We start from the raw sequence: 72089 nt of genomic DNA, 5'->3' as shown, positions 1-72089 counted from the left end.
TTGGATCATTACTAATAATTGTTGGTTTTAATTATCTTATTACTTGACATTTTGAACTTTTTTAAGAAAATTATTGTCTCGCATTTAGATTGTTGAATCTGAGTATCTAGAAACTGGCCCTAGAGATTCACTCTCACTGATCTGACATTCTATTAGTCCCACCAAAGGTTCAAATTGACTCTGGCATCTTCTGAATGCCTGGAAAGACTTGAACACAAAAATGAATACTTTATCTTGGATAATTCATTTTGGATGCTGGGCTTTGCTTGCTGCAAAGAAGTTTTTGAAGTGTCTTATGTGTCTATCCTGTACAATTTAGTCTGCAGATGACTGTAATATGGGAAAATATCAAAAGTGAATGTTTTAGAGAAATACCTTTTTTGAACAAGTCAAATTGCCTGTCCTTGAGGCTTTTTATCCTGATGGCATGTCAAAACACTTCAATATTCACTGACCTTTCAGTTTGTAGTTCTAGCTCTTTTAGGAAGCTTTTGAAATTATGTAATGCCCTGTACTACATTTTACCTTTAGTACTTGTAATTCATGTGAATCGTGTTCATTGCACCTTATTTTTCCTTTTATCCATTTTCAAGTTATATAGGGAGATATTTCAAAATCTTAACCATTTGAGGAAACAAATTCAAGATATGTCAGTTATTTGGAAGGAAAAACAATGAGATGTTTATTTCTTATTTTCTCTAACTTCTCATTTATCTGGTCAGTGGAAGATCGGAGTTTTTATTGAGAAGGATGTTATCTGGGCATTCCAGCAATATTATCTGCAAAAATGTTTTATTGCTGTAGATGAACTCAGGTGAAGGATACTCTGCTACCTTTAGGATATGCCAAATTAATTGCACACCAATTAATCTGTGATTTAGAGAAATCATTATTAGTTACAACACATTGCTTCTTCGATGAGAAGAATATGTGTGTGACATTTGCTGTCTGTATATCTCAGTAAGGACATGCATCATAGTACATTTGGCAGCATCTGAGAGAAATGATACATTTTAAAGCAATTCTATAACGTGGCGCTATAAATGTCTGCAGGTGTCTGTCTTTGGAAACGTTACCCAGTTACGGAAGCTAATTTCTTTGCATATAGCACCCCCTGCCTTCAGTCAATGAAAAGCATATGTACAAAATAGCTTCAAGGCAGCTTTGTTTATGCAATAGTTGTGATGCTTAAAAGACGTTTTATGTCTTCTCTGCAAAACATAAGCTAACTAAATAAAGAATTAGAGTCTTGAAAATAATGGAGAGAAAGAGAAAACACCAAGAAACAAAGACAAATAGAGAAAAAAGAAGAGACAGAGGATAAGAGCGCATGTGTGTGCTTTGCTCGCATGTAACTGAATAGGAGGGTCTAATATCTGATGTCTGGAAAAACTGGCTGGATGCAGAGTTCAATCGTGGCATCTCTTTGCATACCATCAAAGTCACTCACTGAAACAGTAGCCTTTCTTCTCCTGTCCACACCAGAGTGACAGACAGCTGCAATTAGTAACTGTAGGTGGAAGAATATAGGATTAAAAAAAATCAATGATTCAAGAAGGAGAGATTGATGCTGACACTTGCTTTAATGTCAGGGGACCTGCAAAAATGTGAGAAGGCGATCATCTTACTTTGATTTTCTTTAAAGTCATATTTTACAATGATTCTAAAGGGGAGAAAAAGAAAAGTGTGCAATGAGGGAGAAGAGTTGAATGTACGGGTGGGAGGGACGTGGGGAGATTGTAGCTTTACCTAAATGGTAAAAGTAAAGTTCTACCTCTCTTCTCCCTGCCTTCAACAATGTGGGCGGTTTTAATTGATCTCTTAGTGTCTTTAGCCCAAACTAGGGAACACTGGAGTGCTGGGGCAGTGGAGTTGGAGATCTAGTTGGGTGTAGCAGAAGGACACAGCGTGGCTTTCAGTTCATTGTCCATGAGGTCTCTCCTCGAGGCAAGAAACAGGAGGTAAGCAGACATCAATAGACGGAAGAGAGAGAGAAAGACACAGAGGAGAAAAAAAAAAGGGGGCTAGACTTAAAAAAAAAAAAAAGAAAAGAAAAAAAAAGAAGGACTAAATAAATGTTTGATACATGACAGAAATGCAGGCTTGGAGAAAACGTGATGCTTGAAGAATAAAGCATTTGGGACAAACGCTTTCAGTGGGGCTTCCCCAGTGCCATCTAGTCACTGACTCGGCTTTGCAGCACCAAGAAGCCATAGATAGAACAATGAATCCAAATAGAAACTAAATTTTTGTTTGACATTACCTCTAGCAAGAAACAGTCAAATGGAAATCAATAAAAGTGTGTGCTGTTATAATCCCTAAAACCTTTCCAGCAGTGTTGTTTGCTTAACGGTTTCAAAGCAATTCAAAATGATAATTCTTAAAACATATACTTCACTGCCACTTACATTTTTGACATCGCTTTCTACCCCATTAGTTTATTTGATTGCTTTCTTCATGTTACTCTTCCAGAATCATTATAAAACCCTCCCTGAATGCTCTTGCCTGGAGTACTTCCTCTTTCATTCCCGCGAAGTACCTGGATCTCTTCTCTGTTGTTGCACATAGCATCCTGCATTGCAATCCTCTCTTCCTCCTCAAGTCAGCTCTTGTGACGTCACCAAGATGGTGACATAGGTTATTCCTGACTTCGCTCCCCCTCACAAGACGAACAACTAACAATGATTCAAAAACAAGACGCCACTGAGAGAATCCTAGAACACAGAGGCGAGGCAGAAGCACTCCCTGCACCACAGAGACCAAGACAGACTGTAATAGAATGTTAAGAGAAGTTAACCTCGTTGACTTGTCCCCCAGGTCAGCTCAGCACCTCGAGGAGAGGTCTCGCCTGAGCCTCAGTTTCCTCCAGTGGGGAAAAAGAACCCAGTAGGGGTCAACTAGCCCCAGTGCAATGTGCTGGGCTCAACCATGGGGAATCTGACTGTGAAGAAGGGGGGACGGGCTCACAACAACCATCACACAGACTTTAGTGGACCAAATTTGTATCTGCGTTTTTCAATTATTAATTACAATTAGAAGTTTTGCTCATCTGTAGAACCAAGTCGGGGGTGCACTCTGTTCCGGGAACTCTGCGGAGGGCAGAACTGGCTGATTCAGACCCTCAAACAGGAAGTTTGGCTGACCCTAGAGCCCAGTTTTCCCATGCCCAGGCAAGGCAGTAAGTCAGACCCTCACCCACTGTGGAAAGTGCCTTTTGGCACCATCTGACCAAAGGGTTAATAACAACTCCCGGAAGCTGTGCGGCCCAGTGGAGCTTGAGCTGAGAGGCAGATGAGCAGAGCTGATGGATGGTCCCAGGCATGGAGTGTTCCCATGCTATACACAGGCATGGGGATTCATTCGTAGCTAAGGCTGGAAGTAGCTCCCACCCCTCACAACCAGAAAGCATATTTGGGAAATTGAGAATTGCATAGAGAGGACTCTCCCCTTTCAGCCTAGGCAAGGAATCTGAGACATAGCCCCACACACTGTGGAGAGCATTTTCCAGCCCCATCTGAGCAGTAGGGCTGGAGACAGCTCCTAGAGTTGTGCAGCCCAGCAGCCGTCAAGCTGAGTGGCGGACAGGCAGAGCTGATAGTTCGCAGAGCAAAACCAGTGGCTCTGTTGAATCAGGAAACTTTGAGTGTAGGTCAGCTTGAATCAAGACAACAAAAAGCTTTACCTGCTATAGAGCTGCTTCTTCCACTGCACCTGGAAATGAAACCAAATTCATAGTCCTGCTCACTGCCTAATACAGCCTTCAGCCTGTCCAACCAGGGACCCTAAGGGCAGTAGTAGAAAAAAGAGAAGTTACATGTAACTTCAGTGTTAAATGTATGGCCTAAAACCATGAAAATCCGAGAAGGAAACAAGAATAAATCTTCACATAGGTCTTGGTAATGAATCTTTATATATGACACCTGAAACACAAGCAACAAAATAAAAAATAAACTAAAAATCTTCCACATGGCAAAAGAAACCATCAACAAAGTTAAAAGGCAATCTACAGAATGTGAAAAAAAATTTGCAAATCATATTTAACTTTCTATATCATATATTTGATAAGGGATTAATATTCAAAATATATAAGGAATTCATACAACTCGATGGCAAAAAAAAAAAAAGGTAACCCAATTAAAAAGTGGGTAAAAGGCCTAAAGAAATATGTCTCCAAAGAAGCTTTATGAAAAAAAAAAGAAATTTTGAAAAGCCAATAGGTACATGAAAAGCTGCTCAACATTATTAGTCATTAGGAAAATGCAAATTAAAATCAGGGTGAGATATTCATGCCTACTAAAATGCCATCATCAAAAAGACAGGAGATAACAAATACTGGCATAGATGTAGAGAGAAAGGAACCCTTGTGTACTGTTGGTACAATGGAAAAGTGTATGAAAAATTCTCAAAAAATTAAAAATAGAACTACCATATAATCCAGCAATTCACTTCTGGTAATATATCCAAACAAAACAAAAACGTTAACTCAAAAAGATATCTGCCCCCCATGTTCATAAGCAGCATTATTTTCTAGAGCCAAGACATGGAAACAACCTAAATGTCCACTGATAGATGAAGGGATAAAGCAGTCATGGTATGTATATATGTGTGTGTGTGTGTGTGTGTGTGTGTGTATAATATTGTTCAGCCATAAAGAATAAGGAAATCCTACCATTCATGACAACACGGATGCTCCTGAAGGCATTATGCCAAGTGAAATAGGTCATACAGAAAAAGACATATACTGTAAGATCTCACTTAAATGTGAAATCTTTAATCAATCAGTCAACCAACCAACCAACCACTGACAGTTGACCATCTGACCAACTGACCAACCAAGCAAACTCATAGAAAAGGAGAGCAGACTTGTGGTATCAGAGGTGGAGGGTGGGGGCGGGGGGATTGAAGAAAGGTGGTCCAAAAGTAACAAACTTCCATTTATAAGACAAATAAGTACTAGGGATGGAACGTACAACATGATGACTACAACCAACACAGCTATATGACATCTGGGAAAATTGTTAAGAGAGCAAATCCTAAGAATTCTCATCATAAGGAGAATTTCTTTTCTTTCTTTTCTTTTTCTTGTATCTAAATGAAAAGATGACTATTAGCTGAATCAATTGTGGTAATCATTTCAGAACACATGTCAGTCAAGCAATCACGTTGTAGATCTTGAACTCACACGGTGATGTGTGTCCGTTATTTCTCAATAAACCCGGAAAATAGTGGGTTCTGATGGATAAGGTCTGAGTCTTACTATGCTTTTTATCCTCATGAGGGAGATACAGTTAAGTATTTAATCTATGCAGGTTTTTTTTTCTCCAGTTTTGTTAACATTTTCAATTACTTAATACCTAAAAAAAATAAAGAAATATTCAATATCATTCTCTAAGGCACCTACATGTCCGTCCAACTTTTTTCTCCCCACTCCTCCACTGTGGCTGTCTACTTTATAGCTCTTTATGTTACATTTTCACCATGGGCAAGTAAGAAATGAAGGGAATTTTAACTGTGATGAACTACTAGTGACAGAATAAAAGGTCATTTTAAAGTTAAATGCTAATATTATCTTTTCTCATTATTGGGCACATTAGGTTGTCTAAATTTTTGTCTGAGATGTTTATCATTATTAGTTATTCAAAAACAATGCACAGCTATTCACTCTACAACTGATGAGACAGTAAATCTTCTAATGAAAAGGCTTCAAGCCTGACCATTAAAAAGGTACTTAGTTTGAACTCCATTAGCAGTAATGAATGTGTTCTTTGACACATGTAACTTTCAAACCATACTCATATTTCACAAGCCAAACAATTCGACATATTGGTCATAGAGACTGAAATGTAATGTCTGCCAGTTTAACATATGAAGATGAAATAAAAATATTACCTACTATTTGGTTTATTGAGGACATATGGAGGCTATTTGCTTTTAAAATATTTTATTATAATTAATTCTCAATTTATATTAGCATCTATAAATGCCGACATTAGATATTATTAATTGACCATCCATGTTTACTAAGCAAAGAGCTACATGTTTTACTAATATTATTACTAAATCTCAGAACTTCTGCAAAGAGAAGTATCATTCCCTGTGCATAGACTGAGAAATTGAAATTCAGGAGTAGGAAGAGACTTGTTCAAGGGCATTTACTAGTATGCTTCCTCCTGTAGGACAGAGTTAAAACCTTGACTTCAAAGCCAATAATTCTCCTGCTGCATCCATGGGCCTGATTTCTTTGTAGGCTAAGAAATGTCCTTATGATATTCTAGGACAAGGGCTTTGGAATGCTGGTGGATCCTTATCTGTGGAACATGAAGGGGTTTGAGACAAAAGGGATTGTGCAGTGGGAGAGGTTGAGAGGCATGAATTTGCCTTGGTGGTGACAGAAACTGGGACTGGGGGAGGTTGTTCAGTCTGTGTGGAGAGTGGTAAGAGAGTCCATTAGGAAAAATGGACAAGATAAGGAGGAATATTAAGAGGCCCTGGAGGGTTGACCAGGATGTATCGCTGATGTTGTGATTCAGCAGGAGGGAGGCACGTGCACAGCTCAGGGTTGGATGCAAGTATCACTGGACCTTTGTGCTCCACACCAGTGAGAAGGTATGGGCTACAGGAGTACTGTAGTAGGGGAAATGCTATTTAGAATTTACTTTTAATGTTTGGGTATTGTTTTCCTCTTTTAAGGCTCAAGAAACTAAGGTTCTGCACCTTTTCTAGTCTTCAGAATTAAAGAAGGGCTTTTGTGTCATCTGAAGTATAATTTGGATACAAGAGGACCCATATATCTTTATAATTGTTCAAATATGTACTCAATTCCGGACAGTGAGATAAAGCCCCAAAGAAAACCATTAGTCAGCATTTACCAGCAAAATTGTTGTTGGCTAGGGGCGGGGGGGGGGGAGTTCTAACACTTTCAGCCTCAATTTTACTCTTCCATTTCCTTTTATCTCCCCCCTAATCACCACTGTCTCGTCTTCTGAAGCAAGCCTTTGTCCAGAAAAGGCAGCATATGTTGCACAAAGATGCTATGACTTCCTTTTTATTTTCTATCTCTGAAGTTTGAGTAAGTAACAAGGGGAACCGTAACCATGGATACAATGACAAGCAAATGCAGAGAACTGACTCTGTGAAGTGGAAATGACAGGAACTCTGGGATGTGATGAACACGCACTTGCAGACTTTATGATCATCAGGTGGAGACCTGGGTCTCACCAGGAATGCACTCTGTGCTTTAGAAAGGCAGATTTCAAAAAGTTCAAAGAAAGGGCTTCTGAGTGCAGGTGGTAGATTTAACCGTATATCTGATCTGTTCCCTCCATAAACCCCACTTAAGCGACAGTAAACAGATTTTTTTTTAACTAGACATAAACCCGCAAGGATGGAGGGAATGGAGAAGAATAAACAGCAACAAACTTTTAGAAACTGGAAAGAAATATACAAGTTCTAACTAACCTGACAGGAAAAATAAAACAAAGCAAAACAAAACTATAAAGCCAAGCCCTAAATCAACAATGACTGGGGAGAGGTAGCCAAGCAACAACTCAATCTGTACACACATTTTTCAGGTGGCTTAGGAACTGGGAACATCAGGTACCATAGGACACTTGGGAGGAAGAGTTCAATTACTGAGGATTGATTGACAGCTATGTAACAAATTAGACTCAGAATACGTTTCAATGCCTATCTGACCATCTGCCCATGTCTTGTCAGACACAGAAGCTTCATTCCTTGGAGAGGTTAAAACTGAGATTCTACAGGCTACAGTGGCCGCCCATGACTGAGGATGGGGATATCATTCCAAACCAAAAAAATAAACATACACTGGATGCTGAATATTCAATCTCTTCCACTCTCAGCACCACTTGTCTTTCCCCCTGTTGGGTTCCAAAAATGTTGACTGGCCATCATCCCAGCAAGTAAAGATCAGAAAATTATTTTCTGTGAGAATCCAACAAGCTCACGAAGAAATATTAAATCATACCCACCTTAGTGTTTCTCCAGCAAATGGCCCACCCATGTCAACAAATGACCCCTGTGACATCTTTAGTTATAAGCACCACCTATAGGCTCAAAGTTGCCAATTGACTTTTACTCCCTCAGTCTTTGACAGGAGCACATAATCAAGGATTACTGGACTTTTGAGAAAAGTCTGCTAACATGAGTCACAGAAACCAAAAGAAATGAAAAGATAAAGAATCTTGGAGGAAAACAGATACCATGGAGGAGGAAAACAAGTGTTCAAAAATGTGTTATTAATAACCTCAGAGAAATAAAGATATTTCATCCAAGAAAGAAGTGGGCATATTAAAGAATCATTCAGAGGAAAAAAAAAGAGCTTTAGGAAATAACAGCATAAGAAAAGAAATTGAAAATTGAATACAACAGTTAGAGAAAAAATTGAGAAAAATCTCCCAGAAAATAGAGTGGAAAAATGGAGATAGAAACAGGCGAAAAAAATAAAATGAGAAAATCAGTTAGAAAGACTCATTATCCAAAAAGTAGAAGTGCTACCAAGAGAAAAAAGGAAAACAAAATTGTAAATGATGTAATTCAGGAAAATTTCCCTGATCTTAAGGACATAGGTTACAAGATTGAAAGATCCCATTGAGATCCCAGCATAATTTAAAAAAGTCAACTCACATTAAGGAATGTCATTTCAATATTTCAGAGCAATGGTGTAGCACTGAGTGTGTTACAAACATCCAGAAGGGGAAGATGGTTATATAAAAGGGAAAGGGATCCAAATGGCTTCAAAGTTTTTAATAGCAAAGGTTGATGAGAGAAGGCAATTGAAAATTGCCTCCAAAATATTGATGAAAAATGATTTTCAGTCTAGAATTGTATGCCCAAAGGGTCAATTAAATGGTATAGAAGAATAAAGACATTTTCGGGTATACAGGATCTCAAGATATTTACCTTCTTTCTCATGAAACTGTTGTAAGATATACTCCACAAAAAGAAAGAGTAAACCAACACAGAGTAAGACACTAGATAAAAAGAAACAGGAGCACAAACCCTGGAGAGAAATTTAAAAATACGCCTCTAGGGGGATGGAATCTCAGAATGCCAGATGTGCACTAGGCAAAGACATGCTGGTCTGAAGCCCTGTGACTCAAGGTAAATATATTGAAGCCATCAGAACCATGTTCTCGGCTATTTTGCTGCCTTTTTATTTTGATAAAACTACAAGAGAATGTACTCCAATGAGCAAGGACGGGGGTGGCGGGGGACCTAGAAAGACAAATAAGATCTATCAAATGGGTAAATAGATAAGCCAACCACAAGAAAAGCAACAAGAGTTCTTAGGAGAGCAGCAGGAAAAGTGCCAGAATGAAAATTATTGGGTAAGACTAGAGGGTAGACAATCTAGGTAGAAGAAGTCTCCAGAAGAAAAGATTCCAAAAAAAATTGAATAGATTACATGATGTAATTAATCTTTCATAAAGTACTGTGAAGCTATTTGAAGATGTCAAGAAAGTTAGCAATAGGTACAAAGAAAACTACAAAAAATTTTTAAAGGCATCTATTAGCTTTAGGAGAAAGCAGGAAATGAAAAGTAATAATAGTACACAACAATATGTGAATTATATATTCATAAACATAGTAAAGTAAAACAACATTAATTTAAGCAAAAACTATCACTCAACAATACTGAAAGGCAGAAGGAAGGAAAGCAAGGGCAATGGCAGTGTTAGAGAATTAAATCATCCTCTATTATAATAAATCAATGTATAATATCTATGATAGATCAAAAGGAGCTGTATAACCTTATAAGTAGATAAATAAATATAGATAGATAGATGATGATGATAGATAGATAGATAGATGCCTAAATGTCAGATGAAAGTTGCCACCCCAAGAGAGAGGACTCAGAAGACAGGGGTGGGAGGAGATATTGGGCAAAAAAAAACCCATTGTTAGTATAATCAGCCAGCTCATCCCTGGAGCTAATTGTTCTCATTTCTTCCCTACTCCCTGTCCAGTAATGTGATGCTGGTTGCTTCAAATTAGCCACGGTGGGAGTGTTTACACTGGGGAATTCAGGGAACGGTTCGCAACTTTATTCCCACCCCCTCACATGTACACCCCTCCGCAAGAGTGTTGTTAAACATTTGCTGTAGTCCATTGACTATACGCCTCCTTGACTTTTATGTACAAATTCATAAAATATGTGTAGTTCAGCTAATAATAACTAATAAATCATTTTATAATAATAAAACATTAAACAGGAAAATATTTTTATGACCTTATGTTCTAAGAGTCTTAAGACCATTGATAACTCAAGAAGACTCGAAGACTATAAAAGTTATGCTAATATAATCACACATTATTCCAGTGAGGATGAAAAATAAGGCACTTAATGCAAATGACAGGGAGCTTTTATGATGAACTCAGAATTTTTAATGATCTATACAAATGTTGGAAAGAAGGCTATAAGATCACGTATGATTATAGGAAAGAGCCACAATGCCAAGAGAACAAAACAAGTTTAAAATGAGCTCAGGCTTCCTGAAAAATTTACGTTTAACACAAATCTTTTTCAACCTATTTATGAAGTAGGAAAATAAACAGAAGAGTAGGATGTCTTTTGTTTTTAGAAGATAGTGATAACATATGATGGAAAAGAGTACAAAACTGTCCAGCTCCACTGTTACTGAGGTAGCCTCCATGGAGGAAAAGGATAGAATATGACTTTGGGAATGTTCAGTGTGTCCTGCAGAAGCTAAGATGTGAGTGATACTCAGATGTTGAACCCTGCGACCTGGAACGAGGCACAGGCTCCTCCATCCAAACTCGAAAAGGAACATAGTGACTAACACATAGATTGTCAGAGAACATCCTACCTTTCCATTGACCTGTCGTCTTTACTCAGTTCCCTCCTTATAAATCCCAATTATCTGGATTTCATTCTGTCACATCAGTCATCCCCATGAGCAGGCATCAATGTTTGGGCAAGTAGCCCAAATTATGGTGATTCCGGCAGCAAACAAAAAAAAGTGAAACAATCAAAGAGTAAATAGAGGCAATTCTGTTTCTGTCTAATGGATAAGCAGAAGATATAGTAGTCTGGGACAATAAAGAGGAATTAATGAAAAGAAGTCTTTTGATTCCATAATTTAAGTGCTCAATGAATGGACCTCAAATACATCCCTGGTTCTGACTATGAAACTTCAACAACACTTAACATGTTAACAATGTTTAACTTGCATTTATTTCCTTTCTGTATAAGAATCTTTATTTAAAGAGAGAATTTCAGCCTGGTCATTATTGTTAAAAAAAATAATTTCATAATGATAGTACCCTGTCTTTCTCTGAAAGGAATATTTGAAACAATTACCTTCCCATATCATGAACTCAACAAGGAAACATGCCCCGGAAACCCATGGAATAGAAAAATTATCCTTTGTCTTTATAGTTCAAATCAATCGTATACTGATTCCAAAATGTATTCTGCTCGGACTATGGACAAGTCATAGGTGCAGTCTTGTGTGTTTCTATGAAGCCACTTTACAATTAGGAAATACCACTGCTTACAAAGATAAGACACATTCCCATTCTTTCAAAATCTATTTTTGTGTATATTGCTTTTGCTCAGTGAACCATTTATGATTTTTGTTGATTATACAATAATTTGAAGCTTTCCACAAATACATTTTTTGTTACCATAACTCCAAGCTATAAAGGAGTAATTTATATTTCTAGCCAATTTGTTCGCCTTGGGTCCTTTGAAAGCGAGCTGGTGAAGCATGGAAAATAGGCTCAAAGACAGTGAGCTGAAGAAGTTCTGGATACTGCAGTTGTGATCATGCTCTTTAGAACTATATGAAGGTATTTGTTTGTCTTAGTCCTTTTGGGCTGCTATAACAAAATTACCATAAACTGGGTGCTTATAAACAACAGATATCTGTCCTCACAGTTCTGGAGTCTAGGACATCCAAGATCAAGGCACTGGGATTTTCGAGTCTGCTGAGAGCCCACATTCTGGGTTCATAGATGGTGCCTTTTTGTTGTGTCCTCACCTGGAGGAAGGGGCCAAACTGTCTTGTGCCTTTTTCATAAGGGCACTAATCCCATTCTGAGGGCTACACCTCATGACCTAATCATCTCTCAAATGCCAACCTGAAAACACCACCACTTTGGGGATCAGGTTTTTAACATATTAACTTGGAGGCTGGGGAGACACAAGCATTTAATCTATCATATTTTTATAAAAACAAAAAAAGCCTTATGAGGGGCGCCTGGGTAGCACAGTTGTTAAGCGTCTGCCTTCAGCTCAGGTCATGATCCCAGGGTCCTGGGACCGAGCCCTACATTGGGTTCCCTGCTCAGCAGAGAGCCTGCTTTCCCTCTCCCTCTGCTGCTCCTCCTACTTGTTCTCTCTCTCTCTTTATGTCAAATAAGTGAATAAAATCTTTAAAAAAAAAAAGTGGATGGATTTTAGTGCCAATCATTAAAGGAGTCCTTGATTTGAAAAGAGTTGGCATAAATTAAGTTTTAAATATATTGAGTTTGGGGTTGCCTGGGTAGCACAGTCATTAAGCATCTGCATTTGGCTCAGGGCGTGGTCCCGGCGATCCGGGATTGAGTCCCACATCGGGCTCCTCTGCTGTGAGCCTGCTTCTCCCTTTCCCACTCCCCCTGCTTGTGTTCCCTCTCTCACTGGCTGTCTCTCTGTCAAATAAATAAATAAAATCTTAAAAAAAAAAAATAAGCCTTATGAGAAGGAGGTAAATAGCTCTGCTAAAGTCCTTTCTGTTAACTGTTTACCTGAAGAAGTGTAATAGTACTATATTTCCATGTTGTATAACATGAAATAAAACAGAAATATAAGCTTTGCCTTCAAGAAGCTCACAATCTACTTCAAGACTCCTTGAAACCTTAGCAAATGATTATCACACACACAGTATGAATAAATGTAAGGTCTAGGATATTTAAGGGGAAAGAATCTTAAGTAAAATTTTTATGCTTGAGGAGATCCAATTGCCAAGCTTGACCTAACTGTACTTAATTATTCTTATGGGTCACTCTCAACTAATTCCAATCTTTTAGGCTAGTAAGAATACTTTCTGCAGAGAAAATAACTTTATCTTTCTTAGCAACACAATTACATTATTACATTTTTTAGAAATACTCAGTTCATTAAGAAGGAGACAAAGACAAATATCACTGATTTGAAATTGTTAGTTCAGAATCACATGGTATGAAATTGAAAACATGCATTGACTGAAAATTACAAATATGCTAACTACTAAGTGGAAAATATTATTTGCCCTTAAAAATAGTAGTTTCTGCTCACTTAATAGGGCATTAGGAAATAATGTCACAGCTGTCCATAACGCTGTGTTATAGGTTGTGTGTTATATGTGCCTGTATTATGTGGACACTACGTGATATTTTATGAAAAATTTAACGGTACAGATGGGAAAGCAACATGAACTGCAGCTTAGAGAGGATGCAGAGGCAGAGAGAAAAGCAAGACTCTGGGTTAGAAAAATCTGGTCAATAGGCTAGCTTCACATCTTACTAGCTGTGTAACTTTCATCAAGGTTCTGAACTGTTCCAAATCTTAGGTGTCTTCTTTCTTTCTTTCCCTCCCTCCCTCCCTCCCTTCCTCCCTTCCTTCCTTCCTTCCTTCCTTCCTTCCTTCCTTCCTTCCTTCCTTCCTTCCTTCCTCTTTCTCTCTTTTCTTTTCTTTTCTCTTTTCTCTTTCTTTCTTTCTCTCTCTCTCTCTCTTTCTCTCAATTTCTTATCTGTAAAATGGGACAACTCTTCTGAACCACATATGACTTTTGATGAGAATGAGGCAACAAATAGAACACCTGGACTAATGCCCAGAACATGCAGGCACTTGGGTTTAGTTCCCCTTCCTGACTTAATATTGATGACTTTTTCTTGTGGAATTTAACAAAGCAATGTGCATATACTTGTCTATAGAGCTCAAGAATTTTTATTAATTTCTCATTATTTCTATATAGAATGGAATGTTTAGAATCGGACAGAAAACAAAAGCATTTAACATTTTTTCAATTAAGAGAGTATGTCTCTAAGAGAAATAAAAATCCGGATCCAGTTAAGGATTATATATTATTATACACAAAGATTTATTCTGGTCATTCACTCTTCAGTATTCATATCAATGCATATACATTATTTTCTAACATATGTACTTCATTTCTACAAATAGTGAACTCTTTATCCATTTTCGGATTGTTTTGAATTTATTAAAGCTGTGAATCTTGGTAAAAAAATCCAAATATATTTATTCTCAATAGTTAGAGTGATATTTAACATTCTAAAGTTCTTACAATGTATCAGGCTGTGTTAGGCACAATAATGACTCTGCCAAAGATACCCATGTCCTAATCCTTGGCATTGGTAAATATGTTAAGTACACAGCAACTGGGAATTAAAGTTGCAGATGGCATTAAGGTTGCAAATCAGCTGACCTCAAAATTTGGAGATTATTCTGGACTCCATTGTGGGCCCAATGTAATGACAAAGGTCTTTGAAATATGGAGGAGAGTGGCAGAAGAGTCAGCATTGCAGGAATTTGATGTGAGAGAGACAAGACCAGCCATTGTGGCTTTGAAGATGGAAAGGGGCCAGGAGCCAAGGAATGCCAGCAGCTTCTAGAAGCCAGAATAAGGCAAGGAAACAGAATCTTCAGAAAGCCTCCAGCAGGGTACACAGGCCTGCTCTCACCTTGGTTTTAGCCTAATGAGACACATTTTTGACCTCTGAACTATAGAACTGCAGAATAATAAATTTGTGTTGTTTAAAGCCACTAAGTTTGTGGCAATTCGTTACAGTAGTAATAGGATTATAATATGCAAGCACTCTTCTTAAATGTTTTATATGTATTAAATCATTTCATTTTGAAAATAATCTTATATCCAGGGTGCCTGGGTGGCTCAATCAGTTAAGTGTCTGACTCTTTTTTTTTTTTAAGATTTTATTTATTTATTTGACAGAGAGAGAGAGACAGCCAGTGAGAGAGGGAACACAGGCAGGGGGAGTGGGAGAGGAAGAAGCAGGTTCCCAGCAGAGGAGCCTGATGTGGGGCTAGATCCCAGGACTCTGGGATCACGCCCTGAGCTGAAGGCATACGCTTAACAACTGAGCCACCAGGTGCCCCAGGTGTCTGACTCTTGATTTCAGCTCAGGTCATGATGCAGGGTAGTAAGATAGAGTTCCAGGTTGGGCTCCGCACTGGGTGTGGAGCCTGCTTAAGATTCTCTCTCTTCCTCTTGCTCTGCCCCTCTGCTCCCCCCCCCTCTCTCTAAATAAAAAAAAAAAGAAAGAAAAAGAATAAAAACCAACCTAGGTATTAATATTATTCTTTTCCTTTTATGGTTAGGAAAAAATTTTAAAAAGAGCTGAATGCATGAAGAAGTCAAGTAACTTGCCAAAGTTGGTAAGTATTTGATCGTAAGGGATCTTCTAGTTCCAAAACCTCCATTCTTAAACATTACAAAACACTTCCTCTCTTGACTTAAATACATTTTTGGGTGGTTCATGGAGCCCCTGATGCTTGTCCATCGATGCCAGCGACCTAGAAAGCGTTATCTGCCAATCATTAAAAGAAATAATTTTTGCCTCACCTTGAACCTTTTTTTATGGTTCAAGCACATCATAGGCATATTAAGATGGACTAATGTAAAATCATTTTAGAATAAATGAATCTCTCAATAAAACGGCAATATAGTAGCAATATTTGGAGAAAAGCAGATTTATGGGGAAAGAGAGGGTCTCATGTACTCTTCTCCTTTACCTTGCTTCTGTCTCTCTTTCTGGTTCTCTTTCTCTCTCTCTCTCTTTCTCTCATGCACATAATATACATTTTTCCAAGAGTAATTAACATGTATAAATACAACAAGGCAGTGCCCTCACCAGGGAAATAGGCCAAGGGCAGTCTGTTGTAGGAAGAAAGGGATGAGGGTGAGTTCAGCTTGACAAGATGGTTGACCATGAAGCTTTCCCACTGAACTTCCTACCACTCTGTAGTCCTCACCTGCCGCTTGGGTAGGGTCTGCCCCTGTCATCTGACACCTAAGTGTTTCTATTTCACCACATTATGAACAATCTAAATAAACACAGGTAAAAAAAATCCGAAACACTTCTAAGAGCCCTTCAGACAAACATTTTCATGAGAGACATAGTACTAAAAAATGTTTTAAAAGAGAGAAAAAAGGAGACACCATTTATTTTGTGCTGCTCTCCCCCCTTTAGTAGCCTTTGACCTCTCTACTCTTGAGCTTTCAATGCCATTGCCCATCTTCATGGAAAAACGAAGCTTCTTTCTTTTGTATAAAATTTCAGAACTGTTTTAAATAAATAATATAAAGGGTACATAAGAAATAAAAATAAATAATATCTAAAGATATTTAACTTTTTAAATATTATTTTTCTTTATATATGTATATATACTTCATTGGAATAATGAAAGAAAACATGTATTTGGCAACTGTGCTGAAATGAAATAAAGAAATAGGAAACAGTCAACTGTACCAAAAATTAGTTTTAAGATCTATATCAGACATTCAGATTCTCAAGTGATGGCAGAAATAGCCTGTGACTAGGGAGCACAACCAGTTACTGATTTGGTGACCCTGTGCCCTGAATGGAAACCAGTGCACTTTGTTGGTGAACTGAAATACCACTATCCCCCGCTGGACAAAGCACGCTTTTCTGCATGTAAGAGTGTTTTATTAAAATCATTTCTCTGCACTACAAGTCAGTGACAGGTGTTAACCAAGTCAGTTGGCAAACATTATTATGTTTTTTAGATAGGATGCTTCTAAATGACAGTTTCATAATAACCTAAAAGAGCACATAATACACAGGCAAGCCCTACTCTAAATTATTAAGTAATAAAATGTAGCGTGATTGTAATAGTCTCCAGACTACCCATTCTTTTTCACAAATCCTTCTCCAAACTACGTTTCTTCCCCATTCATGCACGCATGCGCGCACACAGGTACACATACACACTCATGAAAGATGTCACTTTTGAATGCTTTTTCAACTTCCTGCCAATGGAAAATTGCTCTTAGGGAAAAAGAAAACTCTAAAACCCAACTCAGATTGTGTGATTCATAACATTTATAATGTCATAGAGTTGTTACTTCTAGTGGTGTTTGTATTTTGCCCTTAAAAAAGAGGGGGGGGGAATGCAAGGGGATGTCCCAAAGGAATGAATATGTATTAGTGAGATTTCATAAAGCAAATGGCAGGTGGGATCCCTTTTTTGTGTAAGGGCTTGCTTCCTTGTGACTCTGAAATCACACAATTTGAAGTGACCATCTGTTTTTAAAGCATACTTACCTAAAGTACACACACAATGTGGGCTCCCTTGTTAGGCACAAGGCTCCAAAATCATAGATCCTGAGTAGGACTGAGTATATGTAGACAGTTTAAAGTGCACCGCATATTTACTTGTTCAGCAACGCATTATAAAGATACTTCAAAGTAAACAGAAGTCATCCATAAGGCAGGTACAAGGGATCATTTAGTTGGCAGTAAATTTAACAAGGGTCAGTTCCAGGCAGCAAAGATCTCTTGATTGGACCACATAGCAAGGCATAAAAATAAATAACAGTAACAATGCAATGCACAATCATATATAGATCACATAGGATCATTTTATGCGCATTTATATAAAAAACATAATTTCTTAACAGAGAATATGGCTCCTCACTTATTGTAAAAGGTTGGAAGACATATCAACCTTATATACTTCAGCAATGTGTGTCATTTACTTATATTTTGAGGCCAAGATAAAAGGTAGCTTGCATATGTATTTCAAATTATATTTTGTTTTCATTTTAATCAGCAATCCTTGTTTTTAACCACATCACAAGGTGGGAGGGTCTGTATTAATTGGATAGAGCATGACAGGAGAAAATACAGAAGTAGTGTGTTTTGGGGTTTTTTTTTAGATTTTATTTATTTATTTGACAGAAAGATAGACAGCCAGCGAGAGAGGGAACACAAGCAGGGGGAGTGGGAGAGGAAGAAGCAGGCTGCCAACGGAGGAGCTTGATGTGGGGCTCGATCCCAGAACACCAGGATCACACCCTGAGCTGAAGGCAGACATTTAGCAACTGAGCCACCCAGGCGCCCCAGAAGTAGTGTGTTTTTTAAACATGTTTAAAAAAAATTAACTAAATCCTTCTTCGACTATAACTTGGTTTCTTTAAGGCTTCATTTATTTCAGGCTAAGGTTTTATGAGCATCTACCAATTTATACTTATCTTTGTGAGAATAGAAATTGATTTTCTACTATAGGTGTTGCTTACTCTAGGGAATAGACACATTCTAGAAAGAGAGTTGCTGGAAATGGTTTTTTGTAATACTTGCATTTTATTTTCCCCTTGACATTCATTATAAACTTAAGGACTGCATGGCAAAATATTACCACAAGAGAAGGTCAGCTCAAACAGTCTCCAGAAAGAATTTTTTTTCTAAGAAAAAAAATACTAACTTTAATGTATAATTGCAAATTAGAATTTGGGGATTATTAATTTTATCATGCTGCCTTTAAGGTGACAAAATGGGGGGTTAGAATAAAGAAAGGAACTAGTAGTTGTTGAGTTCCTCTATGTGCCAAGTGTGATTGTATACCTCAAAATTCATATAAGTTTCCTACAGATTGAGATCCTTGGACTAATTGCATCATAATCAGATGAAATGTTACATTCCAAGGCTGACTGTAAGTCTAGAAAATAGAATCAAAGCCTTTAGGGGATGAGGCTGGGAAATCTGCATTTTTAACAAGCAGATTGGGTATTTGTTAAGCAGTCTTAAGTTGGAGAAGCACTGATCTATGTTGGGGAGGTCCCCCCTTCCTAGGTAAAAATTTTCATAAACTAAGTTTTTGAAAACGACAATGTTTACATAATTTAAGATCTTAATTTTTAATTTCTTGATTGACTATTTGCATATGAAGAATTTCTGTTCTTGAATTGTAGCCGCAGAGCTTGGAACTGGTAAGGAGGGTATATGACTACAACTGACTGAGACGTTGTCTCCTTAACTCTTGACTCAAGGAAAAGAATTGCTCTTCGGGGGACAGAACAAAAGCTGTCTCCATTTCCCCATTTCTTTCAGATGAATGGATCTTTCTAGCCTGAAACCCCAAAGCAGACCACAAAAATGAATTCTTAAAGGTAGCTAAATCAAAACACTTTGATAAGCAATCAAAGCCTGATATTGTCTTTTACTAACATTCAGCAGAACACATATTGCTACATACTAGGAACTGATCACTCAAAAGCCAATTGATGTCACAGACAGTGCTAAAGTGGTTCATGAATTTGAAATGACAACAGATGCTTTGAAAAAGGCAAGCCGGCTGGATTTTGATTGAACATGCTAATTTTCAAAAGAATCATTCCCTAGCTCGATTTTATACAGTGCAACCTGTTAAGACTATTTGGGAATCGCAGGGGCTGGTGATAAAATAATATTGAGCTCAATTATCCATTATCAGAGGAAAAGAGAGCAGCATCCCCTTTGTCCCTTTGCAGGTTGATTTGAATACACAATACCAGAGGGGACAGTGAGATGACTCAGAGGACAAGTGGCTGCAGCTCGGGGAACGATCAGAGTGAGTAAGTGACAGAATTTGGGGATATGTCCCTGCTAATTTGGGTTTGCATTGAGATTAAAGCTTTAATTTCTACCACTTGAGAAAAGAGAGTTAAACAAACAGCCTCTCTCCTTAAGGCAAGATTAAATTGAATCCTTTATCATGGGGATCCATAGAGGATGAGATTAAGAATTCTCATCAGCCAGTTAACTTTAGAAAATATTTAAGTGTAGGATCTCATGGTAGAGAAATGTTTCCTTATAGCCAAGTTCCCCTCAGCTGCAGAAAACTCAAAGTGGAAATTCAGGACTTTTTGGATTGATTAACAAATTGATGGCAGTCCTTGACCTCCCTCTGCTCGAGCATTTTAGAATTTCTCCTGATTAAATCACCAGTGAGAGGATGGCCTTGTTGTACCAACAACAGTGATACGAGTGTTGGCACCCAAATATTTTCTCTGGTTGCCTGGTATCCCCTCTGTTTGATCTAATTCTTTTGGCTCTTCTGGTGGTACAAATTGTGCTCTCACTTTAACATTCTTCAGAGCAGGGATTGCAGCAACATGAATGAGGCATGCTCAAGAATAGCATTAAGGATATTTTTGCCAGAAAACTTGGTAATCGAGATACATAATACTTATAATATTTTTAAAAATCAAAATAATGCAAAAAAAAATTCCTGAGGAACAAAATATCAAAATTTTAAAGATTGTCTATTGTAGTTTGCTTTCTGAGCCTGCATAACTGGGCAGTAGAAATCATCCTTTCCTTTCATTCTGGTCCCAGATCCATTGCATCTTCTTTGCACCCCCAAACCCACCCCAGGTAGATTTGTAAGAGTTGACAATGACCTGAAAACAGATGGGACAACCATAAGGTTTATATATAGTATATGTTTTTTCATCGTAAGGCTTCATTGTTTACCATTTGGTTCAAAACCTGAGAGGTTATTTGGGTAAGTGAACATAGGGGTGCACATTTGTTTCTCTATTTGTTTCAGGCATGACACTGTTAGTATCTAAAGTTATTTAATATATAGCTAATGTAAGCTATCTCATTAGCCACATCTGATGTTAGAATGAAGATACTTGAAATTTCAAAGAACTTTCCTGTTTATGTTTTTAAGAAGTCATAGTCTTGCAGTTGAGTTGATTCCCCACTATTTAATTTGTATTATGTTTTTTGAAATAGGATTAACCACCCTTTTCACAAATCCAAAACGTGGATTTTGTGTTTTAAACTTAGGAATATTATATCCTGATTGACAAGCCGTCCGAAAGGTTGAAAGAACTAAAGAATTTCATCCCTACTCTGGGCCAAAAGATCCAGCTTAGAAAGCTGCCTGTAGAGGAGCTTAAGAGAGATTTACTGGAAACATTTTTTGGCTTTTAAAGCTCTTTTTAATGGGTAACCTAAATGCCATTTTAGTATAGAGTCTGTAGACTTCTAACGGCCATACCAGAAGGGCCCCTTCTAATTGGCTGCTTAGATGGCAAGGTCACATATATCAATCAAGATAGCAGACATTTTGGAAATGTATCAGAGGGAAAAGTTAAGACTGAAAGAATCATTAAATACTTTTCATAGTTTTCTTTCTAAAAAATATCATAGTAGAAATCTAATCTCAGAGTTGTCATATACTTGTTATTTTTCTGATTAATTGCAAAGATTTAACTCCTTTCCTGTAAAATTTTCTCAATTCAAGAAAAGTAGTATCAAGTCCTCCTTGCCTCCACTTTAATTAGAATTTTGCTTAATTTGAAAGGTTTTATAAAAAAAAAATTTAGAATATCTCATTCAATGTGAATATCTGAGAATGCCTACTTCTTTTGGGGTGCAGTTTGAAAGCTGATACAACTTTAGATGGCACTCATATCAAACCTTTATAGGTGACTAACATTTTGAAGATAAGAAAACTCACAGATGTGGGTAGTTCTAAGGATTTCTTATGCCTCCTTCTCCTCCCCCCTCCTTCTTCTCTTCCCCCTCTTCCTTTTTCTGTTTTGACTTGTTGCCATTTGTTTTTAATTGAGATTGACCTGAAAATGTATGTCTTAAGTCAACATACCAGGAACCTAAGCGACTTAGTGTGAATGAAGAAAACTCATTGGCTGTTAGCAAACAATAGAAGAGCGGAAGCCAAAGCCAAACGTTGCAGAGAAGATGTGTAGCAAATCACCAGGTTTAAAATGTAATTGTAGGCGGTCTCTTCATTGATTGAATCATGTGAATGAAGACTTCTAAGTTAAACCCCATGGTTTATTTTGAGGAATGAAGGGTTTAGCTTTAAAGGTATAGTATGGAAATTGAGAACAAGGGAGTTTCCAACAACTTAAAGGAACACTTTCCTGATAAGCTCTTTGGGTACCCCCTACTCTATTATATCGTATACACAGCTAACTGCATAAATCTCTTTAAGCAGGATTTAGTCTTTTCCTCCTCAAGAAGTTATGTAGACAATAAATAGGACAGATTGGACTAGGCTAGCAGGCATCAGGTGAAAAAAGTAAAATTATTTTTAAACTTCTTTGCTGACGTTCCGTGTCATGCTCTAGAAGCCATTATGGTTTTTTGTTAAGTTGTAAGTGTTGGTTCTTGTAAAATATAAAACATATGCATATTTTCAGAGAGTTTATAGGTCCATGTTTTTTATTTTTTCTCAACAAATAAGAGAGAGAGATAGACAAGCAAATTCCATAATGACTAGAAGCAGAAGGAGAGAAAAAGTAAGATAAAGAGAAGTAGGAGAGACTACATGAAGGAAAGAGCTGACAGTACAGATTCTTTAACCCATAAATCTTTTATTTTTTTCCATATACACCTTGTTATTGAAAATGAATGGCATGAACCTATGTTAACCCAAAATAGCACAGAATGTGAAACTGGAGGGAGAATTTGCAAATATATCTTTCTTAAAGAGGATTCTCTTCTTTTACTGGAAATATTATTTGAACACCTACCTACTGCTGGCTACCAGATTGAAATGTACTTTTTATGAACATCTCTACAACCTATACCAACAAATATATTCAGGAATTAAAGGAAAAGATATGTCTAAGTTTCTCCCCTTCCTTTATAAAGGGGAAAGTCAGGCTTTAGTTATTTTGACAGAGAAGTGTAGTTCATATGTCGCTAGAAGAAACTATATCCCTAAGTGTGAGTATTTAATTCTTTCCCTCATTCTCTCTCTCCCTCTCTTTCTCTTTTTCTCTTTCACACACACACACACACATACACACACATATTGCACAATCTGGATAGGATAATTTCTCATTTTAATTTTCACATTCATTCATTTTTTCCCCCTTATCAACAGTAGGCCAACACTACTACCTAGCAAGGAATTCTGATCTAAGCACTGAGGATATAGTGCTGAATGAAACGTTGCTATTACATGCCATGATTTCCTAATCTCTTTGTAAGTAAGAATATAGTATGTCTGGGTATATGTGTGCCTGTTATTATCATCTGCACAGAATAGTTTCTTATACACAAATGTTCTTCAATAACTACTAATGAATTAAGTTTGTTTCATTGATTTTATTTTTCACTTTTATGTTTATTCAGGGAGAAAATGAGTGATTATACAACAAAATACACTGGAGACATTCTGATTCTTAGTAAAAATTCTCAAAATTAAATTTTACACCATGCATGATTTCTTATTAATTGAACAACTATGTATTAAGCACCTATTATGTTATAAATACTTGCACTTGATTAAGTATGATACAGAGACACATGTGCCCATGCACACCACAGATGCAATCCTTGCTTCCCTGGAAAGACGATAGGCTTGATGATTCCATTTTCCTTTCTGAATGCAAACTAAGAAGTGTGAAGCAGTAATGAATAACCCTGTCAAAGGGCCAAAGAACAATGATGTAAGGTGCTTAAGTATTTTAAGCAGTTGCCAAATACTAGAAAATGTATCCACCAATTGATTGATCACTTTGTGAAAACAAAAATAAACAAAACCAAAAGTTAAAGAAAAAAGGTTATTGCACTTCAATATTACCTATCCCCATCTACTCCATCATATGCTCCCTTGCTTACAATTGTATTGTGATTATATTTAAGTTTTTTAGTTATTACTTTTGGCTTATTTCCCCACTGACAAGTGAATATTGATTTAGAACATGTTAATCTCAATGAATATATTTCATTTCCTTTTTCTTTTTTTATAGACAATATTTGACACCATGCAACAAAGGTACTCAAGCCTGTTATCTTTCCTGCCTCAAAATCTAGGAACAACAGAGAGAAGGGCATTATCCCCTAAAAAAATTGTATAAATCAATGCACAGCCACATAAGAAAACTGCATTTAGCCAAGCTGCTGTTGGTGAGCGGGTTTATCTCAGGCGCAATAACATGTGGAAAGAGACAATATCTTGGCTTTTACCGTGACAGAGAGAATCCTTTGAGGCTCTGAGCTCATGCAGAGTAATTTCCAATTAGCCCATTTCAATAAATGAGTCTTTTTCTTTTCTTTTCTTTTCTTTTCTTTTTTTTTTTTCATATAAGAGCTGAGGTCTTCATGTCACGGTTTCTTTTCACACTCTTCTGGTTACTTTAGTCCCTTTACTGGTGTCTTACCTTAGATTTCAAATCTATCTGTATGTGTTAGACACATCATCAAATATATTCCAAAGTCAATTGGGAATTGTTAAGGAATATTTTCAGCAATATAAAATACCAATTATAAAATAATGTCAATTAAACAAAATTAACAGAAAAGTAATCAACTTAAAAATTATTTTTAACACATTACAAAGAGTTGAAATCTCTGATCTCTAATTGCTCTTACATCAACAAAATGCCCATCTAGAAAAAATAATGAGCAGATGCTGTGACAATTTCTGGAAGGGGAAATACAGGTTGATAACCAATAAAAAATGTTTTTTCTCAGTAACAATCAATCAATACGATTTTAAAGCAGCAAAATGTACTGCCTTTACGTTAGAACAACCCCAAAATTCCAAAAGCTAAAAACCATAATGATTTATTTCTTGTTCTTGCTATANNNNATTCCTGGGTCAGGAGAGGGCTCTGCTTAGCACCCTCTGTACCTTCGGACCAGGCCTGAGGTGGCACAGAAACTATGTAACTTTGCCTGCCATGGCATAAGAAAAACAGAGGTTTCTGCTGTGGCTCTCACTGACTATTAAATGCTCTAGCTCAGAAATGACACAAGTCACTTTGACTCAAAACACATTCAAGCAGGACTGCTTAAATGGCCCCAACCTCCAGAAATGGTTAGGAGTTTAAAAGTAACCAATATTTTGGGGTGCCTGGGTGGCACAGCGGTTGAGCGTCTGCCTTTGGCTCAGGGCGTGATCCCGGTGTTATGGGATCGAGCCCTGCATCGGGCTCCTCTGCTATGAGCCTGCTTCTTCCTCTCCCACTCCCCCTGCTTGTGTTCCCTCTCTCGCTGGCTGTCTCTATCTCTGTCAAATAAATAAAAAATCTTTAAAAAAAATGAAAATAAAAAATAAAAGTAACCAATATTTGATGAGTAGCAGTAATGATAAGTGTACTGCCACTCTCTTCTCGCCTTGATTTTTCTCCACACTGTGACATCATTTCTAAGTTATAGCATTCATTTATTTATTCTATTTATTGTTTGTTACCCGCCCCTCCCCCTTCCTCATCCAAAGGTAAACTCCATGAAGGACTAGGAACAGACATTGTCTACCTTGTTGACCATTATATCCCAGACACTTAGAACATGATCTGGTATATTTTAATAATTGCTCATTAAAGAGTCATTAGAAGAGTAAAAAATGTATTTTTATAAATCTATCGAGTTATTTTTGGGAAATTGGGCAATGTGTAACAAGAGTCTTGAAAGATACAGATACTTTGTTAAAGTGATTTCTTTCCTAAAATAATAATCATAAATATGAGAAATTGTTTTGAAGAAAAATAGTCAGTTTAGAACCATTTAAAATGGTAAAGATTTAAAAACAATCTAAATTTCCAATAACAACATTATGATAAAATACATTTGGTTTGTCTATTTAAATATTTGCTATTCTATGATTGAAAATTAATGTTATGAAAAAATACTTATAATACAATGCATATGCAGCATAACTTAGTATATTAACATATACATTTGCTAAAGAAAAAATGAGGGGGAAATTTCCTAATCAGATGCAGATAGAGCTTTTGTTCCCACCTTACCTTTCTATTGCAAATACTTAGACGGGACTGATAAATTAATAAATCCATAATGGAAATAAAAAATAAGAAAAAGTCACATTATTAAACTCCAGCTTTTGAGGAAACTTAAAAAAGGAAAGGAGACAGGATCTGAGTGATAAAGAAAAAAGCAGACCCCAAAATATGCACACAAGTGAGCTGTCGTCAAAGACGGAAGCCATTCCGGGTATCCTCAAAGTACAAAGGAAGAGTATAAAGAGTAGTGAGCCCTGTCTAAATGATTAGAGAAGAGAGTCACACTCTCTTCTCTTCCTCTCCCTTCTGATTAGTAAGCATTAACAAAAGAATTATTTGATCCCAGACTACAGCAGTATTTGCTCAAACAAGCATGTTAATTGAGATAAGGTTGGGGTCAACCCTTTATCTTACAGTTCTTTGACAGGGGCACTGATCTCTGCAATTCCTCTAAGGATGTGAAGTTGGGGCACACACTGACAGCACTCTATCGATGGGAGCATGAAGGGTGGGAAGTTCCATAACTTTTTCCCCCTTCCTAAAATTATAGCTCTTACCCAATAAACATGAATGTACTTAGCAACATAGTCTCAAATTATATAATAAAAGTAAAAGGACAGAATTGTAAGGATAAATTCAATAAAAAATAGTCTCACTATAAACTCTGGACTTGGGAAATAGACACAGAATGGATCTACAATCCTCCTGGCCCCAGCAAGATTGATTTGAGCCAAGATGCCATTTATCACCTGACTTTCATAAGCCCTACTTTGACCTGTACACTACAGTGGTATTTTTGTCATGTCAGCGCTGGTATTTAATAACTCCCCTAACTTCTGGACAATTCCATTTCCTGCATGCACAGTTACCCTAGTAAATGGTTTCAAGTCCCTCTGCTAAAGTCTTGGAGGAAGATTTACTTGTGGCTGTGTTTCAGGGACATTTTTAATACGACCTGGCCTCCCTGTCAATCAAGGGGATCTGAGACCTGAATAAGAGGCAGCAAGTCCCTGTTACAGTTACTTGAATCAAGTCTCTGCCTATCTGACCTAGAATTTAACAACTTAGGTAGATCAAGCAGTAGCTTAATGTGCACCTATTTTATTTTTAAGGACACCATGATCAACTTGCCACCATCAGATGCTATGGCCCAGAATATTCTGATTATCATTTCTTTCCTATGGCTTATTATGCCATTTCCTGTGGCAGCCACCTTGTCTCCGATGGGTCTATGCTGCTGCTTGGACACCCCCCACTCTGCTTTCCACTGTTCTTGCAATCCACAGGAAGCAAATTCTACTGTGGCTTTTCCCTATTCTTGTTGGTGCTTGCTAGGGTTGCCATAATACCACATCACAGACTGGGTGGCTTAAACAGCAGACATTTATTTCTCACAGTTCTGGAGCCCAGAAGTCTAAGATCAAGGTGTTGGTTGATTTATCCCAAGACCTCTCTTTGGCTTGCAGATGGCTGCCTTCTTGCTGTGTCCTCGCATGGCCTTTTCTCTGTGTGCCTGAATCTCTGGTGTCTCTTTTTGTTTGTTTTAATCTCCTCTTACAAGGACACCAGTCAGATTGGATTAGGGCCCTCCCTAATAGTATTATTTTAACTTAATTGCCTCTTCAAAGGTCCTGTCTTCAAATATAATCACAGCCTGAGATACTAGAGTAAAAGTTTCAACATTTGAATTTTAGGGGGACATTATGTGTCCCTAACAATTATATTGGACATCTAAAGAAAAGCAGCATAGGGCTTTAAAGGATGCTTGTGTTCCCTGCACCAGTGCATTTCTTATGCATTAATAGTCCTTTGGACTCTTTCTGGGGAAGGTGGTTAAGGAGTACCTGAGAGTTTGCACGTACTAGATCCGTTCCAACACTCCCACTGTCCTGTGCTTCCAAAATCTTTCCTATATAGTGTGCTACTGCTGAATCCAACTCTTAATGCCACTCCCAGGCACTTGAGCCAACATATTCAATCCTTATTTCTGAACTTAAGACTAATGATCCAATCTTATATTTCTGTCTAATAGCATTAGAATCCATTTTGCATATTTGCCAATAAAAATTGTCAAGATCTTGCAATTCCTTTGGGCCATAATTCTCTAACTTCATGGAAGACTTTACAGTACTCCATCTGGGAAATTCTGTGCTCCAACTCTCTCTATGAATCTGAACGTAAGAGTTATTCCTTTTGAGCAATGCCTAGGTGAGTTTAATCAAATGAGGTCTGAGCCATCAGAAAGAAGGTAGAAGGAACTCTTCTCACAAGTAAGATCATTTCAGATCTTATGGAAGTTCAAAATCTCAGACATTACTGTTAGCTCAAATACCTTCTTTCTACATCTCAGGGTTTTCTAACTTTCCCCCTTACCTTATAGGTGAGGCATGCGTTAAGTGATATTGGGTGTTGCAACTCTGCATTAACAGTCTGGACTTGGGGCCGTTGTCAGCCAAGACTATAGAGGATCAGGGATTTTTTTAAAGCAATTCCATACAATCTTTGGATTCTCTACCAATGCATTTTGGGAGATTCAGAATTGTTGGTTTGACTTTTCCTTTGTGTAAAATCTTCTAGGGAAGTCTGAAGACTTCCATGCTCACCATAACACCTGACTCACCATGGTCACCATAACAAGCAAGAGCTACAATTACTTGTTCCCCCAACTCTCTCCAACTTCAACTCATTCAATGGTGGTGCTGTTATGAGTAAACAAGATGTCACTGCATTCTGGACATTACCAACGTCCCATTTATGCCAGTAAATTATTTATCCATGTCTCCTTCAACATGTGAAAAACTTATTTCCAGAATCAAATGACGAGGGTCAGTCCAAGTAGATATTATTAATTTCCTTATTTTATATCTGTAGACACAAAGGTCCAGAGAGTTTGAGTATTTTGCACCAGGTCTCATACCTCCTAACCGGCAGAGTGGGAAATGGGACCCAAAGACTCTGACACTAAGCATTATTAACAAGTCACTTAGATTTATAACCACTTGTGTCTATTATTTTTAAACCTTCACAAAATATAGCTTTACTCGCAGGTTTGTACCTGTGAATCTAAAATCAAAAGAGTCATCTCTTTTCTATAACAAAGTAAAGATACATTTTGTTTTCACAGTTTAGGAAATATCTTTCAGATTAAGGAGTGTGTTCTTTTTCTCTTACCTTTCAAAATGTTGCCTTTGTTGTTTGAGGACCTACATAGTATATAGATTCTTCCATTTCCCCCCCTTTACCAGTATTTATAATTACAGCTGTTTACCTATAATTGTTCTTCCTCAAATCATATTATTTTCATATTTCATTTTAAGTATAGAATACTTCCCAACTTAAATCTATTACCATGATTTACTTCACTTTTAAGTACTTAAAGTAATTTAAAAATGGCTGGGAAAAAATCTGACTCAGTTTATTATTTTAAAACTTATCTTTGCATTACTGGATTTGAAATCTGTTTTATATAGTAGCTTATCACCCTGCAGTTTGAATTTTTGTGTCAGGAATCATCTGTTAGATCACCCAGGGAACCTTTAATGCCAGGGAGAACAGCAGCAGAAGGGCCCTGAAAGATCTGAAGATTACAGTGCCCACACCCACAGGACTAGTTTAACAGAACTTCCTTCCCCTCCCCTCCCACCATCACCATCAATTTGAAAGCAAGACACATTGCAAGTGGCAATATGGATCATTCAAATGTTTGATGTGAGCAGTGAGCAGACGTTTTGTATGAAACAAATTCTGACAGAAAAAAGAAAAAACATGCACACAGCAAAACAAACTTAAGTTCTCTATCTCTCTGCCTGGCTGCCAAAAGGATTTTCTTCTCCTGTTCCTTTCCTCTTTCTATAAAGCTATTTGAAAACTTTTAATAGAGATAAATAAAAGCCATTTCCTATCTTATCCCCCCCCCTTTTTTTAAGATACCAAAATACCATGTGAGATAATACCTTGTTTTTGTATTGAGGACACACAGAAGGATTTGGGCGGCCAAGTGTGTTGTCTTTGTTGTCCTGATCTGAATCTTCTGCATTACTGTACCTTCAAACAGAAGACTAGAAGAATTTCCAGGACAAGTCCAAGATACATGGAGATCAGGACATCCAAAATAGTAGTACAAAGTAGGGTGCTCACTCACCCTTTTCTGTGGACTCTTCTGTTGAGCTCCCCGTTCCAGGTTACACTTCCTTTATTTTGACAATTTACAATTTTATTGTCTTGTTTACCTGTACTTCTAGCATTTTGATTACATTACTTGAAACTCAAAACTCCTTTGAATCTCTCTTGTGGTGCCTTCCAAAGCTTTTGACATGATTCACTTTAAAATCACGTTCAGCTTCTCCTAGATGAATCTCCATCAGAATGTAGAAATGACCAGTCCTTAATTTCCAGGTTAGCTGTGACTCAACCTCGCCAGCCTCCTAATCATTTATACACATACACTTATCAAAAAAGCTAAGATGTTGTTGCTTTTATTGCTTTAGTCAAGATTTAAGAGGAAATGACAAGGTGACATGGTAGAGCACATGGTCTTCCACAGTATCCTTCACTTGCTCCAGCCTTTTCTTTCTCTCCCACTCCTCTCTTCTTTCTTCTGGGAAAACATCCTCTTTCTGCCCTATGCAGAACATCACCATTGGGACACCATTCTCAACATCACCATTGGGACAAATTTGGCATGAGACATGCTCATTTCTCACCTAGACTGTGGCAACAGTATCCAAGGTGATAGCCAGAGATGTCTTCCAAATATAAATCAGATTACACCATCATCAGTTTAAATTCTTCTAATGCTTTTTCACTGTAGTTAGAATAAAACCCAATTTACCATGGCTGTCAAAGTCCAACCTGCCTCTTCCTAATTATCTCAATTCATGTCTCACAGTCTCCTCTTGTTAACTAGGCTCCAGTCACTCATTAAACACGTGGGCTCAGGTTCAACCTCAGAGCCTTTGCACTGATGTTCCCTCTGCATGAAATATTATTTCCGATGTTCAAATGTTGGGCTCAGTACTATGTCATCTCCCAGACATTTTCAACCACTGACATTGACATAGCTGTACCCTCTCCATATTGTATTTTATACTCTTTAGAGAAATTTTCATTAGTCAGAATAATAATTTCCTTTGCTTATTTGGTAAATGCCCACTTTTCCTAGCTAATATTTAAAAGTGATGAAATTAGAGACTTTTTTCTCTTGTGGCATCTTAATAGTGTCTGAAACATCATAGGCACACAATAAACACTTGTGAAATAAAGAAGTGGATGAACAAACAAGCATGGCAAAGAAGCACAAGATGTTAAGCATTCAAGTGATGTAACTGGTCAATGTAAAGAAGCACTAGTATAGTTAAAAGAAGAAAAAAATGGAGAGAACTGTTATAGGACTTGACCAAAATATTACAGAAAGCAAATATCAGTCATATTGATTCAGCTTTCCAACTCTGCTTATCATTCAATCATTTCTTCTCTTCAATCTTCTTGCTATTTGTTTGTGATATATAACATTACCATATAGACTGTTTTAAGTATTTATATAAGGAAGAAGTTTCTATAATTTTGGATAAATTATATATATCAGGTTGTGGAAATTGGAGGAAATCGACTCAAGTCTATTACTCTTTCCATGCAAATAAAGCCTGAAAGGACAAGACAAACCAGAAATTTCAATAAAATATCTGGAAGCAGTCCTTCAGGATATTTTTCTGATGAACAACTGGGAATCATCTAAACTTAGCTTTATTTGTGCAGACACATCAAAGAATGGTTCATTTAAACCATGCTAATGCATATAGATATTCACAGATATTTTTTATACAAAGAAGAATGTTCTACAGCTATCAATGTTCTTTGAAACAAAAAGCAGAGTATATTTTGTGTCAACTTGACCAGTTAAAATAGCTCAGTAATGAATGATTATCAGTGAGCTAAAATAAAGTTTACGTAGGGATAATAAAATAAACTTCGATATTGATTTATGAGGAGGCTTTGAAAAAGGAAATTCTCTGTAAACATGTGTACTCAATGGACCATCAATAACTGTGGCCTTCTTGCTTCATTTATCCTGATCTTATCCTAAGTAAAGAGGCTAAAAATAAATATCAGATGCCTAGAGAAAAGTGTAAACAACGTGTCATCCTAATAAACTTCTTTACAGATCCCATTTTTAAAAACTAAACACCTACTTGCCATTTAGTTTTTGTCTCAAGTATATTTATATTTGGTATGCATCTCTAAGCAGTTTTCTCAGGAATATATTTTTAGATTGCTGACAAAATCTCTATTTCCTATACATAGTACAATCCAATATGGAAGTGACAAAACAAATTGTACCTGAACTTTGGAAACTAAAGATTTATTTTAGACTAATATATTCGGTTGCGCCCAAAATTGTATGATGGAAATTTAAGTTAATACTGATTGGAATTCTACTGTTTATTTTATGATACAGCTTCCTCAGAAAGACATAACATTGTTTGAAATTTTATTTCTTTTGAACAGAAAATACAGGGATATGTAAGTATAACATTAAATGATATTCTGCCCATAATCCCTATGAAAATTATTTTAATATGAGACAATATTTATGAACTAATAAAACAGAGAGAGCAATTATGTGAATGATAATGGTTACAATGTAAATTATTTCACATGTGGATGAACACCAGAAAAATTTTAAAGTGAAAATGTTTTTATTAGGTATTGAGGAGATTTTTTTTTAAAGATTTTATTTATTTATTCAACAGAGATAGAGACAGCCAGCGAGAGAGGGAACACAAGCAGGGGGAGTGGGAGAGGAAGAAGCAGGCTCATAGCGGAGGAGCCTGATGTGGGGCTCGGTCCCATAATGCCGGGATCACACCCTGAGCCGAAGGCAGACGCTTAACCGCTGTGTCACCCAGGCACCCCGGTATTGCGGAGATTTTTAAGTTAAGAATAAGTTATATAACATAAAAATTCAGTATATGTTAATCACTAAAAGCACATGAAAAAATTGTAAGACATCAAGTTAGACAAATGGGATTGTTCAAAATTCAAAATAAAAAATATAGTATAGAGAAACTAATAAAATATACTTAATGTAGAAGTGAAGATATCAGGATACTTTGGATAAGAAACCTTGAAAATGAAGAAAGATGGTGGCAATATATAATTTCAAAATTAAAAAGTATACAGATACAGTTACAAACTTTAACAGGAAAAGGGGAGGAGCATCTAAAGAAAACATAATCAGAAATTAGACGTGAAATCACCTACCATAATTCTTGCCTGAATCAGCATGTTTTATGGTTCTTCCTTTCATTCTAGAATTAACTGATCTGACGACCAGAAGAAAAACAAACCAAAATGTCAAAAGAGAATTTGGGTTTGACAGCTTGGAAAAGTTGGTAGATGCTATTACTCACATTCACACATATATTACGAGGAAGAAGCTTGCTTGGCTGTGAGGATAGTGACTCCCATTTTGAATTTGAGATGCCAAAAGACCTCTGATTTGAAAAGTCAGGTAGGCAGGGGTATGGTACTCAGGAAAAAGACCCAGGATACAGATAGGCCTGGTAGTTTTCAGAATATACAGAGACGAGAATGAGTACAGAGGTAAAACGTTTGTTATTTTACTACTCAAAGTGTGGTTCTTCGAGCAGCAACATTTGGTTCTTCCAGGAACTTGACAGAGAATCAGGATCTTGGACCCCACTCTGACCTCCTAGGTCACAACTGCAGCTTAAGAAGATCTACCCGTGCCTCTATGCATATTAACATTTGAGAATCACCAGTCTAGAGAATAATGTGAGAAATGAGGACTGTATCTGAGGAAAAATAAATTCTAATAAGAGGGATGAAAGAACCACAAATACCAACGTAAGTCTTAGCAGAGATTTAGGAAAACAGAGAGATTGGTTTCATGAAACAAAAGGGAGGAAGAACCAGCCACGTCCAATACTTCAAAAAAAAAATCAGTAAGATAAACAATCACATGCGCCACTAAAATTTGACCATCAAGCAGTCATTAGGAATGTTTTTGGAACAACTTATATTAAGCAGTGTTAGGAAGAAGCAGATTTCTATGCTTAGTAAGTGATTAGGAATTGGAGAATTTAACATGACGACTAAAGAAGAGATCACATTTGCAAAATCTTGGTAGTGAGGATAATGGACATCTCACAGTAATGGGAAGGCTGGAGGAACTTTTTTGTTACAGAAGAATTTTATGTAAAGAAAAAGAAGTCAGTAGAAAAGCAGCTGGTTGCTAGACCAAAATCATTACAGCAGAACAGCGTAGGAACCAGGTCTCAAAGGGGGTTGTCGGCATTGGGAAGAGGAAGATATCACCTCTTCTGAAATAGAAGTGGAAGATCTAAGAATGAGTGCAAAATGTGTATGCTTACACATAATATATTTGCATTACATGGAAAAAAAAGTTAATGGAATAAGAATAATTAAGGAGATTAAGAGGCTTTCCAACTATTTATATTTATGTTTCTCTGGAAAAGAGTAAGATAGATTATGTGTTTATAAGCCTGAACGCTAGAATCAAATTACTGAGTTGAACTCCAGTTCCTCAACCTCTCTTACACTCAATTTTCTAACCTGTAAGGTGGGAATCATAATCAAACCTTTATATCAAAAACAAACTACAGAAATGTTCATAGGGGAATAAAACAGAAAAATGAATTACTTAAAGTAAATTGAGAAGGTGACAGAAATTTCCAGTAGGCTGGACAGGTGAGATTAGAAATGCGCAAGACCAATGGCAGGTGAGGTAACAGCATATCTCATCTCCTCCCCAGCACCATGCCGCCAGGCTCCTTCCCTCCTCTGCTACCCCGTGTCTCTAACCAGAAAGGAGGTCAAAGAGACTGAGAGAAGCTGGAGGCTGATGGCTGAAATCTTGAGAAATGTAATATTTAGAAGACTACTGATGAGAAGCAACAACAGAAAGTAAAGGAACGTCAAAAGATGGTGGAATCCAAGACAGAAGAATTTTATGAAGAGGGAAAGTAAATGCTCAGCAATGACAAATGTCTCAGAAATCATGTTAAATATAGAAGTAGTTTTTAGGGATTTCTGTGGTCAGAATAAAAAGAATAAATTTATTTATAGGATTTTGAGGGAAAATCACAACATTAGGGCTGCAATTCAGATGTGAATATTCACATTCATATGCATACGGATGTCTGTGTAAATGTGTGTGTTGTAGTGGTTGAAGAATGTATTGTTATAAAATGTGGAAAATACTGCCCATGTAATTACAAGACATACAAGTACTACCCTACGGAGTTCTTATTTATTACCAGACACAAATTCTGTAGAATTGGCAATCAAATCTGTAGAGGTGATCATTAAAGACCTAAGAATGGATAAGCTCTCTGCGACAGAAAAGGCCAAAAAAGAATGTCTGAAAGGGAGAGGACTGAGATCTGTCATGCTTTCACAACTAGAGTATTATTCTGGAAATGATTAAGAGATAAATATGAGGTTGACCAGGCAATGACCCACATGTGGAAGGTGAGCTCATTAGGACAAGGTGTGCAGTGAGTTCTGTAGCATCAGCCATGGAGAGACATAAAGAGAGTGCGCAGTTGGTATGGGAACACATGTGCCAGCATAACCAGTTTGCCGCGCTAAAGATGGCGATGGCGTGGGCGTTGCTGACTGCAGAGAACATGCTGGGTAGCAATCCTTGAGCTGACGCATAGACAAAGTGGGAGTTACTGTTAGAGCAGAGGCTGTGCTGCAGAGGGACAGTGATGGATCAGAAAGTGTATGTCAGCTGGAGAATTGCCTATGAAGGAAATTTCAGAATGAAGACATAGAGTAGACCAGGATAGAATCATTTTTCAGCAAGTGGTGATGGTTATTTATCCTCATGTGCAGAGGAGATAGAAGTGTATAGCAAGGACTCCCTGTTATGCACGCCACATTGCTCCATTCCGTCGTCTGAAGCAACCTTCACTAATTGATAATGGTGTCTGATTAAACCAAGCCCAGACAAACCTGGGAATCTTTCTCCACCTAGTGAGTGAGTGGTTCAGGCAATTTGTCTATTGAAGGAAATTTGCCCACAAAATAAAGCTTCATTGCCATTCATAGTTTGACTTTAAAGAAGGATAAAATAACACGAAAAAAGAGGTCTGATCAATTGCTAATGTGGATATTTACAGTAGAAAAATTGCAGAGGAACAGATGTGCAGAGAACCAAGTTGAGATGCTGCAATAATACAGAAAGGAAATTAGTAGCGCTAAGAGGAAAGCAATATGCATAGTGATTTAAAGCATATCTTTTCCCTGCAAAGCATTTGCTAGTGTTGGCTTAAGGAACATGAGCATTTTAGCACTGGATTAGAAATTAAGAATTGCTAAATTTATCAGATTATGATGTGCTTGGTTTCTTTAATGGTCTACTACCTTTGTAGTATGATGGATCACAGTTCACTATCTAAGTAATTATGTGGGCTTATGGTTGTTCTTTGTGCTATGTGCGAATATTAGGAATCAAATTTTAAGAACACTTCAAATTTTCAAGGAACTTTGAATTCAAAGATGTTGTGACAACACTTGCAACAAGAACCTAAAACTGGCATTTGCTATGACAAAGATCCATCTCAAGGTCGCCTTTAACATGAGCAGAAGGAAAATCAAAATGAAATCTCCCAAATTCCCCTTTTTAAGCTAAAGAGGTTTTCTTTATATGTTTAAGCTTGTTAATTGCATATCTAAGCCTTTTTCCCTGAAGTCCTTCATTATAATACAGGCTTTAGCTCAATTTCATCTCATAAGGATTTTTCTGAAACAATAGCCATGCAACAATTTGGTCTTACTCTTAAAAAAATTACAGCAATATATAAAATACTATGAAATTACATAACAAAAATGTAAAGATTAGTTGCAGATGATTAAAAAAAAAAGATGGTTCTTGAAAAGAAAAATGACTATAAATTAGCCTTGAGAAAAGAAGGGGCAATATCACAGCCACACAGTGCTCAATAATGGCTTGACGTTTATATGTGAGGACTAAAGAAAAAAGAATGAAATAATGAGTTGATAAGAAAAACATGCAAGTCAGCTACAAAAATCAAATGATGAAAGAAGTTTCAGTGTTTTACTCATTGTAAGATACAAGAAAGGTAATTCTGTAGGCAATTTTCTTTCTGTATCACTTTAGAGGAATAAAAATAAAAGAAAATGACTGAATTTCTTATTGTATTTAAGTTGGACCTGTGCTGCATCTGGCAAAATAAATAAATAAATAAATAAATAAATAAATAAAAGAAAGTGGCTGGCCAGAGGGAGCAGGGAGGAGGCAGAAGCCATATTTCTCAGGTAAGTAAACTTTTCCTAACCCCAAACACAACATTTATCACTGGAGGCAACAGGGATACTGTTGGGCAACATGACAGAAAAGCTGTAAATTTCTAATATTCCAAAGAGAATTTTCTCTAAATCATTCTGCCTGAGAAAATCTCCACTTACCATCATGTATTTATGAGAAAATCAGTTGCTAAGAAACAGAAGAGAGAGAAACTGATAGTAGAAAACCATGAAATGTCCTCCTCAAGATTTCTTGTGAAACTTCAGTTTTTATTTAATTTCTACATCTTTACCTTTATATGTATTTGAACCAAGATAATATTTAGTGCAAAATAGTCATGACATTTCACGATAACAACACAATAATTGAAAATTGTACTTATCAATATACATGCTCTTTATCGCTTTATAATTTCTATTTGAAATTGTATCTTTTATAATGTTAGTGTTTTAGCCTCTGCTTTCCTTTAGAATGCATTTCACTTTCAAGTGTCCTCTCACATTCCTTCTACATTTCTGTGTATGTTTTCTGTTTAATTGGATTCATTATGGATCTGGTCTGCAAATTTTGATGTTTAATATTTATTCACTTAAGAAAATACTTTTTCTGTGCCAACTGCTGTCCTACTAACTGGGTATACAACATGAATAAAACAAAGTCTTTACCCTCATGGAGTTTATGTTCTAGTGCGAAGAAGCTGATACTAAAGAAACAATCCATCTGTAAGATGTAAAAGCAGGATAGAGAAAAAGTGTGCATCTCAGATCGGTGGCATTTGCACAGAGTCTCAAAGGAGGTAAGGGAACAAGCTTCCTGAGTATTTGTTGAAAGAGCGTTCCAAGCCAAGGTTACAAAGTGTTCGCAGGTGGTAGCATCAGTTCTGTGTTTGCACAACCAAAGAGGCCAGAATGGGCAGAAGACAGCAAGCAAGGAGAAGAGCAGTAGGAGAGGTCAGAAAAGTCATGGAGTTCAAGGCCACATACAACCATACAGTGCCTGGGAGAAGGAACTTAAGAACTTCCTCTGGATAAGACAAACTCCTCAAGGCAGAGGAATGGAAAATATTGGCATATTAAAGGATTATTTGGACTGCCACATGAAGAGACTTAAGGTGGGTGAGGAGTAGTAAGATCATTTAAGAAGCTATTTACACTAATCCAGGTAAGGTGAATGATAAGTTGAACCAAAGGGTTAGCAGAGAAGATGGTGAGAAGTGGTTGAAATCTGGATCTGCTTTGAAAGAAGAGCTGACGGAATTTGATAACCAATGAATTTCATGTGTGAAAAAGAAAGATTGAGGCTGGGCAATTGGAGTAATGATTCCATTGGCTGAAACAAGGGCATTTGGGAAAGAAGTGTCAAGAGACAACTAATATTTCCATGTTTCTACGAGGATTTGAAAATAAGTAGAGAAACTAAACAGACATTTTTCCAAAAAAAGATATTCAAATGGCCAACAGATACATGAAAAAATGCTTAATACCACTAGTCATCAGAGAAACACAAATCAAAACCCCAGTGAGGTATTACTTCATACTCTTTAGAACGGTTGTCATTATGAAGAGAAGAGATAGCAAGTGTTGGCAAGGATGTGGAGAAAAGGGAATCCTTAGCACTGTTGGCAGGAATGAAAATTGATTCAGCCACTACGGAAAACAGTATAGAGATTCCTCAAAAAATTAAAATAAAATTACTATATAATCCAACAATCCCACTTCTGGGAATATATCCAAAGGAAATGAAAACAGGACATTGAAAAGTTATCTGCCCCCCCCCCCCCCCCGTTTATAGCAGCAGCATTCATAATAGCTAAAATATGGAAACAATCTGTCTGTCCACAGATGAATGGGGAAAGAATATACATGCACACACACACACACACAGATCTTCCTTGGCTTATGATGGGGTCCCATCTCAATAGACCCATCCTAAATTGAAAATATCAAAGCTGAAAATGTATTTAATACACCTGGCCTATCAAACATCACAGCTTAGCCTAGTCTACCTTAAATGTGACCGGAACACTTATATTAGCTGACAGTTGGGCAAAATTATCTAATACAAAGACTGTTTTGTAAGAATGTGTTGAATATCTCATGCAGTTTATTAAATACTGTACTGAAAGTGAAAAACAGAGTGTGTGTAAGCATGCAGAATGGTTGTAAGTGTGTCGGTTGTTTATATTTGTGTTCACATAGCTGCATGGGAGTTGTCCAGCACAAGAGGATATCATATAGCATATAGCTAGCCCAGGAAAAAATCAAAATTCAAAGTACAATTTCTACTGAAGGTGTATCACTTTCTAACCATTGCAAAGTTTAAAAATCATTAAGTCGAACCATCATAAATTAGGACCTAACTGTAGAAATGATGGAGTGTTCCTGGGCTATAAAAAAGAGGGAATTGTCATTTGCAAAAACATGGATGGACTTTGTGGGCAATATGCTTAGGGAGGTAAGCCAGACAGGGAAAGATAAATACTGTATGATATCACTTATATGTGGAATCTAAAAAATCTGAACTCGTTGAAACAGGGAGTAGGGTGGTGGTTGCCAGGGGCTGGGGGTTGGGGAATTGGGGGATGTTGTTAAAGTATATACATTTTCAGTTACAAGAGGCATAAACCCTGGAGATCTAATACACAGCAGAGTTATTATGGTCAGCAATACTGTATTGTACATTTCAAAGTTCCTAGGAGACCAGATCTTAAATATTCTCACCGCAAAAAAAGAAATGATAATTATGTGATGTGATAGAGGTGTTAGCTAATTTTACCATGGCAATCACATTGCAATATATAAATCAAATCAACACATCGTACATCTTAAACTTATGCAATGTTATATGTCAATTATATCTCAATAAAAATACTTATGTAAATTTTCAATACTTATGTAAATTTTTAAAATAAAAGCTTGTGGAGTCTCCTCTTTGTCCACATGATTCTCTAAAGGCATACTTGGCAGATTCTCCTTTCATTCATCATGCCAGATACTTATCAGGCTTTTTCACCATGCAACTCATATCTTCAGTTTTATCTACTATTTTATGGAATATGTAAATATTTTATTGATGACTTCCTCAACTCTGTTTTCCCTTTAAAGTCACTGTAGAACTCATTATTTGGCTGTTGACCTCATCAGCCAGTTTCCTAATTTTCTTTTCTATTATGCCTCTCTTCATTGCTTTGTTTTACTCTCCGGGAGTTTCCCAAAAATTCACCTTGCAAACATTCTGTTGTTTTTCATTTCTTCTTTCCCTGTTGCTATTTCCAAAAGTTCCTTTTTTTTCTCTGAATATTTCTTTCTTATTACGTTCTGGACCTGTTTAAATAATGCAATATTTTTATTTATTTACCTGAAGTCATTATGCAAATAGTTTTTTAAGTTTTCCCATCCTATAAAACAGAGCTCTTTTTTCTCAAAGTTGCTTTGACTTACTTATGCATTTGTTTGTTCTCCCTTTTCCTTACTAGAGATTTCCCCCGTATATCTGGAAATTTTCATTGTCTGCTAATGCTTAATATAAAAACAGGTGTTTGGAAGTTTTGCACGTGTCGTTAAGTCATTAAAATTAACTATGCAGTGATTCAGTGGGGCACTTTGGTAGAGAATCTCCGTAATAGTAGTGGAATCAAGAATTTAACTAATCTTTAAAGAGATTTAGAGCACCCCTCCTTACTTTTTCCATGTGTCCTTCGTCTTTAAGTCCAGAGGCAGCCTCTGAGCTATTTCTGAGCATTGTGAGAACTCCGTGTTGTATATCAAGCTGGTTTTCTATTTTCCCCATTATTGTTAATGGCTTAACTTCTGCTTAATCATTAAAGCCGTTACCATTTACCCACTTGCTCTGTGATAATCAACCTCCTCCACAAATTTTTGCTGTTCTTTCTATTCTTGTTTTTGCTTAATTATGGTTTCTATGCTTTTAAAAAATTGCCTTGCCCGTAGTTTTAAACTTTAGGTCTTAGAAGTGTAGAAATGTAGTAGGTTTTCATTTTTAATGGGAACTCTTCTACGCAGTCTACGTCTACAGATGGTTAACCTTAGACATTTTTAACACATTATTTAATTTGTCTTTCTTAAAATGATGAGGCCAAAAATGAAATTGCAGTCTCAAGACTCTTACATTTTACTCTCGTCCATGTTATTCTCATCTCTTACTTGGTGAATATTGTTGATACGTAAAATATGAGGTTTGATATGAGGATTATTGCACTAATATTGCTGTTTATTTTCACAAACAATCCTACGTGAAATATTTGGGTATTTGATTTTAACGGATTTTTATTTCATCATGAGTCCTTTAGTAAATGCCCATTTTTTTAACAGGGCTATCATCTAGTGGAAGCCTAACTTCTAATTTTTTATAGAAATTGACTAGTAGTAGGGACACCTGGGTGGTGCAGTCGGTTGAGCCTCCAAATCTTGGTTTTGGCCTCAAAAACCCTGGTTGACCAAACCCTGGTCGTGATCTCAGGGTCGTGAGATTGAACCCCACTTTGGGCACTGCACTCTGTGTGAAGTTTATTTAAGATTCTCTCTCCCTCTGCCCTTCCCACTCGTGCTGTCCCCCTCTCTCTAAAATAAATAAATAAATAAATCTTAAAAAAAAAAAAAGAATTCACTAGTAGTGTATTTCTTACTTTTATATTCTATATAAAAGACAGCTTGGCTGAATATAAAATTATTGAGTCACTATAGTTTTTTGTAAATCTCATCAGACTCTCCACCACCTTCCCACATTTGGCTGTTATAGCAGAACAATCTAAGGATGTCCAGATTTTCTGATTCATTTTGCTGTTTGTTGTAGTTTGAATTATTGCTGGAGGTTTGTTTGTTTGTTTTCTTCATTGACAATACTGCCCTAAGACCAGGGAAATAGAAGTTCCTGGTATAAGCCTCTTTTCAGTGTCATAAAAATGATTTTTGAAAGTTCATTAATGGGTTGAGTTCATGGGAATTATGAAAGAGACATTCTTGATCTAAACTAATAATTTCTGCCCTCTCCCTCCACTCCCCCCCACCAGGCCAAAATAGGTGGGGTTAAGAGTACTTTAGTATGTGCAGGAGAAAAACCAGAGAGAAAAAAGTGGCTTTACTTTTTTCTTTTTTTACTGCCCCAAATCACCCAAAGTGCAAGCTTAGGCAGACTAGGGTCATAGGTACAGTGCTCCTTCCAGCCATCTCTTCCCCATGTATTTTAGGAGGTACTTGGGACTGTCTGGACAAATCAGTCAGAAATGTGAAATGAGGTGGGGTATGGGTAGCAGGGAAGTCTATCTGATCTGGCTCCTTGAGGAACTTGACTTGTTTGCTTCCACCTGTCCCAGCAGATCTCTGTCCAAATCAAGCTACTAGGGCAGCGCTTGCCTGAGGCAGAGCACATTTCCTTTAGCCTCCATACAACAAAAATGTGCCCAGGGAATAAGCTACAGAGGTCAAACATTGGCCATAGCTTAACTTAGGATTTCAAACTAGTCAGACCCATAGTAGCTGGTCCTCCTGCTCTGGGTGCCACAAATGCTAAAAAGAAGGATGGTTCATGGGTTTTTAGTTAATCCAATGAGGGCTATCAGTCAGACACTATCTTGAACTAAGTATTTCTCAAAAATGTTTGATGTTTTATGGAACTGTATGCAAATGCACATGCAACAACAAAATAGAACAAGATATTCCTTCTTTGAGTGTTATACCCACTGGATATATCAGCTTTCCCTCTCATTGGTCCTACTGTATACCAACCACTTCTTGCCATTCTTTAAAGAATTTAGTATCTAGTCCACTTAACTTCTTTAAATCCTAATGCTAACTAGTATTAAGTGTTATACCTGTGTCTATTTTTAAGATGCAGTAATGTAGCCCTTAACGCTAATGCCAATTGATTTAGTCCCTCCTAAATCTGTTCTGGATTATATTATCACCTCAATTAATCCTGACCTAGAATCTTACATTTCAAGTAGGACAATTCTCTTACACTTCCAACTTATTCACCTCAGTCCTTTTTTATTTAATGTTACCAAGGTGTCTAGTTCAAAAAGTCTTCATTCTTTTTCTTTTTCATTTTTGGCTTACCTTCATTCTCTACCCAATGGGTATGGGCTATGGGGAGGCAGTTTGTGAAGCTGAGATACTGATAGAAGAGGCTTATCAATGAAAAGCAAAGAACAACATGACCATCTAACAAAACGTCAAGCAGAAAAACGGCTGAGAGGAAGCAACCAGGTGTGAAACAATAGGACAGAAAACACCAGGGAAACTAGGAAAACTAGAGATTCCAAACCATTGGGGCAGGAGACACAGTCTAGAAGACTTCTTTTTCTAAGGTATTTGTAGTTTTGTGTATAGGATCAGAGGAAAAGGATAGGGAGGGAATAAATTCCTAAATTCTGCTTCTATGGGTCTCTTGTCTCCTAAACCAAACAGATCCATAGTCTCGAAGGACATATCACACAGGTATTAGTAGACCAGCAAGTAATAACTACCTGGGGCAAATTATTCAACTACTATATGTCCCACTTTGCTCATCTATTAAATAAGGATATTAATAGTGCCCTTATTATAGGCTTGTTGGTAAACAATCCAATTTATATGTGTCAAGAAAAGTCCTAAGCCTTGTAAAGTGTATAAGAAATGTTAGCCATTGTAATTATTATCCAATTATGGTGAGATCTCATGAACCATCTCTGTCCCACAGTAGAGAATACCACTCTGGTGCTTAAGTATTCTTCCACATTCCATTTAATATATATCTCCCTGAAAGTGCAAATACAGGAAAGTCCCCTTCTGACATAGAAAAGAGCATTAATCTGGCTGTAGGTTAATTCATAGCCACTTAAGATGTCAAATGTTTCCTGTGCCCTTCCAGGCTCTCCTTCCCCTGACCTGGCAGACATTCTGACTTAGGCTGACAGGGCAAGTAGCCAAACTCATCCACTTTGTCTAGATTTCATGCAGTGCCTTTTCACATAACCCCATGGTACATACCACATGAAAACAGCAAAATTTGAACCATACTCAATCCAGTCAGTGTCAATTTATTCAACATAAACATTTAATTGTATCTTAATTCTCCATTAAAGAAAACTTTGTCCCCCCAGGGGAAACAAAGAAAAACAAAACAAAATAAAACAAACAAACAAAAAATGGAATCTGGGTGGATTCTCTACCACATGGTGGAAATGTATCAATTATGATTAAACAACTATAATTAAAGTATTACATCTCATGGAAGGACTCCTACAGACTATGTACATACAAAAGAAATTTAATTTAGAAAAAACGGAACAAAGATCAAAATTACAAGGTAAAGAAGCCAAATGCAGCTTATTGAAGGATTATACAGAATTTTGTGTCATGTCACTCTGCCTTCTATGTGAATTTTGAAAATGACATGTTAATAATATGAAAACACTAAATTTTCAAGTAAGTTATTAAAGTCGGTTTTTCAGTGTCCCAACAATCTAGATTTGTTAAAGGAAAAATACCAAAGAATTTTGTGATCTCTTGGTTCAATGTGTTTTATTTCTCTTATACATGCAAATTATCTGTAAATAAATTTCTGCCCTCTCAAAGAGCATGATATTTTAAATATATATCATGTAAATATAATATAAAAACAATATGAACAGATAAAAATCTGTTGAAAAAATCTAAAAGCAAATTGAGCAAATTGCAAAGATCCAAATGAATTTATATACACTGGATCCCCTACTGCTTATTTCTGGTAAAGAAATGAGGAAAGCCAGAGCTGTGACTTCAACAACCTGTACACAAAAAAAAGTCATCATATGGCTTGAAAAACTTCACTAACCACGTATCCTGTTCACAAACAAAACTATTGTTGATTATATTGAAAGAATTCTGTGTGCAAAGATTGTAAAATCAAGTCATGTTCTGTGAAGAATACTTTCAGAGCCTTAATTTAAGTCTTTGAGTCATAAAATTGCACCTGCATTTGAAATGGATTTTACCCATCATCCCAAGTACTCAGTTAAGTCAATGTGTGCATAATTGTATCAGCAACTGCAATACTGAAGCAATGGAGTGAATTTTTAAAAAATCTGTCAGAATTGTAATGGAAAAACAATTTGCAGAAGTATTCTGTGTTCACTTTAAAGTACCACATCATACTTGCTTGAATATTCCATTTTATTTTCCACTAAAAATAAACCCATTATGAAATTTTATGTCATTTTCTCATATTGAGCTTGAGCACTATAACATACACCTTCATAAAATGTTGAAGTTTTACAGTTTTGCACTTTCATTTTGAACATTACAATAGTAAAGCAGAACTCTAATTCATGGGAAGGTATTGATATAAGCCTATGACATGACAGCCATCTCATTAAAAGTATATCTAATTAATTTAAGGACTTGAAAGTCCACAAAATTTAAGCAACCATATCATCTCTTTTGTTAAGAAGTCTTACCACCACATGCTTGTCACAGGGGTTAGTACAGTGGAAAGTGGGTTAATAGAAAATAAACAAATTGGAGCACACAGAGAATAAGAAGGATGTACAATACAAATGGATTAACATACATAACAAACTTTGTTAAACTGAAGTATGCCAAGCTTAGAGGGTACTGTTCAGTGTTAAAATTATATATATATATATATTTTAAAAGCTCAAATGAAAAATCTAGAAATTCACTTCAAAATTTAAGAAAAATAATAGAAAATTAAAGCCAAGTAAAGTGGAAAAAAGAAAATGATGAAAAAATAAGTCAAAGCAGAAAACATACAACAAAGAAAATGAACTAAGACAAAGATGATAGCTTGAAAACTCTAATAAGGTTGATAAATCACTAGATATATCTACAAAGAAATAATAAAGAACACAAAAAATATCAAAATCAAGAATGAAAAAGAGGACATCTGTATGGAACATACATAAGATTACTAAAGGATATTGTAAACTGAATATTACCCGTGAATCTAAAATCTTATATGAGATGGACAAATTATCTACAAAGACTCAGCTTACTAAAACTAAAACAGGAAGAAATACAAAGTGTGAATAATGCTGTATCAAAGAATATCTTACACCAAAGAATAATTTTACCATAAAAGGGAAGTCAGTATTTAAGCTGCAAGGAAAGATCCAGGCCTAAATGGCTTTACTGGTAAATGATTCTAGACTTTTAGGGAACAAATAACACTAGTTTTCCAAACATTCATTTTAAAGAATGAAAAAGGAGACTCACTTCATAGCTCTTTTTATGAAATTGGCACAACCTTGATACCAAAACTTGACAAGGATATTTCAACAAAGAAAAATTTCAAACCAATGTTTCTTGTGAACACAGACGCTAAATCCCAAATAAAATATTAGTAAAATTAATCCAGAGAGGAGGAGTTAAGATGGCGGAGGAGTAGGAGACACCGTTTTCAGCTGGTCCTCCGAGTCGAGCTGGATAGGTACCAGACCAGCCTAAACAACCACGGAACCAGCCTGAGATGCAGGAAGATGCATCTGGATCTCTACAAATGAACATCTCCAGCGCTGAGTATTGAGGTACGAAGCAGGGAGCCATGAAACTGTGCACAGATATCGGAAGATAAACGGAAGGGGGAGGGAGCCGCCGTGTTTGGGCGCCAGGAAGCGGTACCACTTGCACCGGGGAGCGGGCGGGCTCGGGGTCGGCACCCGCAAAACAGCAGACTGAGACCGTGAGCCGGGTGCGCGCCACCAGGCATCTCGTGGAACACCGGAATCCCGGTGCGCTCACTGGATCCAGACTGAGACCGGGAGCTTCTGGAGCGCGCGCGGGCGGCTGGCGGCTGGCGGCGTTAGAAACACAAAGGACAGAGGCAGCGCTGGCCCTGGAAGTAGGCTGGGGCCGCCGGGTGTAGAGGAGCACACATCAGGACGGCGCTGCAAGGGTTGAGCAGCACCAACAGAAACAGAGTTAAAAGTGGCCAGAACATTAGTAGAACGGGGCACTAATCCCTCTGTTCCGTGACCAGAACGGGCTAAATCGGCCGCTGCTGCTCTGCTTTCTCAGAAGAGTCACAACAAACCGCCAGAAAGCCACCAGAGACAAAAGCCTGGAAATACCGGCTCAGGGTGCCCATCCCCTCCGCGCAGGGGGCGCGAAGAACTCACCCAAACAGGGTTGCCTGAGGTATCGTGCGGCAGACCTCCCCAGAACACAGAAGGCAGGCTGAAAAAAATCAAGAAGCCACACCGGGCGCCGTGGTGGCTGGTGATGCGCCTGTCTTCGGCAGGGCGTGATCCGGCGTTCGGAAAGATCGCATCTCATCGGGCTCCTCCGCTGGAGGCCTGCTTCTTCCTCTCCACTCCCCTGCTTCTGTTCCCTCTCTCGCTGGTTGGGCTGCCACATAAATAAATAAATAAAATCTTTAAAGAAGACCCACATCCCTAAGATCCCTATAAAACAACAGGGGCACGCGACGAGGACCCCAGTCATAATTTGGGCTCTGGACAACCCCGCAACCTCTCCTCATCAGAATGACAAGAAGGAGAAGCCCCCCAGCAAAGAAAGACAGTGAGTCTGTGGCCTCTGCCACAGGAATAATGGATAGGATGCAACCAAAGTATCCAGAAATGGAATTCTCAGGTAACGATGGTCAAAATGATGAGTAGAATTGAAAAAACTATTAACGAAAGGTTGCCTGAGAATATAGAATCCTAGGACCAGAGGAATGAGAGCGAATCTGACAGAAATTAAAAATTCTATGAGCAAATGCAGGCAAAACTAGAGGCTCTGACGGCCAGGGTCACGAAGCAGAGGAGTACAGGTTGTGAATTGGAGGATGGGTTAATAGAGGAAAAATAAAAATAGAAGATGGTCTTAAAAAATCACGCCGAATGTGCGGTTACGGGGAGTAATGACTCAATGAAAGCGATCCAATGTTAGAATCCCGGCGGCAGTCCCCGAGGGGAGTGGAGGAAGAAAACAGAGGTATAGAAAAAGAGATATTTGAAACAAATTGTAGCTGAAAAACTTCCTAATCTAGTGAGGAGGAAGCAAACATTCATGTCAAGAGGCAGAGAGGACCCCTCCCAAGCTCACACCCACGACAAACCTACGCCACGCGTCCGTCATGTGCCATTTCCTTAAATATTAGATGCAAAGATACAGTTGAGAAAGTGGCCAGGGGCAAGAAATTTCTCACGTACCAAGGCAGTCAGAAATTACATCAACCTGTCTGACTACAGACCTGGAATGAGAGAAAGCATTGGGTGAGCATATTAAAAGCTCCTTCAGAGAAGAACAGCAGCCAAAGGACCCTTTATCCAGCAAGGCTGTCATTTCAGAATGTGATGGAGAAATAAAAGAGCATGTCAGAGCGCCAGTCACTAACCAATTTACGTAACCACGAGAACCGGCCTACAGGAGATATTACGGGGGTTCTATAAAGGTAAAAGAGCCCCAAAGGTGATACAGAACAGAAAGTCACAGCCAATACAAACAAAGACTTTCTGGCAACACAGCATCATTAAAATCATATCTCTCAGTGGTCAGTCTTATATGCTAAATGGTTTGAACCATCCCATAAAACACCACAGGGTTCAGATTGGATAAAAAATAACCGCATCATTTGCTGTCTACAAGAGACTCATTTCGAGAACAAGAATGCTTTCAGACTGACGTAGGGGATGAGTACCATCTTTCACGCAAATGGACCTCAAAGAAAGCTGGGGTAGCAATTCTCATATCAGATAAGGATTTTTTAAACGTACAGACTATAGGTTGAGCGCAGAAGGGCACTATATTTATTCTTAAAGGGAAGTATTCAACAAGTGGATATGACAATTACAAAATATATGCTTAACAGAGACAACAAGATACACAGCCAACTCTTAACCAGAATAAAGAGACATATAAATAAAAATACTATTAATAGTAGGGAGGACTTCCAACGCCACTCTCAGAAATAGACAGAACACCTGGCAAAAACTAAACAAAGAATCAAAGGAAGCTTTTTGAATGCCACTTATCTGAGTTGGACCTCATAGGTATATTAAGACACTACACCCCAGAACCAAAGAATACTCATTCATTCTAATGCCCATGGAACATTCTCAAGAATAGACCATGTTCTGGACACAAACAGGTCTCAACCGAACCAAAAAGATTGAAATTATCCCCTGCACATTCTCAGACCACAAAACCGAAAATTGGAACCAAGCACAAGGAAAATTTTGGAAGAAACTCAAACACTTGGAGACTAAGAACATGCCTGCTCAGGAATGATTTCGATAAACCAGAAATCAAAAATCCAAATTAAACAATTTATGGAGACCAATGAGAATGATCACAACTTAGTCCAAACCTATGGGATCTGCTGCAAAGGCAGTCTAAGGGAAATACGCCAGCCATCCAAGCCTCACTCAAAGAATAGAAAAATCTAAAAATGCGTTTTATATTCTCACCTCAAAAGCTGGAACAGCAACAGAGGGACAGGCTAATCCACGCACAAAGGGCAGTAAGACCCAAAATTAGAGCTGAAATCAATCAAGCAGAAAACCAGAAGTACAGTAGAGCAGAATCAACAGGACCATAAGCTGGTTCTTTGAGAGAATATTACAAAATTGACAGACCACTGGCAACACTTGATCCAAAAGAAAGAGAAAGGACCCAGAGATTCGATTAAAATTATGAATGAAAAAGAGGAAGGTCGCGAGCACCTTCGTGAAATTGGAAGGATTATTATAAGATTTTTATCAACAGCTATATGCCAATAAACTAAGCAATCTGGAAGAGATGGAATCCTTCCTGAAACCTAAAACTACAAGATTGAAACCCGGAAGAAATTGATTCCTTAAACAATGGCCAATTAATTATTGAAGAAATTGAGTCAGTGACCAAGACCACGCTTCCAAATAACAAAACTCCCAGGCCGGACAGGTTTTCCTGGGGGAATTCTACCAAACATTCAAAGAAGAGAAATAATACCTATTCTCCTAAAGCTATTTCAAAAATAGAGAAACAGAAAGGAAAGCTACCAAACTCATCCTATGAGGCCAATATTACCTTGATCCCCAAACCAGGCAAAGACCCCCTCAAAAAGGAGAGATTACAGGCCGATTTCCCTAATGAATATGGACGCCAAAATCCTCAACAAGATACTTGCTAATAGAATCAACAGTACATTAAAAGGATTATCCATCACGATCAAGTGGGATTCATACCTGGGATGCAAGCGTGGTTCAATATTCGCAAATCAATCAGCGTGATACATCATATCAACAAGAAAAGACTCAGGAACCATATGATCCTCTCAATCGATGCAGAAAAAGCATTTGACAAAATACAGCATCCTTTCCTGATTAAAACCCTTCAGAGTGTAGGAATAGAAGGTACATTTCTCAATCTCATAAAAGCCATCTATGAAAAGCCTACTGCAAATATTATTCTCAATGGGGAAAAGCTGGAAGCCTTTCCCTTAAGATCAGGACTCTAACTTAAGGATGCCCACTCTCACCACTATTATTCAACATAGTACTGAAAGTCGTTGCAGAGCATCAGCGACAAAAGAGGATCAAAGGTATTCAAATGTGAGAAGAGTCAAATGTCTCTCTTTTGCAAGATGACATGATACTCTATATGAAACCCAGAGAAGCCACTCCCAAACTATTAGAAGTTATAGAGCAATTCAGTAACATGGCAGGATACAAAATCAATGCTCAGAAATCAGTTGCATTTCTATACCACGACGAATAACGAGACCAAGAAAAGAAGAAATTAGGGAATCCATCCCATTTACAATAGCACCAAAAACCATACGTTACCTTGATTAGCTTAACCAGAGCGTAAAGGACCTATATTCTAGAAACTATAAATCACTCTTGAAGCAGTGAGGAAGACACAAAAGATGGAAAGATATTCCGCTAGCATGGGATCAGGAAGAATTAACATAGTTAAAATGTCCATGCACAGAGCAATCTACACTTTCAATGTTATCCCGATCAAAATACCGAGGAGCATTTTTCAAAGAACTGGAACAAAGTCCCTTACATTTGTATGGAACCAGAAAGGCCCGAATCTCGGGAACTGTTGAAAAGGAAAAACAAGCTGGGGGCATCCACAATGCCAGATTTGAGCTGTACTACAAAGCTGTGATCACAAAGACAGCATGGTACTGGCACAAAAGAGCAGACACATAGAGCAATGGAACAGAATAGAGAGCTCAGAAATGGACCCTCAAGCTCTGGGCAACTAATATTTGATAAAGCAGGAAAAAACATCCGGTGGGAAAAGACATCTCTTCAATAAAATGGTGCTGGGAAAATTTGGACAGCTACATGCAAAGAATGAAACTTGACACTATCTCACACCATACACAAAAATAAACTCAAATGGATGAAAGACCTCGATGTGAGACAGGAATCCATCAAAATTCTAGAGAGAACATAGGCAACAACCTCTGACGCATCGGGCAAAGCAACTTTTACATGACACATCTCAAAGGCAAGAAACAAAGATAAATGAATTTATGGGACTACATCAAGATTAAAAGTTTCTGCACAGCCAAGGAAACAGTCAGAAAAACTAAGAGGCAGCCACGGAATGGAATATATATTTGCAAATGACACTACAGATAGGACTGGTATCAAGATCTACAAAAGAACTTCTCAAACTCAATACACGAGAAACAAATAAACAAATCAAAAAATGGGCAGCCAAAGATATGAACAGACACTTTTCCAATGAAGACATACAAATGGCTAACAGACACGCGATGAAAAAATGTTCAAATCATTAGCCATCAAGGAAATTCAAATCAAAACCACACTGAGATACCACCTTACGCCAGTTAGAATGGCAAAAATAGACAAGGCAAGAAACATCAATTGTTGGAGAGGATCGGGAGAAAGGGGATCCCTCCTACATTGTTGGTGGGAATGCAATTAGTTTACAGCCACTCTGGAAAACAGTGTGGAGGTCCTTAAAAGGTTAAAAATTGAGCTACCCTATGCATCCAGCCACTTGCATGCTAGGGGTGTTTAATGAATACAAAGACGTGGAGTGAAGAGAGAAGGGCCTGACCCTTTTTTCATAGCAAGCAATGTTCACATGTATTAAATCATGGAAGGAGCCGAGAGTGCCCTTCAACAGATGACTGGATTAAGAAGTTGTGGTCCATATATACAATGGAATATTACTCAGCTATCAGAAAGAACGAGTTCTCAACATTTGCTACAACATGGACGGCACTGGAGGAGATAATGCTAAGTGAAATAAGTCAAGCAGAGAAAGACAACTATCATATGATTTCTCTCATCTATGGAACATAAGAACTAGGATGATCGGTAGGGGAAGAAAGGGATAAAGAAAGGGGGGGGTAATCAGAAGGGGGAATGAAACATGAGAGACTATGGACTATGAGAAACAAACTGAGGACCTCAGAGGGGAGGGGGGTGGGGGAATGGGATAGACCGGTGATGGGTAGTAAGGAGGGCACGTATTGCATGGTGCACTGGGTGTTATACACAACTAATGAATCATCGAGCCTTACATTGGAAACCGGGGATGTACTGTATGGTGACTAACATAATATAATAAAAAATCATTAAAAAAAATAAAATTAAATAAATAAATAAATAAATAATATCTTTACCCGTAAAAAAAAAAAAAAAGTAAAATTAATCCAGTTGTATCAGTTTAAAAAAAAGTACATCAAAATCAAGTTGGGTTTATTCCAGGAATTAAATCTCTGTCATCATTCAAAAACCAATCATAATTCATCATGTCAATAAGGTAAAGGAGAAAAATGAAACAATCATCTCAATACATGTAAAAAGACCATAGATAAAATTTAACACAAATTCCTTAAGACAAAAAATTTTAAGCAAAATAAGAGTAGAAGTAACCTTCTGATTAAGAGTATCTACCAAGAGTATCACATCATACCTGATGTGAAATGTTGACCGTTTTCCCATGAGATCAAGAGATCAAGATGTCTGTTATTATGCTTTCAATATAATACTGTAGTACAGCTTTTAGTCAGTGGAAAAGGGCAAGAAAACTAATAAAAGATTCAAGGATTAGAAACATATAATTGTCATTTTTGCAGAAACGTGATTGTGTATATAAACAAGTATAAAACTACTGATATGATTTAAAATTAAATCACTCTCTATCCATATATATATATATGGATATACAGGTGTGTGTATATATGTGTATATATATGAACACATGGAGATTTGGGGATATATACATATGGAATATGTATTGGATATTCCATATGTATATGTATGTATATTCCATATGTATTCCATATGTATATTCCATATGTCAGGACCATTCCTAAAAGGAACTTTAAATATAATCTATAATAGCATCAAGAAACATCAAATATTGAAGGATAAATCATGTTAAAGTCATATAAGGTGTCTATATAAAAATAATAAACACAATTAGCAGAATTGAAGAGGCCTAAATAAACAGAAGTATAGATTATGTTCATAGAAAATTCAGTTTCTAAATGGAGCTTTAGATTCAATATAATCTTAAAAATAATCTCAGAGTAAATTTTCAAACTAGATAATTTCTAAAATGCATTTGGAAAGGTAAAGGCTAGAAAAAGCCAAGAAAATCTTGAAGAAGGACAAACAGAGGGAAATTATTCTACTGGATGCTTGATTCCAAGTATGGACACACAGAAAAATCGAAAAAGTGACGAATCCGGAAACAGAAGCACACCTGCTCTGCCAAACAATCTTCAACAGAGATGGAACTGTAGACTTCATCAATAATAGCCATTTGGCCAGTAAACATAAGAAAGAGTGTTCAATCACCTAAGTCATCGGGGAAAAAAAGTCAACATTTTAATAACAATGAAACAATAATCAAATACAAAAAATGGTTAAAGTTAAAAGGGCTGTCAGCAGTTATTGCCAAGGATATTTAGGACAAAAATTAGATCTCTTACACATTTTTTGTTGGAAAGGTCAATTTGTACAGTCACTTTTGAAAAACATTTTTGTACTATCTGCCTGAAGTTGAAAACATACATAGTCCATCCATTAGCCAGTAAATCCACTCCTAAATACCTACCCAAACAAAAGCATACAAAATGTACAAAAAGGTACACAGCAGTGTTATACATAATAATACTAACTTGGAAATAACCCAATTACCTACCAGCTCTATAGTGAATGAATGTATTGTAACCATACAGCAGAATACTAAGCAGAAGTGAAAATAAATGGACTGTTGTTCCATGCAGTAGCACAAATGTACCAAATAGGCATAACATTGAGGGAAAGAAACCAGACACAAAAAGATGCATTCTGAATAATTTTATTTATATAAATTCCAAACATTTGCAAAACTAATCATATTTGTGGTCAGACTTACAAAGTTCAGAAGGGGTGATGGTTGGGAGGAGACAAGAGGGTGACCTATAGTGTGCTCTTGAGATTGCATTCCTTGACCTGCATGCATGGCCATATCTTTGAACCCATGGTTTGCACACTGTTCTGTTTATTTTCAAAGATGAGAAAACTTCATGAGGGTGTTTATTTGGATGAGACAAACAAATGTGCCTCATGTCCTAAACTCTGAAAAATCTTAGGCAGATTATATAAAGGTCTTTTCCAAGTAAAGATCAAAGAAAAATATATACTCTTTCCCTAGTTTTACATAGATAAATGAGAGAAGATTCAATAACAAAAGCATTACAAATAGCAGTGTTCTAGATAAAAAGGTTGGCTGGTAATATTATATTGAATCAGCTGTAGTAAAGGCAAGATACTCTTTTTGGCACTGTTGTTAAGCAATATTGTTAGGATAGAGTTTATGTTCTATAAACATGATCCAAAGCTATTATTTCCTTTTCATCATTGTCAATTCCAAAATATTTCTTCCTGGGTTTAATATTCTTATTATATTTATTTTGCAAATTGCATTAAAGTTTTGAAAAAATAAATTGGTTTTTAGACGAATTAAATACAAAGGCACCTTTTGGCTTCAACTTACCATCGAATGTATCAGAGGGTGCAGAAAATTATGTGCATCTCTAATAAACTTTAATGCAATATAGAAAATTGCAAATAGATAATTGAAATAGTTGTTTTTAATCTCATATCAATGACTTGAGTACAAAGTATTCTAGTGCAAGTGATTAGAGTCTTTTCTGGCACATCATGTTCAGGCTAAAGCAAATACACTACATTCGCTTACACGATCAATCTCAGTTATCAGGGCACTTGGGTAGTTCAGTTGGTTGAGTGTCCCTCTCTTTTTTTGACTTGGGTCATGATCTCAGGGTCATGAGATTGAGCCCCGAGTTGGGCTCTGTGTTGAACATGGAGCCTACTTGGGATTCTCTCCCTCTCCCTCTGCCCTTCCTGCCACTAAGCGTGCTCTTTCTCTTTCTTTCTCTCTCCCCCCGCCAAAAAAAAGACAGTACTCCACCTCTAGTAAACAATGGATGCTATATTTAATCAAAACTGATAAAGCCCCTAGTATATCAGAAGTACTAAAATTCTGGTGAAATCATACCTTTTTTGGGTTCCTGGACCCAAATCCAAGGTATATGTGTGGAAGGGACTTCTCCATACCAGCAAGCAGTTCTCAGGCACGAGCAGGATACTGGAGAATTCAACTCAATTCTGACACTATCTACCCAGAGATAGCATCAGGTCCCACAGGTGAAGGGTTCAGTCCTACAAGACTGCACCTTCCCCCCCACCCTTCAGATACTAGTTGCAAGCCTATAACTCCACCCATGGATTTGATTAATTTGCTCTAACAGCTCACAAAACTCATTTGAGTCACTAGATTACTGATTTATTATAAAAGGATACAACTCAGAAACAGCCAGATAGAAGAGACCCTTAAGGCAACATCAGTGGGAAGGGGTGTGGAGCGTCTACGTTCTCACCAGTTACAACACTCTCCCCAAATCTCCATGTGTTCACCAACCCAGAAGCTCTCCAACCTATTTTTTGTATGTTTGTTTGTTTGTTTTGTTTTGTTTATGGAGGATTTATTGCATAGGCATGATGGATTAAATCATTGGCCATTGGCAATTGATCCAACCTCCAGCCTCTCTCCCCTCCCCAGAGCTGTTTATTTAGGTCTTCTTTGATTTCTCTCAGTGTTCTATAGTTTTCAGCATAGAAGACTTAATGTATGTGGTTATGTTTATAACTATGTTTTAGGTGTTGTTATAAATTAAACTTTTATATTAACTTCAATGTCCAAATGTTTTGCTTTTTAGCATATCTGGACTGTGAACTTCAGAAGCATTTCTTTTAAATATGTTAAAGAAAGGAAGAAACGAGCTAAATTTTTCAGAAAGCAATAGATAGGGGCACCCGGGTGGCTCAGTTGGTTAAGTGGCTGCCTTTGGCTCAAGTCATGATCCCAGGGTCATGGGATCAAGCTCCACATTGGGCTCTCTGCTCAGCGGGGGGCCTGCTTCTCCCTCTCCCTCTGCCTGCTGCTCCCCCTGTTTGTGTTCTCTCTCACTCTCCAACAAATAAATAAATAAAATATTTAAAAAAATCATATAGATATCAGATTTCTCAACAGCAACAACAAATGAAAAAAAGGCAGTGTTTTTTTCCAAAGAATGTAAAGGTTTACATTATTCTGCCATCTTATATAAGACAATGTGGTAGGAAAAATAGTGACTTTCCAAGATGTCTTCTCCCAAATCCTTGGAACTTGTGAGTATATTACCTTATGATACAAATGGGACTTGGCAGATATTTTTAAAGTTAAGAACTTGGAGATGGGAAAACTATCCTGGATTATCTAGTATGGCCCTCAATCCAATCACATGCACCCTTAAAAGTGGGGAAAAAAAGCAGTAGAGTGGGTAATAGAAACGCAAGGTGAGTAGAACCCCTGCTGCTAGCTTTGGAGATGGAGGAAAGGAGTCATGAGCCAAGAAATAGTATCTACGAGAAGCTGAAATGCCCATCATCTTGCAGCCAGCAAGAAAACAGTGACCTCAATTTTAAAAACAAGGAATTGAATTCTGCCAATAACCAAAATGAGCAGAAAATGGATTCTGCTCTATTAGAAACAGGTTTGTTTTTTTTTTTCCTAGAGCCTACAAAAAGGAAGGTAGCTTACCAGCACTTCAATTTTAGTGTGATGAAACCTGTACTGAACTTTGACCTCAAGAACTGTACGATGATAAATTTGTCTTGTTTTGAGCCACTACATTTATGGTAACTTGTTACCATGGCAATAGAAAACTGATACAACTTGTTTTTCTTCAGTGACTATTCAATGTATGGTTTGACATTAATTCTTGTATTGTAAAATGTTAATCATTTTTAAGACCATTTTATATGCTAGTGTTATTATCCTTTATCTATTTTATATGTCTCCAAGTTTATTATTCCATCCATTAACTTCATAGATGATACCTTTTCTCATATACAAGTTTTGTTTTCGTTTTAATTACGTCAACCTCTACCATCACTTTTAATGCATTCTCAATCTTGAACCTTATCTAAGGCACAATCTAATTTTATACATATGTATTCACACTTTCATATAAAATTTTTCAAATGTTTAAATCTTATGTTTTAATATGTCTCATGCAATATGTGAATTGTACAAAAAAGTATAATTTGCTTATATTGCCTACTTTAGGAAACAAATCTATATTATAGCATTTAAAATCTCGTATGTAGTCTTCCTTATCCTAAAATTTGAGTTTTATTGCTTTACATAAGCCTATACTATTTTATTACATGAGAATATATATCTAAGCAATATTGTTTTACATGTTTTAAAAATTTATGTATATATTCATATTTTATGCATTCTTTTGCAATTTGCTTTTTTCAATATTATGCAACATAATATTAAGTTTCCTCCATTTGGAGGCTATAGTTAATTTTTCCATTGGGTTTCTTTAAAAAAATTGGTATAAAAGTTGCCTCTATATTTCGGACACAAAACAGTTTGAGGTACATTTTGTACAGTATCTTACCCCACTTTATGGTTTTTGTTTTATACTATCCTGGTTTTTGTTTTGTTTTGTTTTGTTAAGATTATATTCATTTATTTGACAGAGAGAGAGACAGCAAGAGAGGGAACACAAGCAAGCGGAGTGGGAGAGGGAGAAGCAGGCTTCCCGCCAAGCAGGGAGCCCGATGTGGGGCTTGATCCCAGGACCCTGGGATCATGACATGAGCCGAAGGCAGATGCTTAACCAACTGAGCCACCCAGGCACCCCAATACTATCCTGTTTTTAAACAATTTTAGACTTACCTAAAAGGTACAAAGATTGTACAGAGATCTCCCATGTACTCTGAACTTTTTACATATGTATGGTATATTTGGTACATTGTCACAACCTGGAAACCAGCATTGTTACACTACTAATAAATAAACTCTAGATTGTGTTTTTGTATTTCACTACTTTTTCACTTAACATCCTTTTTCTATTCCAAGATTCAATCCAGGATACCACATTACATTTAATATACTATCTTTTAATTAAGAAAAATGTTCTATTATATTACATTGAAGTTGGAGAAGTTTTCCTATAATTTGTGTTTTTTGCAATTTAAAAAGTATTTCCCATCTAAGATCATGATATATTTTCTTACATTTTCTTCTGAAAGGTTTAAAGTTTTGTTTTCCACGTTTAAGATTAATCCATCTGAAATTTGTTTTTTGTAGGATATAAGGTGGATGAACAATTATTTCTCTCCATGTGCTTTAAACATTGTCCTAGGACCACTGACAGAATAACTCTTCTTTCCCCACTGATCTTTAAGGTTTCCTTTTTTATATTGTTTCCCTATATATAGTCCATTGGCCAGTTTTTTGACCTCTGGGTAATATTGCATGGCCATTTTTATAGACAGGTCCCCCTCTTAGTTCTTTTCCATTAAATTTTTCTTTGGTTATTTTGCCCCTTTGTCATTCATATTTTTAAAATAACTTTCTCAATTTCTATAGAAAGTTCTTACTGGAATTTTTATTTGAAAATGCAGTAAATGAATAACTTAATTTTAGAAGACTAGCATCTTCATGACACTGTGAAATCTACCATAACAATGTAGTAAGTCAAAAAATTAAATTGTGCAAACTATGGGTATCTTATGTAGAGTTTCTTGAGAAAATGACTTTGAGAAGGAGATTCATATATAGGAAGTTTATTTGAGAGTGCTCTCAGGGTGAACACGTGTGGAGCAAGAAAAGAAAGCAGAATTGGCCAAAGGGAAAAGTTGGACTGCAATGCAGTCACAGTAAGAGGGCAGCCAACCCCAGGGGGAACCTGAGGGTGGAATTGGCCTTCAGAGTTGCAAGAGTTGGGCCAAGGAGGCCAGGTATCAATACTCATGAGTAGATCAGCCACTGGAAAACAGCTGGACATCCTGGGATGATCTTTTTAAAGATTTTATTTATTTATTCAACAGAGAGAGTGGGAGTATGAGAGTGAAAGAAAGTATGAGCAGTGGGGAGAAGCAGACTCCCCACTGAGCAGGGAACCAGATGCCAGACTGGATCCAGGACCCTGGGATCATGACCTGAGCCAAAGGTAGATACTTAACCTACTGAGCCACCCAGGTGCCCTGTGGGATGAGTTTTTTTAATCCAAATTCAGTCTGGCCTTTGCCAAAGTTTAGCATAGCCTGGTTATTATCTACTCTAGCTTAAAAATTGCTCTGTCTTGCAGCTAGCTGGAAGATTCAGGACAGTTGAAGGAATTCTATAACACTTTCAGGGAGCTGGTCTCTAACTTGTCAGCCAGATCAGGGGAGAGCGGATGAGGTGATGCTTAGTGTGAAAAATCATCTCCTACTTTCTTGCTTTCTAGCTCCACATTTTCCCCCATCCGCTTTTATTATTAAGCACAACAGAGCACATGCATTTTGGTAGCCTTAAGAGGCTATGAGTCACAATGAAATTGCACGTTATTTACACCTCAAAGCAGAAGAAAGAACAAAATTTATCTCATCTTCTCAAGACACAAATGGCTACATCATGACATAGACTTCCAAGTTGATGTTGGAGGCGGGTTTGCATTTTATGGGGTTGGGAGGTCCACAATCCTCAAAGCATCACTATGGTATCAACTAGAGGCTACAGTTACCCAGTGCATAGAGAGAACAATTTACATTTCAAAAAAGTTATATTGTTAAGGAGACTCAAGAGATAAAGAGGGGGGTGGGGGAATGGGATAGACTGGTGTTGGGTAGTAAGGAGGGCACGTATTGCATGGTGCACTGGGTGTTATACACAACTAATGAATCATCGAACTATACATCAGAAACCAGGGATGTACTCTATGGTGACTAACATAATATAATAAAAAAAAAATTAAAAACAGATAAAGAGAAGACATCTGCCTCCTTCCCCTTTGTAAGCAAAGAAAATTCCGTTTTTAAAAGTTACCTTCATAGAAGTCTTTGGAGATCTGTTTCTGCCCTTGTCACTACTTCTAACTTTTGCGGTGGCTCATTTCTTTCTTACAAAGTTTGGTTTTGAGTTCAGATTTGACTCATTTTAAACAACAGGAATGATGAATGACCTAGTTACCAAATGATTTGTGTGAGCTTTTCCTCAGTGTATTGGAGTCGTAGGCACCACCAACCTGGCTCCAGGCTTTTTGAATCTTTCTATTCGGTGTTCCCTAAAGTTGGTTACGAGTGATTGAAAAGGAAACATTTTCCAATCTCCCTCCGGGTAACATACCATTTTCCTTTTTGATATTTTTACTATAGGAAAAAGACCCAGCCTTTCAATGATACTGTAATTTGTTGAAGGCCTTAGTACTCAGATTTCCCGTCTCACTTAGCTCCAAGCCTCCTATTCTCCACGTGATGTTAAAATCTGGTATTTGCACAATATTCTAGGTCATCTACAAGTTCCGTGCCTACTACCTGTCTTAAGTTCCTTTCCTTCCTTCTCTCCGTCTTCCTTCCTTCCCTCCTACTTTCCTTCCTTCCTTCCCTCTTTTTTTCTACTCCACTCCTAGCACCCCATGGATGTCCTTTTCATTTTGTGAATATAGATATAGGTGTATTTTTAAGTATAGTGGTTGTAATTTATCCAGCAAGTCTATGTTTTCTCGGAGGAATATTTGTTACATGTTCATAAGCCATCTTGATCCTATAGTACTTTTTGTTTCGTTTTTTTCCCTCTTTCCTCTTTCCACGCACACACGCACATCAGTTTTGTTATTTATATTGGATCTCTCTTGTCTATCTACAATCACTTCTCTCATAGTTATAGAAAACCTTTTCTCCCTTAGCAAAGTATGGAAATACCTGTTTAATCAATGGGTACTTACTCCCTATAATTCTAAGTGTAAACCTACAAACTTTCTTGAGTCTTCCTGGAACCAATGTAAGAAGTCTTAAACTCGTGTAGGTAAAACGATGTCTGTTTTTTCAAATTTTGAGCCAGTGTGGGAATTGGAAACTGAAAGTATTTGCTTAAAATAATTTTACTTGTTTTTGTATTATTGCCATCATAGAAATATGTATATGATTATTTTGAAAAAAAATGAACAAATGTGTGTTTCACCAATAGGGAGTAAAGTGTATGAAGGGTGTGTGAATGTGTGTATGTGTGTATGTGTGTGTGTATGCGTGTTGGAGATAGAGGCTTGATAACCAGGGTTTCCAGACTTGGTCAGGGAAAAGTGAGAATGAATTAGTAGAAATCGGAAGGGTTGGAAATAAGCTAGGACAACAATAGTGATGATACATAAACGATGATATAAAAGCAGCACATCCGTCTGGTAGGTACTTTCACAGCTAATTTTATTATTATGTTTACTAATATAAAAGAACACCTTTTGCGGCATCTCTTCCACCAAGGAAGTTATAACGTCTAAGAATTATTACCTCATTTATGGCATAGTAAATTTCTCAAGCTAAGGTTCCTGTTATATATAATTCAATTGTATCTTGAGGAACAAATTAAAATTCCAGTTTGGATTCTGTTTCATCAAACTCTGCATCTGCTCTGAAAAGTCATAATGCCGATCTGTCTCCAGTCTGATTTTTTATCAAAGTTTATGCCAAGTTTTTCCCCCACCCCTCATAAAATCAGGTCCTGGCTTTGCTGGGCAAAGCAGCAAATACAACGTCATGACTGTGTTCTTCCATGCTGTCTCACAGTTGTGAAAATCTTTTGTACTGGAGTTTTGTGAAATTTACAACACATAAAGTTAATGTTTAAGGTGGGAAAGATCCCTTCCTCAAAGTTAAGATGAGACGTTTATGCAACCTCTCCTCAAATTTATACAACTTGGTCCTACTATCAGGTCACAACGAACCAGGTTATCTTTTTGGTCATGTAAAGAAGTTATCAAAACACATCATTTTCAAATGTGTAAATGTTCTGCAAACCTGAGGGAAAATAATGTATAAACAGAACTTCTAACAAGGCTTTCTGATTTCTTTTAAAATAAATTTATGTCATTTAACATTTCGTTTGAATGTAAAGATAGTAAATTAAATGAATGGAATAATATCTAAGCCTAATGTCCCTGAAATAATGGAAGGAGAACTGTTCAAGACTCTTCCAATTAGGGGCACCTGGGTGGCATAGCGGTTAAGCGGCTGCCTTCGGCTCAGGGCGTGATCCCGGCGTTATGGGATCGAGCCCCACATCAGGCTCCTCCGCTATGAGCCTGCTTCTTCCTCTCCCACTCCCCCTGCTTGTGTTCCCTCTCTCGCTGGCTGTCTCTATCTCTGTCAAATAAATAAATAAAATCTTTAAAAAAAAAAAAAAGACTCTTCCAATTAGTCTGACTGTAAGACTGAATGAAATTTTTGAACAACGGTATTAGGAAAACTTAGTTTAAAATGTCATCAGCTAATAAGACACATACCACTGCTGTTTTTTTTTTTTTAAGTTAAATTGTTAGATGAATTGTTCACTGAATTTACTCAATAGAACGACACTGCAGGTCATAGTCTTTTATTCATCACACATTCACTCAAAGTCCTTACTTTTGTCACATACCCTCTTAATTGCTAGAGATAAGGGTATGATAAAAGCCAGTTTTAATTACTTGTGATTCAGTGATAAAATAGAAGTGTCTTCAGGGAGCACAAGAAAGGTGCATGAAGGGTCCAGAGGGACGTGGATAGGCTGCAGTCAGAAATGGCATGAAGTGAGGATTTATTTAATGCTTATTCTATATCAGATAGGTTGGTAAGGACTGTGAAAATGTGTTAGTTGCCAAAGAAACTAAAACTAATTCAGTATTTTTATATAAGCCTCATTAAACTATTAGTGATCTATGAATGTTCCAAACAAAATGTTTGCAATAGCGTTGTGTTTTTAGCTTCACATTGTAAATATAATTTTTTAAAGGTTTTATCTATTTATTGATGGGGGGAGGGGCAGAGGGAGAGGGAGAGAATCTCAAGCAGAGTCCATGCCCAGCGTGGAGCCCGACAAGGGGCTGGATTGCACAACCCTGTGATCATGACCTGAGCTGAAATCAAGAGTCAGACGCTTAAACGACTGAGCCACACAGGCAACCCTGTAAATATAATTTTAAAATAAAATTATTTATGTTCATATAGGTAGTTTACTACTTTTAATATGTAACTTTTAGATTTCCACAATTTTTTGATGTATTATTCTCTCAGGAACACTCAGTTGTTATAATTCAGATTGGCAATATATGTAATATATAATTTATATATATACTACATGCATATGTATTGTATTTGATATTTTTACAGGAACAGTTTGGGATATGTGAATCCTTCTCACTGTTTCTTAGTTTTCTGTTTTATTAATTTGAGCTTGTGTAGTTATGAACTTCTTTTTCAACACGCTTTTGGACATTTCATCAAAATCCACACCAAAATGAACATCGGATTAAATTTCTTTCGATGGGCACTAAAGATCCAACTTTCTTAATAATAAAGATATGTAACTTTAGTGTCTCCCCATTTCTCTGTGAACAGATGCTTATATGCACGCTTTATTTAAAAATTATACAATTTGACAGATTATTTTTCCTTGATGCAATATTAGCTAAGGATCATTTCTTAATTTCCAAATAAAATTTAATTTTTGGAAAACTTTCTAATTTTTTTCCCTACTCTTTATTGGCCTATGGTCACAGAATGCAAGCTTTACTATCTCTACTTATAAATTGGCTTAATTATCTTTGTGATCCAACATATGACGGATTTTGGTAAAACCTTTATTATTATAAAGTAATGTATATTTCTTATTTTATTATACGCCTATATCTCTATATATGGAATTTGCAGCTTTTATCTGCTCTACTAACTCACTCCAAATCTGAAAGACATTTATTGATGTTTCCTTACATTTATACTTACCCAATTTTCTAGTTGCACATTTTGCTTACAAAACCAGTGGATTAACTGAAAACTATTGTTTTTAATTGATGTTACAGTAATGCAAACTCTGATTTTATGCAACTGAACTTTTTTTGTCCCATTTATTGTCATTTTGTCATTTTCCTAGACATACTTTTACTCAGTTAATAGTGTTTCTTCTCAACTTCATTTTTTCTCATTCTGTGGCCTTTTTAGGTGGTTGATTTATTATTTTGTTTGAGTCTTTTCTCCAATATTTTCCTCAGATAGGCTATATGGGTAATATTTCTTCTCAATTCTGTAATATCAATACACATTTTTCACTTATCTATACAGGTGAATGGTATCGTAGGTAGATATGAAACAGATATACTGATTCAGTCTTTGTCAACGCAAATAAATGTTCTTCGACATTTGCTCTCTGCCATCTATTTCTTTTTCTGAATCTCATACCAATCACAAGAATTTAAGACTCTCATGATTTTCATACTTTTGTATTTTTGTTCTGTGATTTGAGAAAATTTATCTTCTTGTTTTGCCAAATCACCAACAATACACTGATGGTTCTATCTTTTATTTTGTCTGATTTTTAAAAATTGCTCTTATTATATCTTTACATTTAAGTTGCTCTGTTTCTTCCATTGACTCTGTTTGATTGAATTATCTTAATATTCTGCATCTTTTCTTGTCTCCCCTCATTGAGATACTTCGTCTTTTCTTTGTCTACTGTTTGAGATTGGGGTCGAGGTGTAAGTTGTAAGTTTTAGTGGATCTGTGAGTGATATTAGGAAAAGTATTCTCTGCTGTACTCTTGGTTTGAAGTAGCTGACCAACTTTCAATCCTCCATTAAACCACTGGCAGAGGTAGGCTGTTTTCCTACAGTCTTGGAAATTAGTGGAAATAGCCCATCTTAATAGCTCCTCTTTGGATGGTTGGGACCAGGTACCCTCAATGGTGCACTCAACCCCCTACTGAGAGGTTTAGAGATCTATGTGAATGGAATTCTTCCAGAGTGCCCTATGTGTTCTGATCCCCACTAGAACAGGCTGATAGTATGGGCAGCCTTTCCAGTGATTGACCCACTAAACAGAAATCTCACACCTCTCCCTCAGTCTTCATACACAAAATATCCCAGGCCTTATTCACACCAGTCTACTTGCTGACTCCTACAGTAGCTGGACCAGGAAGGGAAGTTTGTCAAAGTTGAGAGTGGAACAGAAACCAAGTCATTTCTCTTAGAAAGTTCCACGGAACAGACCATCTATTCCTAGTTCATTAGAAATAAAAGTTTCTTACACAATCACAACTTAAATAACTTTAAAACAAGAAATGCATTAGCATCTTTATTACAAATGTAATTGGTTTTCTTTTATTTTTCTTTGTGGGGATAGGGTCACTAGTTAAAATACACCACTGTAAAATCTGCAATTTAAATTTCATTTCATGGTGCATTGTGGAAATAGTTTACATAAATAGCATCCATTAATCATTTAAAACAAAGGTTAAATGTAAATTAGGATCCTGCTATTTATTTCTATGATTATTTACGGTTTTCTGGTAAAGTTCGATTTTTCTGAGGGTAAAAAAAACGAATGTGTTTGAAAGTAAAATATCTTTAAACTAAAATTGATAACTCCCAGAAATCAATCAACCTGGAGAGAGGGCCATAACATTGCAAACAGCATCTCAGTTAAAAAGCATGCTAGCTCTTAGTTCCAGTTTGAACTGTCACAATTTAATCATGAAATCTCTTTCTCCAGGAGACCTACCTACTAATATTAAATACATACATCAAACACAATTTGAAAAAAATGATCTTTCTTGTGGCTGTAATTTTTTGAAGAGGGTTAGAATATTGGTTTGATTAGCTTTCAATTTTTTCAACAAAGGAAGGTAGTAAAAAGAGTAAACATCAGGATAAGTTAATAAAGACTATTTAAGTAGCATTGACAAAGGGACAAAATACCTGAATAAACACTTTGTTTCGGTGGTTTTTATAAATTATTATTTATCCCCTTTTTATGAAATACCTGAATAGTTGACCAACTTTTTACTCACCATTTCAAACACTTGTCCTTGGATAATTGCAGTTAGTTTCTTTAAAGTGTATCTATTTTTTAATCTGTTTCTTATGGTTTTACTCTTTTATCACAGCTTTGATATGATACTCATGTCAACAACAGTTTGAGCTTTAGGAAACAAGACTAAATAAATAATTAGACGTTTTATCATTTTTCTAAAATTTAAAATGAAAGTATAAAGTGTGTTACCAAATTAAAGTTACCTGAAAGAAATTAGTATTTTGATGCATAAGAACCTAGAAATAGTAAAGATCGTCGTCACAAGGGGAAAAAGGCACCAATAAAATAAAACCAATTGTTTTATTTCAGAATCTATTTTATCATGTTTCTTTCTTTACAAAGGTTGTTAATAAAGGCATAGTCAGCAGTGAAGGTATAGTCACCCTTCTTTGAACCCTAAAACGAAGAATTCAATATTCTGATGAACAATATTATTGTAGCTAGCTCTCATTATACATCTTTCTTAGTTCTCTGGGTTTTTGAGCAACAATCCTAAGAACAAATTGAAGTTACAATCAGAAGAGTTCTATCCTTTGTAATACAATGATAGCATCTACAATGTTAAATAAAAGTTTTTCAATATATTTGCAATAATTTTAATAAACCATCATTATAATATCCATTCAGAGAAAATTTAGTTAACTAGGGTGTTATTTTGAAATATCTGAAGCAAAGTTCAAATAATTGTCTCTAATAAACTGTTTTAATGGCTTTTTATTCATATTATTTCCAGATTGTGTTATCGAAGGTTGATTATATGTAAATATAACAGTTTGTAGCTCATTTTCTCAAGCAGAAATTATATTTTAGTTATGCTCTGAACATATTTTGTGTAACTCTTTACCTATCCAAGAAAGCAATTGCACTTTAACTCTCTTTTTCTGATGAAATAATTATCAGAATGCATTAACATGTTAAAAAGGATAGATTACTACATGCAATGTCATTTAGAGAGTGAAAGTAAATGAGTCAGGGTCAGGAAATTATTTTCAGTACTTTGAGAGTAAGCTTTTTATGGCGAGGCCAATCTACAGATGTTTCCGTTAGAAATCTAGGTCTCCATTACTGTATCTATCTCTAAAGGACAACATGGCTTGAATTTGATCCTTCGCAATGTAACCTTTAAAATGAGCAAAATCCATATTTTAATACCTCCTGTGAAGAGGAAACAATATGTGTAGCAAGTACACAAGGGGAAACTTTATAAATTAATTTACATTGAGAACAAATGTCATACAAAGTGCATTTTTGATACTACCCCGAAAGGACAAACATCAGCCCTTGAACACCATATGTGGTCTGCATTATGGCTTCTTGGCACCAATCCATAATCTATTTCCAGCAGCTACCATTTCAAAAATTTATGAGGACCTGGAAAGCACAGAAGGGCTAAAGAAGCCACTTGAGTTCTGCTTATTAGCATACTCATTAAGCCTAATCAATAATTGATGAACCATTTGTGAAAAACATATGGATTAAATTACTTCTTGGCTTAGACCATTCAGAAAAGAGTCATAAGTATTTTTGCCCCATTGTTTGCTGTGTAAACATGATGTCAAAACTGATTCTATAACAGAAAAGGCTTGCACGTTCCTTTTTCTACAGACCAAAATTATAATGTATTATGCCATGTTTTTTAAATGATTGAAATGAATTTAATACAGAAGCTACTGAAATGTAAAATTACTGGAATATAAGAACTTTTTAAAATTTTTCAAATAGCCCATAATATATACTTGAGGAAAAAAAAATCAAAGGTATCTATTAACTAAAGTTCATACTTTATTCTGATTTCTTTAACTTTTATTTAACATCCTTTTTTTAATTTCATGATCCCATCTGTGATACCACATTGCATTTAATTATCATGTGTCCTTAGGCTTTTCTTGGTTGTAGCAATTCTCCAACTTTCCTTGTCTTCGGTGACCTTGATAGTTTGGAGGGTTATTGGTATCTCATTTGGGATTTGTCTGATGTGTTTCTCATGATTAGACTGGATTTTGAAGACATAAGGTACATTTCTCATCAAACTGTATCAAGACTACATACTACCAACATGACTTATTACTGCTGATTTTAACCTTGGTCACCTGGCTGAAGTAGTTTGTCAGGTTTCTCTACTCCAAAATTCTTCTTCTTTCTCACTTTACTATATGTATTCCTTGAAGGAAAGTCATTGGGTACAGTCAACACTTAAGTAGTGGAGAGTATGCTTCACGAATGGAATATTTATGTAAATTTTTTGGAATTGTAACATATGAGTGATTTGTCTTTTCTCCCCATTTATTTGCAGTATTCATTTGTACTTTGAGTTATAATCCAATACTACTTAATTTTATTGCTCATGTTGTTCTAGCTTTGGCTATTGGGTGATCTTTCAATTGGCTTCTACATCACTTTGTGTGTGTGTGTGTGTGTGTGTGTGTGTGTGTGTGTGTGTTGGTGACCTTCCTTACTGACTTTATAGCACTACATTATGCTCAAGGTTCAGTCATTTTAGTATAGTCTCATTACAGTCCTAGAATCATCCATTTCTTTAAGGAGCTTTTGTTTATTTGTTTTAGAAAGATTAGGAACAAAGATCTGGGTCCTAGTGTGCTCTTTGCTACTAGAGTGTCATTTCTTCCAGGTGTGTCCACATGCAAAACAACAACAAACCCCTAAGAATGGCTTAAACACAGACCTTATACCTTTTACACGATTTAATTCAAAAAGGATCATAAAACTAAATGTAAAAAGCAATACGGTAAAATTTTTAGAAGAAAATACCTGATCAAAATTATCTTGAATTTATTGATGAGTTTTTAGAGGGAATACCAAAAATTGTTGCCATTGTTGTTGTTGTTGTTTTAATATGCCAGCAAATAACAATTGGGATTTGAAAATTTTAAAATAATGTCATTTAATATGGCACTAAAACAAGAGAAATACATAGATATAACATTAACAAAATGTGCACAGGAGCTATATGCAGAATGCTATAGGTAATATATATGGGTGAGAGAATAGGTAAGTATATGGGTGTATACTAACATATCCGTATGTATTTCTACATATAATAATCTGTGTCCATATTAATTAAATTAAACACGAGTTCATACTGCTGTCTCCAAATGGATCATTCTAACTTCCTCCCTTTGCTTATCTATAAAGTCTGACTCGAACAATAAGATATCTGGCTCGCAACATCCACCATCCATTTACTTAATTGTTCAATTCCAGTATCCATTCACCTGCTGAAGAATAAGTTGGTTGCTTCCAGTTTTTGGTAATTATGAATAAAGCTGTTATAAACATTCACATGCAACTTTTTGAAGGTATTTACGTTTTCAAATCAATTGGGTAAATAGCCAAGAGTGTGTTTGTTGGATTTCATGATAAGACTATCTTTAGCCTTGTAAGAAACTGCCAAACTCTCTTCCACAGTAACTGTACCACTTTGCATTCCCACCAGCAATAGATGAGGGCTCCTGTTGCTCTTTATCTTTGCCATCATTTGGTATTGTCAGCTCTTTGGATTTCTAATATATATGCAGTGGTATCTCGATGCTTTAAATTGCATTTTCCTGGGGCGCCTGGGTAGCACAGTGGTTAAGCATCTGCCTTTGGCTCAGGGCGTGATTCCAGCGTTCTGGGTTCGAGCCCCACATCGGGCTCCTCCGCTAGGAGCCTGCTTCTTCCTCTCCCACTCCCCCTGCTTCTGTTCCCTCTCTCGCTGGCTGTCTCTGTCAAATAAATAAATAAAATCTTAAATAAAAAAATAAATAAATAAATTGCATTTTCCTAATGACAAATGATGTTGAGCATCTTTTCATGTGTTTATTTGGCATCTACTTATCTTTTTTGGTGAAGTATATATTCAGATTCTTTGGCTACTTTTTACTTGCATAGTTTGTTTTCTTAATGTTGAATTTTTAGAGTTCTTTGTAGGTTTGGATACAAATCCTTTACCAGGCAGGTGTTTTTCAAATATTTTGTTCCAGTATCTGACTTGTCTTTTCTTAATTTTACTAAGTTCAGCTTTTCAAATTTTTTTCTTTAATTGATTGAATTTTTGGTATTCCCTCTAAAAACTCATCAATAAATTCAAGATAATTTTGATCAGGTACTTTCTTCTAAACATTTTACTGTATTGCTTTTTACATTTACTTTTATGATCCTTTTTGAATTAAATTGTGTAAAAGGTGTAAGGTCTGTGTTTAAGCCATTCTTAGGGGTTTGTTGTTGTTTTGCATGTGAACATAAAATGTTCCAGCATAATTTGTTGAAAAGATGATACTTTGCCATTGGATTGGATTATCTTCGTACCTTTGCCAAAAATGTGTTGTCTATATCTGTATGGTTCTATCTAGCTGTCTATTCTTTTCCATTGATCTGGGCATCTATTCTTTCGCTAATACCACCCTGCGTGCATTATTGTAGCTTTCTGTTAACTATTGAAATTGGGTAGTGTGAGTCCTCTCATTTTTTTCCTCTTCTATACTGGATTGGCAATTCTAGGTCTTCTGGTTTTACTCATAAACTTTAGAATTTGTTTGTCAATATTTATAAAGTAAGTTGTTGAAATTTTTAATGGAATTGTATTTAATCTATAGATGACATTGAGTAGAATTGAAATCTTAGCAGTACTGAATGTTCTTAACCATGGATATGGAATATTTCTCCATTTATTTAGAACTTCTTTGATTTGTTTCATCAGAGTTTCATAGCATTCTGCATATAGCTCCTGTGCACATTTTGTTAATTTATATCTATGTATTTCTCTTGTTTTAGTGCCATATTAAATGACATTATTTTAAAATTTTCAAATCCCAATTGTTATTTGCTGGTATGTTAAAACAACAACAACAACAATGGCAACAAACTTTTGTTCATCAATCCTGTGACCTTGCTAGACTTTTCATGAGTTCTAAGAGTTTTGTTGTTGTTGAGTCTTTGGGATATTCAACATGGATAATCATGTCATCTATAAATGAAGACAGCTTAATTGTTTCCTTCTCAATCTGTATACCTTTAATTTCTTTTTCTTGTCTTACTTTACTAGCTGTGGGGTCTGGTACAATGTTGAATAGCAATGGTAAAGATTTCTTTGCCTCGTTCCTGATCTTAGGCAAAAAGTGTCCAGTTTATCACCATTAACTATGATACTACCTATAAATTTTTATAAATATTAAACACAATTTTAAATACAATTTTTACAACATTCAAATCCTAATAATCAAAATTTGTTCCAAGATCCATCATAAATTTGTACTTATTTCTCTAATTTATTATTACTTGCCCGTTGTCAATAAATATTTTCTAATTCTAGCACAGAGAAATATAATTTAGCCTTAGTTAGTTGGTAGGGGTGCAATTATTAAATTTAAACTCTACAGAAGTCTAAAAGCCTAGAAAATAACCATAAAAATAGACATGTCAATAGGGCATTTTGTAAATACAAAATGAATTGGCATAGACATTCAAGGAAAAAATTTAGAAAAGTCATGCAAACAATAAATGAAATTATGTAATGTAGACAAGAAAGGATAATCAGAAAATAGCCAGTGCCTGACATCCAGTGAGAGAAATTTAGAGCATAGACGATACTAAAAGAGCACATGTTTATAATTTCTATTTTCTTCTC

The sequence above is a fragment of the Ursus maritimus genome, unplaced genomic scaffold, assembly GCF_017311325.1.
Source record: "Ursus maritimus isolate PB19 unplaced genomic scaffold, ASM1731132v1 scaffold_2, whole genome shotgun sequence".
In the NCBI taxonomy this organism is placed as follows: domain Eukaryota; kingdom Metazoa; phylum Chordata; class Mammalia; order Carnivora; family Ursidae; genus Ursus; species Ursus maritimus.
Note: the sequence above shows the minus strand (reverse complement) of the source record.